At 35.3% G+C, this 72,089-nt stretch overlaps 2 protein-coding genes across 2 annotated transcripts; one reads left to right on the top strand and one right to left on the bottom strand.

Annotated features, from left to right (window-relative positions):
* The first annotated feature begins 19,266 nt into the window (after positions 1–19,266).
* Slc6a14 (solute carrier family 6 member 14) lies at positions 19,267–43,020 on the top strand. The gene is made up of 14 exons (XM_048336284.1): positions 19,267–19,314; positions 20,318–20,483; positions 24,248–24,379; positions 25,973–26,134; positions 26,555–26,690; positions 29,416–29,548; positions 30,997–31,137; positions 33,145–33,373; positions 35,347–35,472; positions 37,366–37,484; positions 37,950–38,049; positions 38,323–38,432; positions 41,215–41,382; positions 42,874–43,020. The coding sequence occupies exons 1-14, from the start codon at positions 19,267–19,269 to the stop codon at positions 43,018–43,020; spliced, it is 1,917 nt and encodes a 638-aa protein (XP_048192241.1).
* A 2,808-nt stretch (positions 43,021–45,828) lies between these two features.
* Ct83 (cancer/testis antigen 83) lies at positions 45,829–47,129 on the bottom strand. The gene is made up of 2 exons (XM_048335325.1): positions 47,055–47,129; positions 45,829–46,116 (listed from the first exon to the last, which is right to left on the bottom strand). The coding sequence occupies exons 1-2, from the start codon at positions 47,127–47,129 to the stop codon at positions 45,829–45,831; spliced, it is 363 nt and encodes a 120-aa protein (XP_048191282.1).
* Between the last annotated feature and the right edge of the window lie 24,960 nt (positions 47,130–72,089).

The raw sequence follows: 72,089 nt of genomic DNA, 5'->3' as shown, positions 1-72,089 counted from the left end.
GATTTGATGGAAACCTTGAGTAAACAGTAGAGCACTGCATTAAACTTGGAACTTGGACAGATTTGAATCAGACTGGCATGACAAGCAAATGACAAAGAAATTATCTCAGGTTCTCCTTAGCGGCTCTGTTTTATGAATTGGCAGAAGTTTCTGAATTCCAGTATAGGTTTCTTCTTCTCCTCCAGTAAAACATATATTTTTCTTGAAGCATTAAAGTACTTGGCTGAGTAAATACTAATAAACAGCTGGTAACTTACAGAAGTTGATCCACAAACAGAATGCCCTCACATCTTAAAGTCTTCAAGGGATTAATGAAAGGCTGAATAATATAGGAGATTTTTTTTTATAACAAAACTTTTGACTTCCAAATTTCTATGGGCATTGAAACTCATTTTCTTAGTTTCCAATTAAATTTATAACTGCCCAGTTTGTATTTGGATCTTAGCTACTAAATTTGTGATTGTAAGAGTGCTACATGAGCTTCCACTTTGATATTTGCATTCAATTGGAATTTTCTCAGTGATCTTGAAAAGGTCAACATTTTGGCTTCATAATTGTATGTTTTGTTACAAGCCAATTCAAGCACATATGTACCAAACAGGTCTAACGTGATTTTACTGGCAAAAGGCCAGCCAGCCACTGTGTCTTACCTCAGAAACATTCAACAACCCTTGTAGTTCCAGAGTAGCTGGGGATCTCCAGCTCTGGGTGCATCTGAAGTACAGGTTCTTTGTGCAGCTGTGGTGAGTTCTACCATTGTACTAGCCTAACTGATAACCATGCATACATTAAAATTTGAAGAAATCATTTCCCTGTTAGAAATAAAGTCATAAAATTCAATGCATATCTGACAAAAATTTAAAACTGGAGGGGAGGGGTAGGATTGGGAGGAATTGGGGACAATAATGAAAGGGACAATAATGAAACATTGATTAAGATTCATTGTATTCATACACTATTTTGTTGAATGGCCACTCCGAAATATAAAAGTAACATTAAAAAAAGAAATGCTTAAGTTAAATTTTACTTAGAAAACTTACTAGAAAGACTATTCAGGGTAGGTTACTATTTCTGTGGTTTAGTTATAAAGATAGATTTATTGCCACTTTTTGTGTTACTAAAACACCAAAATGTAAACAACAACAAAAAACCTAGGCAAACAGCTCTCCAAGGATTTTTCTTGGTTAATTACATGATGAGGAGTAGATTGTGGGTGCTTTGCTTTCAGTCCTGAAGAGTATTTTATTGACATTCTTGTATTGTCTTTCTCATTAAAAAAAACACTAATGAAAAAAGTACTACATTATATTCACATTTTAAAGATGCATGAATGGAGAATCAGACTGTTAAATTAATTTGTTCAAAGTTACTCAGAAGTAGTCGAGCTGGGTCTCACATGAAGGGCTATTCAGAGGCTACCTCTGAACTACTCCAATATCTTTCAGATTTATGCATTATCCAACAGTATAAGTATACTTTTCTTGATTTTTAAAATCAACTTTTTGGGAGAATAGTTTTATATCCATTTAAAGCAGAGGGAATTGAAGATTAAAATGACGTGTTTATTTGCCTTGTTTTATACTGAGAATGACTGGTAAAAGACATGGTAAATAACGTGTTTCATAATATCGTGCAAGGAATGGTCTTGCAAGCTGATCAGTCATATGAGTGAGTTAAGTATTTCTTTCCACAGTTTTAAGAAATAATCCTTCTATACCCTGCACTCTGTACATCTCTTTTGCTCAATTCCTAGATTTTCTTCTCTGCAGCCATTTTCCTCTTCTTTAACTCAACTGTAAGCTTCAATGGAAAACAAAAGTGGCACATCATCATCATCATAAAAAAACAAACAAACCTGGAGAGCTCTGTAAAAATAGTTCATGAGTTTTCAATCAGATATTTTGCCCACTATTCCTTACCTCCAGGAATGTCTGCAAATGTCTGGAGACCCTTTATGGTGGTGTCACATCTTGATGGTGTTTGGCTGCTCCTGGTATCTATCTAACACAAACCAGAAATGCTGCTGAGTTATACTTAATTTTTAAAAGAATATTTTAAAAGAATATAGCCCCGAGTGCCAATTATGTCAAGGTTGAGAAACCGACTTGACATCACGAATTTGTAAGTTTTGTTTCATGAGCTTATCTAGGACAAAACTAGTTCTGTAACTAGGTGACTTGCTATCTTTAATGTATCCCATATGGCTTGGTGAACAAAAAGGATTGTTTCAAAGATTGTTTAAAGTTTATAGGCTCTCATGTAATTTAGTCAGAGAAAGAAAAAACTAAAAAGCAAACCACTCCTTGTAAGGGAAGAAGAGAAGATACTCTGAAACAAGGTGATTTATACATTTGGCCTGTCTATTTAGTATTTTGCGGCCTGATACAGATGGTCAAATTCTTTTCTAAAATACCTGTGTGAAACTCTTAGGTATCAGTGAGTTACAACAAAGATTCCTGAGGACAAACATTCCCAATGTTGTAAAATAATCAAGGTCATTTCTAATAGACTAATATAAAACATTAAAATTGGGTGTGAGGGGCTGGGGATATAGCCTAGCGGCAAGAGCGCTTGCCTCGTATACATGAAGCCCTGGGTTCGATTCCCCAGCACCACATATACAGAAAATGGCCAGAAGTGGCGCTGTGACTCAAGTGGCAGAGTGCTAGCCTTGAGCAAAAAGAAGCCAGGGACAGTGCTGAGGCCCTGAGTCCAAGGCCCAGGACTGGCAAAAAAAAAATTAAGACCTAAAATTGCGTGTGAGTCATCCTACCTTTTAATAGCCACTTTAATATAATGTCTATAGGTGAATGTACTTAGATTTCTAATGTGCTTGTCAATCACTTATTGCATTGTCTTTAGGATGTTCTTGGGGTACTAATAGTTCATAGAAGAAGACTTTTGGCTTGATATAGAATCAAAAATAATATGAGATATTAAGGAACAAATATGCACTATTGATCATGGGTAATTTTACCTTTGTTTTACCCTAACCTTTCAGAATCTTACATAGTGAAATGGAAAGAATTCCAGGTATACCTGGACCTCACTAATGGCTCTGCACTTTCTAGCCATTGGGTCTGGCTCACTTAACTCCTATGATTTTTTTCCAAGTCTTTCCATTTCCTTATGAATGGGTCGATGTCATTCTTTCTGATGAAAGCATAAAATTCCATTGTGTATATATACCACATTTTCTTGATCCATTCATCAACTGAGGCACATCTGAGTTGGTCCCATATTTTAGCTATGCTAAATAATGCTGCAATGAACATGGTTGTTCTGGAAGCTTTAGTATGGCCTTGTTTGTGATTTTTTTTTGGGTAGATGCCCAGAAGTGGGGTTGCTGGGTCATAGGGGAGCTCTATGTTTAGTCTTTTGAGGAACCTCCGTACTGGTAAGCACAATTTTAAGAACATATCCTGAGGAAAATACATTTATAGGAGAAATACATTTATAGTTCATGTAAATCAGTTGTAGATTCACATTCTTCTAATCCAAGCTACTTGGGAGGCAGAATTACAAGTTTGAGGTCAGTCCAGGCAAAAGTAGCAGTAAGACCTTGTCTCAAAAACAAGTTATGTTTTTAGCAAAAGGGGGCTAGAGCCTTGCTCAAGGATTGTAGTTATTGTATAACATGACAAGGCTCTACATTTTCAGTATAGGGCACAACAAAAAGAAATATTTAGATGTTCATCTAAATGTAATTGATAACAATGAAATCTTGAAAGAATTGTATATCACCAAGAGTAGATATATGAAGTTGCACAAGCAATAAAATATTATAAAGCCATTGTAAAAGACTTGACATAAGAAATTGAGCAAAATAAAATACTTTCACAAAAGTACCATCTAAAACTTTTATAACATAAACTTAATTTTTGTTTGTTTACATAAACCTATAACAGTGTTTACCCCAAATACCAGTGGTTGTATCTAGGTAGAAGTTTATGGAGGTTTGTTGTTTTTCCGTTAAATTTTTATTTCATGACAATTTTAAATCAAAACACTGCTTTATTATTAGGCCATATAATTACTAGGTATAATATAGTTTTGGAATATTTAGAGAAGGTGAAGTTTTACCTTAGCCTTGAGGAATAGGCCTGCTGGAAGGAGGATGGCCAATATGTGAGCTGTCTACCCTTGGAGAAAAATTTAGAGATAACAGCTTCATTAAGGGTTTAATTAATAAGTAAGGTGTTTCTAGCTAATTTAAATAATAGGCATCTATGCCTGCAACTTCCCTCATCTGCATGAAGTTAGTACCATGAATTGCCACACTTCATAATAGTTTCATGCTCTAACTGGCTGGCAGAGCATGTGCAGCCAATCGAGATAGGAAAAAGGCAGCAGCAAATGGGGAAAAGCAATGGGCAATAGGGAAGAGTGCAGGAAAGAACTGTCCTCCTCTAGGCTATCCAGCCATTACCTTGGATGATGTTAATCGTAATTCAGCCAGCAAAAAACCTGCTTGCTTCAGAAACTATTTCCTAGTACAATTATCAAGAACTAGGGAGAAAATAAAGAAATATTCAAAGTTTTTAAATAGTACTTCTTCACTGTTTTAAAATTTGAAACAACTTTAAGGACAAGAAATTAAAGAATGCCCTAGAATTGTAGGTGATTCCCATGCTTAGAGCTGCCCACATCACTATAATTGCTTCCTAGGACATCAGAAATTGGAGAGTTGTATGATTTGTACTTGTTTTTTACATCTGTCTTTTATTTTTCTTTCTTTCTTTAATTTTTTTTGGCCAGTCCTGGGGCTTGAACTCAGGGCCTGGCCACTGTCTCTGAGCTTCTTTTTCTCAAGGCTAGCACTCTACCACTTGAGCCACAGCACCACTTCTGCCTTCTTTTTGTTTATGTGGTACTAAGGAATTGAACCCAAGACCTCATGCATGCTAGGCAAGCAGTCTACCATTAAGCCACATTACCAGCCCTGCCTTTTGTTTTCTTTCAGTATTTGCATGGAAAGCTTTGTTGGGGGTGGTCAATAACATTCAAAGTAAGGAAAGAGTTATTTAATGTACTAATTGAGAAATGGGTATAAGATATTGTGACATAGTTTGTACTCCTCTACTGCACTCACTGACTTCATTTTCACTTTTACTTCTCTGTCCATTTTAATTTTTGCCTTGCCATAAGAGATGAGAAGGTAAGATCAAATACAGGTTCAAATGAGCTTATGAAATATTGTTTTTTTCTCTGATTTAAACAATACTATATGTGTTAATCATTTCATAACCTGCAGAAAGTGTCCTTTCTACTATTTTGGCATGATACAATCTAGACCTTTTTCAATATATTTCTGTGTAAGTTTACATTTTTCCATGTCACTAACTATTCTATACCAGACATTTTCTTGGTTTGAATGATATAAAGTTTAGTTAAACATTCACAAAATGTTCAGACATTCATTTAATATATAACATCTTACTTTCCTTTGGTTGGAGTTCTAGAATTAAAAACATTTTGAATGAATCAGAGACACCTGGACAGCTTTTTAAAAAATTTTATTTGCCAGTCTTGAGTACTGTCCCTGAGCTTCTTTTGCTCAAGGCTACCACTCTACTACTTGATCCACAAAACCACTTCTGGCTTTTTCTGTATATGTGGTGCTGAGGAATTGATCCAGGGTTTCATGTATTCTAGGCAAGCACTCTAACACTAGGCCGCATTCCCAGCCCCTCATTAAGATTTTTTTTTTAAAGCAATGGGAGAATTTAATAACCTTTTCATTTTACTACCTTTGCAATAAATAATATAATTTCATTTCATTCTCCATGAAAAGAGTGCTACACAAATGATAAGTAATTATAATTACAATAATAATAGATATACTTTGTATAGAATGTAATGTGATTTTTGATGGAGGATCATTGAAAACGTTCATACATTTTGACAAATTACCTTCCAGAAATTTAAAGCAACTTACAGTCTTAGCAACTATGCAAACTGTATGTATATTTGGATTTTCAAACTAAAAGAAATAAAGATATTATGATACAATTTGATTTTGATGGCAGCTAATGAAACAAATAAGTCAATTTTTGTCATTTTTTAAAAACTTCATTTCAAGTGCTTCAACTATAATTTGCTCTTACCTGTACTTTGAGATAACCCCATATAAGAATATATAATAAGGACTGGAAACAAAATAAAATTTGAAATACTATTAAAGGTAGTGTTATGGTGTGACTGCCCCTTCCAAAATTCATGATGAAATTTCTTGTCATGGTATTGGGAAGAGCCATCTGTCATAGGAGTTCAGTCCTCATGAATAAGATTGATGTCATTCTCACTGTCAGTGAATTGTCTGTATAGAAAGATTGGTTCTGCCAGATTTCTTCTCTTATCTTTTGCCTGCTCACTTAGCCTTCTGCTATGCAGAACAAAAGCCCTCATCACATGCCATTGCCACTACTTCTCTAGCCTCCTGATCCAAGAGCTAAATAAACTTGCATGATTTGTAGTTTATACAGTCTGTACTACTGTTTTGTCAGCACAAAACAAAGACAAGAACCTTAGAAAACTCTCAAGTGATTCTTTTCTTGATAGTAACTGTAGACTTTCTCCTAGCTACAGGGTGAAATTCAGATTCAAGTGTCTCTATTCTTAAGCTTCTCATGCAACACATATTTCTTGAGCCTGCCATGTGCTGGGCCTCCATCAAGGAGACATGGTAGAGTGGTGAATAAGACAAGGCTCCTCCTTGAACCTTGTAACTGGATACTCCCATTGCTATGAATCAACTATTTATTCCAATTCTATCAGCAATTCTATCAGAAAAACTTTGCCTTAATATGATTGGCATTATACTATTTTATCTAATTCTTTCCTGGTTATTGTTATCTGGTCTGATAAGCTCTTATCTTTTTAATTACCATTTATTCTAAGTCTTCTATAAATCTCTCTAGCTACTTTGTTTATCTAAACATTTAAATCTTTATTATTGATAACTCTTTGTCTTGTTAATACTTGAGTACTCTCTTGAATGACTGCAATCTCCTAATGGCTACAACACCTAGTATGATAGTTCAGAGTGTGTGAGTACACACACTATATATACACACATAAAACAAAATTACATATCTATATAAACAAAGTTTATATATAAAAAATTAGTATATATAGTGTGTATATATACGCAGTATATATAGTATAATATATATGTGTATACATATATATTGTTTTTATTTATTAGAACCTTCCTGTAATACAATAGGATGAATACTGTATAAGGCTGGTCTGTCTTGAATAAGCCTGCTCAAATAGATTTATTCTTATTTATTTGGGGAGGCCCTGAAAGTCTCCTTGCTACCGTAGATACAATTATAAAACAGAACCCCTGAAGACAAAGAGCCTGGGCTCAGAATCCACAAACTAATTCATTCCTGTCTCTGCCACATAGGAGAATTTGGAAAGCGTATCCTCTTATCTGCCCCTTATAACTGAGCAACAGGAGAAAATATCAGAAGTGAGATGGAAGTAGTAAAGACAAGACATGCCAGTGAAGCAGCCTGAACTTCTAATTGGCATAGAAAATTGATATGTGTTTTCCATTGGTCAAGTAGATATTACCAAAGGTACCTAGGCATGAGTATTCTTGCCAGAGTACTACCTAAGTGGGCTGCCAATTAATAAGGATGTTCCTACAAGCCATAGGAGTATACATAGCAGAAGGCTAAGTGAGCAGGCAAAAGATAAGAGAAGAAATCTGGCAGAACCAATCTTTCTATACAGATAATTCACTCACAGTGAGAATGACATCAATCTTACTCATGAGGACTGAACTCCTATGACAGATGGCTCTTCCCAATACCATGATATAGCTATGAGGAGTACTACCAGAGAAGAAAGCTGAAGGAAGCTTGCAAGAAGTTACATGATGTGAGAAAAAAATGAAGGGCAAGCCACCTGTTTATACAGCTTCTGAATACTTCCTATGCACCAAATGATTTGGATATCTGTCATGAGAGTATTGATGACTGGCCATTCATATAGAGTGAATCCACTTCCAGCTGGATATAAATTGTTCCAATAACTATTCTCAAATTTAACCTTGAAAAGGAGATAGGGCTTCAAAAAAGAAGCAAGAAATGAAAGAACAAGATCTTTGAATGAAATATGGAAATTTCTAGAGGGTGGAATTGTAATGCATTGCAGTTTTTAAATGCATCAGATAAGATTGAACATTGCTTTCAAAATTACTTTTTAATTGACATAATATTTTCACCCATTGATAGGGTACAGTATTTATACAATATGTAATGTTTAAATAAAGGTATTAAACACTTCTATCTCCTCCAGCATTAATCAGCTCCATGTGTTGGGAAATTTTATACTCTTCTAGGTAGTTATTAACATATACCCAGTAAGTTTGTTGTACTGGGGGGATTCATTGTGATACTTCCATACATGCATACAGTGTGCTCCAGTCAAGCTCATTCCCTCCATCCTCCTTTACTTCCATTGACCTCTTAAAATAATTTCAACAAGTATTACTCTTCTGTTTTCATTCATACATATTATATCCTTTAGCCATATTCACCCTCATTCACCTTCTCCAATCATCCTCTCCTTTCCCATTAATATCCCTATCAGAGCCCATTTCATTTTCTGTCATTCATTCATTTGTAGTATATATTAATTTTGCAAAGGAGTCTCACAATGGTATTTCACATGTGTTTTATTTTATTCTGCTTAACCGTTTCTTTTACTCTCTTTCTCCATGCACATGTATTTCCATTGTTTAACAGATTTCATTGTTTCTTTATGCTGTCTTCATATACAGCCGGTGTATTATATGCATTATTCATCCTCCTTCATTCTCTTTCCCTTTCCCTCTCCATCCCCAAGTAGTCCCATAGTGATAATCATGTTCTATATACATATTTATGTATATATCAATGCATATATATGTATTTATATATCTTCTATTTCTAGATTCTACCGGTGTGTGAAAACATGTGATATTTGACTTTTTGAGACTGGTTTATTTTGTTCTACTTGATTATTTCCAGTTCTATCCATTTTTCTGCAAATGACACAATTTTACTTTTTTTTTGTAGCTAAGTATATGTTTTGATTATTCATTCATCAGATGATGGGTACCTCAGTTGATTCTATTGTTTGGCTATTGTGAACACAGCTACAATAAAAATGACAATAGAGCCAAAAATACAAAAAATTACAGAAAAGAGAGCTTCTTTGACAATAATAAAACTGAAATTAAACTCTATAAAAATCAACCCCAAATGGATCAAAGATCTTACTATAAGATCTGAAAGTTTGAAATTACTAGATCAAAACATAGGGAAACTCCTGGAAGATATAGGCATAGGGAATTGTTTTCTGAATAGAACCTTAGTTGCTCAAAAACAGCAAGAATTGACAAATAAGACTGCATCAAATTAAACATTTTACACACAATATAAGAAAACTACTAGAAATGAGACATCCCATAGAATGGGAGAAGATCTTCAACTATTCAATAGATAAAGGAATAATATCCAGAGTATACAGAGATCTCAAAGAATTAAATCATAAAGAACAAATAGCCCAATTAATAAGTGGGAAAGAAAATTGAGCAGATAGTTGTCTGAAGAAATACAAATATCTGATAGACATGTGAGAAAAAGTTCAATATCCTTAGCCAAATCAAAATCAAAACATTAAGATTTACCCCACTCAGAATGGCAGTTTTCCAGAAAGCAGACAACAAATGCTGGCTAGGATGTGGAGCAGGACAAGAAAAGAACTCCTTTGTGGCAACATAACCTTGTATAACCAATGTGGAAACTAGCATGGAATTTCCTGAAAAAAAAACTAACTAAAAATAGCTCTGCCTTCTCTTAACCTGCCATGCTGCTACTGGCATATACCCAAATGATAATAAATTAATATGCAAGAAAGATACCCACATACCTATGTTTATTGTAGCACTGTTCACAATAGCCAAACTGTACAATCATCCAAGATAGCAAAGTAGGAAAGCAAATTAATATGCCATAGATACCTGCATACTAATGATTATCATAGACTTGTAGACAGAAGTTACTTTAGTGTGCTATAGAGAATTAGATCCATTCTCATAGGAATGAGTGGGATAGTGGTTACTGGAGACTGGGGAAAAGGAGGGAAAGCTGACAGAAAGAAAGGTTAATTTGGCTAGTTTAATATGCAAATGTGATGAGAAAGTATTTTTAGATTTTAGGAAATGGGGATGGAACATAACATGGATAAGGTAGTAAACAGAGGAGAAACCTATGTTTGTACCTACCACTGGTCAATGAACTGGATATCAGTATATGTTTCTGTATATATATCAGGTATATTTGTATTTTCTAAAGGGTATGCTATTTAGAATAGGTAATAAAATTTGGTACTTATGCCAGACAACTGCTATTTTTACAGGTCCATGGTTTTCTTTTCATCAAGAAGTTACATAATAGCAATATGCTTGTTTTTTTAAAAAAATTATTTAGAGAAATGAACAGATAAATACTGAACATATTTCACTCAGTGTACTTGACTGGGTTGAGCAACTGATGCTGGTAAAATATGTATAAGAAAAAATATCATGCAAGAAGCCATATTTTAATGTTTCTGCATTGTAAAGTTATATTTTTCAGTAAGTCTTAATCACATAGCTTCCTTCATTTCCAGACACAAAATATCTAAACAAATGAGTCAGGCTGTAACCCACACTGAAGCATCAGCTGGTATTGTGTAATTACAGGAAAGGTATAGCAGCACTTGTTAGCTTGAAAACAACACTAGACCATTGACACAGGGTTGGGGGCAGCCTGACCATCTGTTAGTGATTGCTGTACCTTACCTATGTTAATAAGTACAAGAATACTGATTATAGAGCTGGACTCTACTTTATTTGTAAGTTCTCATGAGCACTGGTAGAAGTCTCAGTGCTGGTTTCACAAACTAATCTCTGACTGTAGGTAGCAAAAACATAGGAAACTGAGCCAAATGGCAGAAACATTGAATCACCCTTTTGTACTTCAGGAGGATCCCCAGATTGCTGCAGGGAGATATCTGACCAGTCTAGTGATGAATACTAATTACCCTTTGAATTTAAAGGGGAGGCTGAGAGGGGAAGGGAAGAAGGAGAAAGTCTATCAAGAAAGGGAAAATAATTTGGAAGGACTAGGTGAGGTAAGACACTGGGTAAAGGAAGGAGAAATAGAAGTAAACAACAAAGGAGTTAGAGGAATGCCCAGAGGAGGCAAAGAAGTATTAGAATAATCTTGAAAGGCTGAGGTAGGTAGGAGATATTCCATGGTAAGATTATTCTGGAAAGCTCAAGCTTATTGATAGATTTGGGCTTTGGTAACAACCATTAAATTTTCCAGTCTTATGACTTGGGAAAAGTGATTTTTACCTCCCTCGGCCTATTTGTTAAGCCATGTTCTGAAACTATCAGTTATTAATGACATATATAAAGGATAAAGGTCATGGCACATGGTAGGTACTCAAAAACGGTAGTTGTTATTTTGGCATTATTACTGTTATAATTGTTATAGACAGTTGCACACCCTTGTTAGGGATAATATCATGTGACAATACTAAAGCATAAACAAATCAGTTGTTGTGACACTCAGCATTAAAAATAAGGCATCAATGCAGGTTTGTTAGCTTGCCAGATGGGCAGTTTAGCCAAAGAAGTTTGAACTTCCCTGCACATGGCAATGATAAAGTGAATCATATTATTTACATATTAGATATTTGGGGCGCATATCATTATCTCATTAAAGGATTTCAACTATGTAAGAGAAAAATAAAGGTATACCTTGCATGCATGCTTAGTTTTCTTTGTAGCCCTTCCTTTTCTTTGGAGTAATACAATTTAACCCTGAGAAAAAGAGTGATGAAAATGCCTGTACATGTACACAGAATGAACATAACTATTCCTTATTTTATCTTCTTGTAGGATTCTACTAGATGGATTGCAAATATATCCCATAATAATGTTTTTATGCTTTATGGGGACAATTATTCGGTGGCTGTTAATAAGTTCCTTAGGCGAGAAAGCAAAAACATAGACATAGCTCTCTAAAGGGCCTGATACATAAAAGCTATAGTACATGGTTTATTATTGTATATACAAACCAGCAATGAGCATACCTTAAAGAAGTGCACTTAGTAGGTAAAATACCAGTGACTCAAAGGTGAAAACTGAGACTTCCCTACTTGAATGCATCATTACAATAGGGTCAGGTAACTAGGTCAGGTAATATGTTTATTCATTGTTGCTAGCAACTTAAAGACTCTAGCAGCTATATATTCAGAGTTTCAGTGCCACAGAAACAGTGACTAATTGCTGTACTGAAGTAGGACCTATATGTCCTGAGAGAGAAAAGTGTTAGATTTATTAAAAAGCCCCAAAGTCACATTAGCTTCATTGCCCAGTTGATTTGGGTTTGCCATATTAAGGATTTGGAGATTTAATAGAAAAAAAGGTTGTTTTACACGTGATGGTTAGTGAAGCATGGAAATGTGCTTTAGGCTTCAAATCCCATGTGTTCATTGTTATACCTTAGAGAAACATAAGTTTCTATTTCCTATTCATGTTTTTGTAAGTGAGCTGTAGGTACTGAAATGTAGCTTTCACCTTAAGCACCCAAGTCTTTTTTTCATTCATTTAAAATTTTTTTTTCCTTTATATCTCAAGGATTTTCTTTCTTCTTCTTTATTTCTTTTTTGGCCACTCCTGGGGCTTGGACTCAGGGCCTGAGCACTGTCCCTGGCTTCTTTTTGCTCAAGCCTAGCACTCCACCACTTGAGCCACAGCGCCACTTCTGGCCTTTTCTATGTATGTGGTGCTGAGGAATGGAATCCAGGGCTTCATGTATACAAGGCAAGCACTCTTGCCACTAGGCCATATTCCCAGCCCCAGCACCCAAGTCTTTATTGTTCTCATGTTGATCAACTGAATCCAAGTCACTCAGGTGGCCTTTGTAAACTGACAAAGTGAAACTCATGAAGGAAGGAAGTACAACTTTTGTAAGCTGTCTCCTTCTTCAAGGACAGAATAGAGAGAAATGTTTCTGTCCTACTGAGGATGAAGCAAAGCAGAACTTCATTGATGTTTGGTATTCTACTGGATTTGCAGGGTCAGATGGTGCCAAATGATTCCATTGTTAATATTAACACTGATGGAGGACCAAGCCCCATGCATCAGGAATGGCACAGATAAAGTGTTTTCAAAGATGTTGTCCTTAGTTTATTATAATCCATGGGTTTGGGAGCATAGGCTTTAGAGTCAGGAAGTCTTAGCTCAAATAACTGATCTAGTTTTCTTTTTTTAATTTTTTACCAGTCTTGGGGCTTGAACTCAGGGCCTGAGCACTGTCCCTGGTTTCTTTTTGCTCAAAGCCAGCACTCTACCTCTTGACCCACAGCACCACTTCTGGCTTATTTTTTTCTGTTTAGGTGGTGCTGAGGAATTGAATCCAGGGCTTCGTGTATGCGAGGCAAGCACTCTACCACTAGGCCACATTCCCAGCTCAAATAACTGATACAGTTTTTGACACCACTTTGGATAATTTTGAGCACAATATCTAACTTCTCTAGGCCTCTGTTACTTAATTAGTAAAATAAAGACTATAATAGTTTAAGGAGTTCTATAATAAATGTAGACCATATAACATTGTATTTGGTTCAGTAATATGCTTTTTGTCTTTTGCTATCAAGAATCTCTTTCCCTTCAATTTCCTTTCTTTTTATTTCACAAACAATTTAATTCCACAGGGCCTTTAAAGTTTTATGTGGTGGTGATGGTGGAAACATGCATTGGAAAAATGGCAACATCCATTGAACTTGCATTCTGCTTTAGGTCTATACTTAACAGAAATACATAGAGAAGATACGTTAGAAGATATTTATAGTGGAGTTATTAAAATAATAAAATATGGGAACCGTTCAAGTATCCATTAGTAAAATGACTAAGTAAATGTCATATTGATATTTGGTAAGTAGTATACTACTAGAGTCAGGAAGTCTTAGCTCAAATAACTGATCTAGTTTTCTTTTTTTAATTTTTTACCAGTCTTGGGGCTTGAACTCAGGGCCTGAGCACTGTCCCTGGTTTCTTTTTGCTCAAGGCCAGCACTCTACCTCTTGAACCACAGCACCACTTCTGGGCTTATTTTTTTCTGTTTATGTGGTGCTGAGGAATTGAATCCAGGGCTTCATGTATACAAGGCGAGCACTTTACCAAGAGGCCATATTTCCAACCCCCGGCTAACATTTTTTTTTGTATTGTTTTGTTTTGTGCCAGTCCTGGGGCTTGAACTCAGGTCCTGAGCACTGTCCCTGGCTTCTTTTTGCTCAAGGCTAGCACTCTACCACTTGAGCCACAGTGCCATGTCCAGATTTCTCTATATATGTGGTGCTGAGGAATCGAACCCAGGGCTTCATGTATACAAGGCGAGCACTTTACCACTAGGCCATATTTCCAAACCCCGGCTAACAATCTTTTATGTATCTTTTTTTTTTTTTTTTTGCATTTTCTTCCTCACTGTCCTGTCTCTCTGCCTCCCACCTCATTCCTCATGTAAAGGACATGAAGAATGACTTTAGAGTTCCTGGAAAGGTCACCATGCTTTTCTCCCTATCGTACTGAACAGAAGAGTGGCGGGACATTCAAGACAGCAAGGAATACAACTCTAGAGACTAATGCCAGCACATTAGAAACTAAGAACGCCCAAGGCCACTAGCTGTGTGGCCCAGAGTCATGTCTTAGTCTGTGTGTCTAGAAGCTCATGTTCATGGAATTGCCTAGAACCACTCACACACACTAGCTAGGACTGTACTTGCTTCTCAGAGAGCTGCAAAAAGTCCTCCTTTTTGTCTGACAAAATGAATAAGCCTTTATTTCTGGTTCTCCAAAACCCTGATTGTATTATTTGTAAACTGGCCCTGAGCTGTTACTGAATTTCCAGTAACAGCTGGATGTAGGAGGATCAGGTTCCCAGGCTGGCCTCAACAAAAACATTAAACCTTACCTAAAAACTAAATTTCTGATGCGGTGGCTCACGCCTGTAATCCTAGCTACTCAGAAGGCTGAGATCTGAGGACTGCCATTCCAAGCCAGTCAAGGGAGAAAAGTCCTTGAGACTCTTATCTCTAATTAACTAGTGGAAAAAAATTGGAAATGGCTGGGAGCTGGTGGCTTACTCCTGTAATCTTAGCTACTCTGGAGGCTGAGATTTGAGGATAGTAGAGGTTTGAAGCATGGGAAGAAAAGGATTGTCTCCCATAAACGACTCAGAAAACTTCTGAAGTGGAACTGTGGCTCAGGTGGTAGAGAGCTAACCTTGAGCACAAAGAGGCTCAGGGATAGTGCTCAAGCCCTGAATTCAAGCCCCAGTACTAGCATACATACAAACATGTGCATGCATGCATACACACACACACACACACACACATTCAGATAATGTGGTCATCTTATGGTCACATGTAATGAGCCAAGATCAAATCTATCAAAAAAAATATTTTTTGCTTTTGTGGGGCTTGAACTTAGGGCCTGGGCTCTGTCCTTCAGCTTTTTTGCTCAAGACTAATGCTCTAACTTGAGCCACAGCTCCATGTCCAGTCTTCTGGTGATTAACTGGAGTTAAGAGTCTCAGGGACTTTCCTGCCTGAGTTGGCTTCAAACCACAATCCTCAGATCTCAGTCTCCCGAGTAGATAGGATAGCAGGTGTGAGCCACAGGCACCCAGTTTGTTACCCAGTTTATTATTTACTATTTAGAGTCTGTTCCCTTTGGTGGCTACTGCTGAAAGGTTAACACTTTATTTTTTATTACCATCTGTAAGTAGTTGTACAAAGGAGTTGCCATTTAATAAATCAACTAATTTATGAATACAATGTATTTTCATCAATGTCAATGCTCCTTTATATATACACATTATCTGTCATATGAATTTTAATATAGTATTTAATTTTACGTTATAATACTGGGATTTCTTTATTTTTAAACATACATTTGTGTTTAAAAAAGTTTTTCTAGGAGGAGGCTTGTTTGATATTTCACTGACTATCATGAGCATGTTTCAGTACTTTCTCATTTGAACTGATATTTCACATCCAAATAGCTATTAAAAAATTCTTAGTTTTGTCACTAAGAATTAGATTAAAAGACTTCAATGGATTAAAAGACTTCTGTGATTAGCACCATAAAGGTGATATTAGTATGAAAAAGATCAGTTTTTTATTTCCTGACTAAAATCATAGTTATGAGCTGATTACATTTGGTATTGGTGACATATTCCTAACTAAATCTATTAGTGACGTTTGACTTTTTTTAAAAAGCTAATCTGATTCATGGCTGTGGTCTGTGTGTCAAGGAAGACAAGGCCCAGAGTTGAAAGTCCAGCATTGCACAACTCAGTGAATTGGAATCACTAATTTTAATTTTGAAGGTTTGCACAACTACAGCAGAACTTGTCTTATTATTATATGGGAATTTGATTCGGTAGACTTCAGTCCCAAAGCCCTGCAGCCCTGAATGTAGCTAACATAAAGCATATAAAGGCAACAACCACAGGATGGTCTGGGGACCACGCCTAAAAAAAGTGCTATACATAAGCCAAGCAAGCCATTTAGTGGAACAATCAGGGGTGAGCAATGCGAACAATGTAGGGGGAATAATCAGGGGTGAACATTTTCTGGAGCAAAACTTTCCTGGGGCAAAACTGCATAATGCAGCTGCTTATTGGCTGCAGCAGAGATCTCCTGGGGCAAAACAAGTTAATGCATCTGCATTTCAAAGAATGGCCTATTTTACCTTTTAATCTTTTGGGTACTGGGTGAAAAGCACCCCCCTCTACCTGCTCCCCCCCTCCCAAGGCTCCAGGACTTCAGTGAGGACAAGACTGTGATTTAGACCCAGTAGCCTTATTTCAATATATCCTTTCCATGTTAGCCATCATTTTGTTGTTGTTGTTGCCTACAAATCAAAATTTTGTCTTGGACTGTCAGTGAGTGGGCTTCATTTCTTTCTGATTCCTCACCCCTACGCATCTTCAAATAAGTAGGTTAAAAATGCACAAACATGCTCTCTTCATTAGTTAATAAGCTAGATTTCAAAGAAGAGATCTTGGAAATAAATTCTTGGTCAGTCATCATTTCTTCTTCTTTTTTTTGACAGCAAAGTCATTTAATGGTCTGTCCAAATGAAATGTTACAATAAACATTTACTGAATGCTTGCTTTGTATCCGTTTCTGTGCTAGATACTTGGAATAAAAGGAGTAGAAGGATTAAGGCGATTTGTCTGCCTCCAAAAAACTCATAGTCTAGAAGAATAGATGCAAGTAATTTTGTGAAATGTGAAAAGAATGTAGATTACAAAGGAATATAGAAGAAAAGCATCTTAGACTAGTCTGGTATTGCAGGAGGAACTGCTGTGAATGAACTGGAGAAGATGACACCTTTGCAGAAACTTAAAAGATGAGTAGCAGCTAACCAAATAAAGAGGAAGGTGGGAATTTCCAGAGGTAGAACTGTATGTATAGGGCAGGACACAAAAGATTAAGAGTGTCATGCAACTATGGAAAGAAATGGCAATGATGATACACACGGATCTGTAATTCTATTGAAAACCATACAGGGTGCTGAAACAGTTCTAAGCAAATAAAAATGTACATTCCCTAAAATAGTTTGGACCTCAAACTTTATGCCTCAGGTACTGTAATCTCAAATATACTATGTGAGGAAAATATCATTTGCACCTACATTGTGATTTCCATAATCTATCTGTCCTCCAGATTCTTATTCTCTTTGTATTCCTTCAGTTACCAACTATTTGCAGCAGTCCATAGTGGGTCCTTTTCATTTCTATGGGATTCTGATAGTTTGGAAATAGTTATATGTGCTTTTCAGCTTATCCTTTTAAAAAAGGCTTATAAACCCTTCATGCTACACTCTCCTTGGTGACAAAGAATTATTTCATCTTGGCCTTCAGGTTGCAGCAGCTCTCTCTCTCTCTCTCTCTCTCTCTCTCTTATTCTCACACACCCATATGCACACAGCCTATGTCATGTGCAACATCAGGTTACATGATATAATTGGTACTTGCTCCTTACAACTTCCTTACGTTTCTTGTGATTTGCATAGTTCTACCTGCCTGGATTCCTGAGAGCATAATTCGATTACAGATGGAAAATTCTTGTCAGTCAGTAGGGAACAAAGGAACTATACATAGCATGCAGAATTTGGCTTTCTGCTTGGTTCTTCTGGTTTCATGGATTTGTGCTGTGTTGTTGAGCCCTCGCCATCCCTTACTAGATAAATTGAGTGTAATCTTTAAATTCTTGATGAAAGATGTTAAGTAGGTAAACAGCATTATAATGATTATTTCATCCCTGGTCAAGCTGAGATGTGTCCTTCCAGTTTACTTTCTAAGCCTCACCCTTCTTACAGTGTGCAGTCCTTTGTTAGGGTTAGAATTTCCCATAAACCTGCTCAATAATTTGTTTGTGTTTGGCTGCTTTGAAATACTACACAAAGCAATCCTTGTAAAAGGCAAAACTGTTCGGAAGGCTGAGAATGGAGCTTGAGCCACAGACTCAAAGTTGCTCTTTTCAGGTAGAGCCAGCTGGGTAATCTTATCTTAGCTGGCTACTTTTCAAGGTGCACAGAGCAGGGGCTTTCCCTCAGGGAGCAGCATATACCTCAGGGGATGAAGAGCTTTCTAATGAGGGGGCACAACTTTGGGAAACCAAAAGGCCCCATCAGTCTGGTCTATTCAGGGAAGTCTTAGTTAACAGAATGAATCTCACAGACTGTGCCCCTCTCTTCTTTAATACCACAAAAGATCAGCACTTGGCCCCAGGACAGAGAAGCCAGGTTAGGAAGCAAGTGGGAATCCAGGAAAGGAGGCAACATTTGCTAAGACACCTACCTAACAGCTCTGAGTCAAAGGCTGTCAGTCGTCTAGGCTCCGGTAGCTCTGTTCACTTACCCCTAGTCCAGCCCTTCCCTGGGGCTGGGGCAGGGAATTGCTACATGCTGGATTATCTCGGGAAAAACCTGAGGCTCACTTTGGTCCTTTCCGGTAATTGAGTCCCGCCAGGCGCCGGGAGAGTGGGAGGAGGGAGCTTCCCTCCATAAATGGTCCCACCCCTGGGCAAGGTGGCTCAGTCTGGCAGGTAGAAACGGGGGAGTGTGCACCTGCCACCAGTCAAGCTCAGCCAGACTGTGAGAAGAGGCCAGGCGAAGCAAGCCAAGAGAGTGACTGAACCATGGACAAATTGAAGTGCCCCAGCTTCTTCAAGTGCAGGGGGAAGGAGGTAGGGGTCTGGGAGCTGCTGGAGGTGTGGAGGGCTCCGGGATGGGAAAATTTAAGAGGCAGAACAAATTTCAGTGTTTATTTTCTGTAACTGTTCTTTATACTCCACATTTCTGCACAATTATCTTCATGTGTGCCTGTGATCTCCTCATGGAGTTGAGGGGGTAAAAGTCTTTCTAACCCCCCTCCCCCAGGGGAGAGGTAAGTTTCCTATCTAGGAACTATTTCCTCTTTGGGGAACATTTCAGCCTGTATCTTGGTAGTACCCACAGAGTCCTATTCTCTGTGCCTCTGTGCTGGAGGGAAATGCAGAAGTGTAGTGTCCTTATCTGACCCAGGGAGCCTTCCGTACCTCAGAGCAGCTAACAGGTTGGGAGAGAAACCCTCTCCAGGTCTCTCCTCCTACCTTTAATTGGGGAGATTGCTGCTCCACCTGGTGGGACAGGAAAATTTATCCTAGCACATTATTTATATGGCCTTTAGAAAAGCACTGATTCTATGTGAAAAGCCTTGGAGAGAAACTGCACGTGACTTAACCCTCAACATTTGAATCTATCAGCGCCCAAGAAAAGGAGTACGCAAATTCCTTTCTATTTCAGTAGAAGCTACATTTGCTCCTTCTTAAAGATCAACGACTCTAATCTCTAGAATGTTGACTTTTCTTAACTCATCTTTAAGACTTGATTTGTCCACTTTTGTTTGCTCTTCCTGCTGGAGGAGCATTTAACTTTTTCAACAAACCTAGGATGGTCTCAACTGAAGGAATAGTGAAATTTTCTACCTGTACATTTTCTTTTAATTGTCTGAAGAAAATGTTAAGGAAAAGCAGCTATCTGCAGAGGCCTCCCAACTTTGGTAAGAACTCCCTTGGGATAGAGTATTCAGTGGCTGTCTGCTCTTTCTACCCTTCTCTTTCTGGTAAGTATAGCTTGGTGAAATTATGCTTCTCTGGAATTTGTAAGAGTAAAACAAGCTGTTGATACACATTTTCTTTCCTTCCTCAGAAAGTAACAGCATCATCTGAGAATTTCCATGTTGATGAAGGTGATGAGAATCAGGAGCGTGGAAACTGGTCCAAAAAATCAGATTATCTCCTCTCTATGGTTGGATATGCCGTGGGATTGGGAAATGTGTGGCGATTCCCGTATCTCACTTACACAAACGGCGGAGGTATTCTCCCCAATATTTCCTCCCTTTGCTTGTAAATGGGGTGCCGTATAATCTCTGATATTTTTAGAGCTAAAGAAAAAGTACACAATAGTTAGGGTTATTGGGAGGATGAGAAATAAGTGTGCTACCAGTTGAAGTTAGGAATCTAGCTTCCAGAAATGCTCAGGAAAAAACTTGATAAAAGTTTTACATTTTAGCACTTCTGCGATGAGCACTTTATAATTTTTTGTGTGTTCCTCTGATAATCAAGACTCAACTTGTGCTTTGATCTGTAACTAAAACTAAAAAAAGTCAGGGAAATGTAATTCTACTTGTAAGTGCAAATAAATTGTTTGCTTAAGAAGAATAAAGCATTATATTTGGTAATGTAAGTGTGGAAAGAAATGGTTAAAAGGCAATGAAAGATTTAGTACTTTAAGCTGCAATATTCGGTTACATGTATTACAAATGTAGAAGAGCTTTCTAAAATGCAGCAACCTTTAAGGTCAAGACTAGGTGTTTTCATTCTTGCCAAATAATACTGTTTATATCTTGTAGATCGTTAAGGTAGGCTCAGTTAGAACAAGGGGAAAAAATAACTGAGGTGACACACAAAGGGAAAGAAAATGAATTGCACAATTGTCTAGTAATGTGGAAACAACTTTTCACTTACAGCATATTTTATTTACTAGTAATTACAGTTTCTATTAGAATCAGATAGATGACATGCCTTTTCATTTCATAGCTGACTACCAAGGTAACTGTGCCATCGTAATGAGTTTTTCTTAGTACAACAGTATTTTGTGTGGTCATGTTTCAATCTATATATGTCTTGTTATGTCTTGTTAATTAAGTTCATTAAAAACATTCCCATTGACTTTCAGAGATTTAAGAAAGGAGTTCTGTTCATTTAGTACTTGAAGTGTGGGTAGTATAAATTCCACTATCTAGGACTTAGGTCACTCCATAATGGGTTTGATATTTTATTAGGTGGGAAATGAGTCAGGTATTATGATGTTTTTTAGCATCCATAAGTTCATGGTGGTAAAGACAAGTACTCAGGGTCCTTTTGTCCTTGCTATACGCATGTTTAGTATATTTCTTGTGATTTGACATCATAACCCATAACCCAGTATATTCTGTAAATTTCTAGGAACCACTTGAGCCACAGAAGTTATTTATTTATTTATTTATTTATTTATTTATTTATTTATTTATTTATTCATTTATTTTTGCCAGTCCTGAGGACTGGACTCAGGGCCTGAGCACTGTCCCTGGCTTCTTTTTTGCTCAAGGCTAGCACTCTGCCACTTGAGCCACAGCGCCACTTCTGGCCATTTTGTATATATGTGGTGCTGAGGAATCAAATCCAGGGCTTTATTTATAGGAGGCAAGCACTCTTGCCACTAGGCCATATTCCCAGCCCAACTTACACCATACTAGTTTTAACAGAGACTTTTTAGATACAGTCCAAAGAAAATAATATTATTTATCATGTGCCATTGTCTTTTTTTTCTCATTGGGTTCTAACTTGTTTTTGGTGATTGTCTTGGGGCTTGCACTCAGGGCCTGAGCATCATCGTCTCTGAGCTTTTTTTTGCTCAAGGCTAGCCCCCTACCACCTTGAGCCACAGGTCCATTTCTAGTTTCCTGTGGTTAATTGGAGATATGAATCTCATGGACTTTTTCCTGCCCACGTTGCCTTCAAATGGAGATCCTCAGATCTCAGCTTTCTGAGTAGCTAGGAGTACAGATAGTAGCTACCTCCACTCAGCTGTTAGCTCTCAATTTTTTAGAATAATTTTGAATAATCATCTAGGGTCTCTCAACTGTTTCTTCTTTTTAACCAAGGATTCAAGGTGCACATAAAATTCAAATTTGTCAAATATTAATAGTGGTCTATTAAAAATATCGTCTAAAAAGATCTCAACCTAATAGATTAAATTTTGTCAGGATTGAAAAACAAAACTAAACTATTGTTTAAATCTGGAAATTGTTTTATCTTGAGACTCTTAATTTATGAAATAGGAATGTTAGAGTATTATAATCTGTTTTTTAATTTATGAAATCGGAGTGTTATGTTATTATAATTTATCTGTAAGGTCCACTCCAGGAGGGCTCCATGCAGATGCCTGCCCCTCACTTGGTTAAGTTTCCACCCAATTACCTGGGTAACCAGCATACCTTGAGGCAGTTACCTCCCCCTTGCCTGAGGTCACATCCTAATTCACATGGCCACACTCCCCCGTGCCCCTGCCCTAGATAGGCAGGGCAGGGGTCGCTTCTTCTCTTTGGCCATGCATCACCTTGGCCATGGGCCAGCTTTTTGGGAATAAACTTTTCTCTCCTGCCTGAATACCTGAATACCGGTATCTATTAGCAGTATGAACATCTTGTAACTACTATACTAAACAATTGCTCAATTACTCCTATTTCTAGTAATGAAATAATGGATGAAAAGCCATATATAACACTGAAAGAATCTCTTTTTCTTTCCACCAAAATGTCTGTCCACTCTGGACTGACAATGTCTTTGTTAATTGTTGTGGGGAACCTGAGATATTTTGTGTTTGTTTTTCCTTCATATTTATCATTGGTAGGATTTGGATTTCAATTAGTCATAGTAATAATGGTATTCACATTGCAACACCTATGCAAACATATTTTTCCCTAGGGTCTGGTGACTTCCGTGGCTGGTATTAAAGTAAAGCCACTTAAATATAAGTTTGAACAAGTAATTGTCTCCTTTTGAGTAGAATCTATTTTAAGGCTGTAAAACATGTCGTTCTGAGGTATGATCTTATAGGATGAAATACCTGAGTAAATCTGTAGCATGAGTAGATGAAATTTGCACAACACAAATGCCTATTTGGATGCAATTAACCTATATTTTGTTACACTTTACCAATATTTTCAGAATACTTGAATAAGTTTAATATTCCATGTTTGTTTCAAAATTTAGTTTGGCAATGACTTTAATGGGCAATATTATGCCCCCAAAGTAAATAAAACAAAAATAAAATAATAAAAGTTAAAAAAGAAGACTAGGTCTGGATAAGCTAGCACAGGTAAAATAGTTACTGTGATATAAAAAGTTAACTATTAATATATCTTAAAAGTTCAAATTCTTCTATTAAAACCAATAATTTTCCTATTATTAAATGAAGAGTCTTGTGACTATTTAGAGTGTAATAAACTTAAATTTCAGTACTTTTCACTCTGAACTACATTTAACATTTTTTGTGGTCTTATAAATAGGCCAATTTCCTTTAAAGGACAAAAGAGGAGAGGGAAACTATTATTGAACATATGTTACATAGCCTGTCATGTTGCCAACTGTTTTCACATAGGCCTAGTATTTGAACCCTTACTAAAACCTAATGAGTTGGTGTTGTTTTCCTCTTTTATGAGGAACACAAAAGTCTATATTTAAATAAGTTGTCCTAGGTTATATAAGTGGTAAATAATAAAGACAACAATTTAATCCAAGTCCATCTAGCTCTACACTTTGTCATCATTTTACTTATTTGTCTTACTTTTTATAGGCCATCAATTTTAATAATTGCAACAACTTTATTAATAGTAATGTTATAATTTCATAGATGAGAAGCCAAAGCTTTAGTGAATCAATCACTTTTCTCATAGAAAGTAGTGAATTTGAGTTCCAAATATAGGGTATTTATTCCTCTGTATAAGGAGACTTTAAAAATGTTGTGCTGGTTGTGAAAATATCATCAAATTTTTGAAATGTAGTAATGCTTTTGTTCTTTTTTTGTCTTTTCTAGGTGCTTTCTTGATACCTTATACAATTATGCTAGCATTGGCTGGTTTACCTTTGTTCTTCCTAGAGTGTTCACTGGGACAATTTGCTAGCTTAGGCCCTGTTTCAGTTTGGAGGATTCTGCCATTATTCCAAGGTTGGTATTAAAGAGTTTCATCATAATAACTATTGGTCTATTTGTACTTTCTTCACTTTGTGAAAATAATCATGTTTTCTGTGTATTTTACTACAATAAACTTTATAAATTAATTGCTTATTTTTATTCCTGTTTAACCTTGCTGCAGATATGGGAAAGATTAGGAAGGATACTAGAGATGGTTGTGTAATAATGACATTTAACAAAAAAAACTTTCACTATTTGAATTCTTTTGGCATTTAATTTAATTTGTGTATTATCTTCATGACTCTGGCTTCTTTTATACTTCTTATGTGGTCCTTGTCTTCCTGCCTTTGCATGTCTTTTACAAAGCCTCATTCAGAAAAGTTGAAGAGCAGGTCACTATTATTTCTTGGATGCTTCTAATAAAATAGGACACTAATAAAGCTGAAAAATGCTTTGATTGTTATTAAACATCAAACTGACTTTCTCTATGAAGATTAAATATCATTTTGGTATGTACTAGCTGCTGAAACTATTTGTAAAAACATCAATGCAATTTTAAAAATAAATTCTTAGTGAGGTGAATAGAATACTGTACTGGAAGATTGAAGAACTGATTTCAAAACTAGTCTTAAGCATTGGAATTATATCCAGTATGCTAAAATGCATTTCGAAACTCTTGAGGTGAAGAAAAATTTTGAGATTTGAATTTAAATTGTTACTGAATTTCCTTTACATATACTTCTGAGAATTCTATACTAGGTCTATTCAGGACTTTAACTCAGAGGCCTCTATTTTTGGGTGGCAAATGCTGATTTACAGATGAAGTTGTAATTATTGATTAATGAGTCAATAGAGCATGAGTTCTGAAATTTTTTTTAGTGTTTACCCTACCTACGATGAGAAGGGTCTTAAAAATTAATAAGAAAGGGTAGCAGACACTGGCTTTATGTAAATTTGATGGGTTTGTCTTTATACCTTTTCTAAAAAACTGAAAAACGCAGTCATCCAGGTATTGGTAGCTCATTCATGTAATCTTAGCTAATCTGGAGGTGGAGATCTAAGGATCGTGGTTCAAAGCTAGCCTGAGCAGGGAAATCTGAGACTTATATTTCCAATTAAACAACAAAAAGATGGAAGTGAATCTGTGGTTCAAATTGTGGAGTGCTAGCCTTGAACACAAAAGCTCAGGGAAAGTGTCCAGGCTCCGAGTTTAAGCCCCAGGAATGGCACAAAAAGCCAGTCATTGAAATAGTTTTAAATCTTTTAAGAAACTTGGGCTAGGAATATAGCCTAGTGGTAGAGAGTTTGCCTTGCATACATGAAGCCCTGGGTTCGATTACTCAGTACCACACATATAGAAAAAGACACCACTGGCTCTGTGGCTCTAGTGGTAGAGTGCTAGCCTTGGGCAAAAAGAAGCCATGAACAGTGCTCAGGCCCAGAGTTCAAGCCCCAGGACTGGCAAAAAAAGAGAAAGCTGCTCAGAGGGTATCACCTTTCTACCTCTAACCCCTCCCAAAGGATGACAGAGTTATATGAAATAGCCTTTTCTGTAGAAGTTGAAATGAAGCGTTTTTGTTATTTAACAAGACAATTTTCTTGTGACTTTATTGTTCTCTTTTCCAGGTGTGGGAATCACAATGGTCCTGATATCCATCTTTGTGACAATATACTACAATGTCATAATTGCCTATAGTCTTTACTACATGTTTGCTTCTTTCCAAAGTGAACTACCATGGAAATATTGTTCTTCTTGGTCAGACAGTAACTGTAGCAGATCACCTATAGGTAAATTTCATTGATTTAGTTTTTAAAGTATGATAATTCAGTTCTTAAAAAATCTTCTAAATTGGCTTAAAGGATTGAACTGTTTCCCAAGCAATGTAAGTAAAATTTTATGTGCTCCATGGGTCATTGGATAAAACAGAATATATCACAAATCATCTGAAATTTTGATTAATTCAAGGTGTTTCCAGGAAGGTTAAACTATGCCTAGGAGCACTTTGAACTGTAGTTCTCAGATCTCAGCCTTTATAGGCATGAGCCACTCGTGCCTGGCTTTGTAATTTTTTAACTCTACCATCACCATATAATGGTTTCCACAGTAATTTAGGTATTTTACCATTAAAACATTTTCAAAAGGAAAGTACTCTTTTAGGACTAAGTTTATGTCTATGTCTGAACTTATTTTTTTTTTATCCTTTTTAGTATCTCACTGTAACGTGAGTGCTGGAGAAGAGTTCATTCAAATGAATATAACCTGGGTAGATGCCAACAACTTTACTTGCATTAATGGCAGTGAAATCTATCAGCCAGGACAGCTTCCCAGTGAACAGTATTGGGAGTAAGTATACTAGAGGATTTATTACAAAGTTTATGAAAAAGATTTTTGTAAACAACAACAAAATCCTTACCAGTTCCTTTTCTAACAGTCATAAATAGAACAAAAGGAGATAATAGCAGATTAGAATTCATTTGATTCACATATTTACATATCCCACATAAGTAGTTATTTTTTGAAAACTCAGCTTATACTTAGTAATATATCTTTTATCAGTTATTCAGTGTATACAATTTTATAAGTAATGATTTAATCAGTATTTTCTAACTGTAAATTAACATATTGCTTGTTAAAAATGTCCAAATTTTTGGCTATAATAAAGAAATTCGGATGATAAAGAATTGGTGGGTAATGCTGGTGTACACTTTTTTGTTTGTAGTTACTAAGGTTTCAACTCAGACCTCCTGCTTGCTAGGCAAATGCGCTACCTCATGAGCCATGCATTCAGCCTTGATTTTTGCTATTTTCTTTTTTTTTCTTATTTATTGTCAAAGTGATGTACAGAGAGGTTACAGTTTCGTACGTTAGGCCTTGGGTACATTTCTTGTACTGTTTGTTACCTCCTCCCTCATACCCTCCTTCCCCTCCCCTTTTCCCTCTCCCCCCATGAGTTGTTCAGGTGGTTTACACCAAACAGTTTTGTAAGTATTGCTTTTGTAGTCATTTGTCTTATAAACTCTTCTGCCTAAGCTTGTCTCAGATTATGAGCATTCCATTCTCAACCTCTAGAGTAGCTAGGATTACAATGTGAGCCACTGGCAGCGGGCCCAGCTTTCCTTTTAAAGTTGCAGTTTTTCATTATCCATTTTACTTACAATTGCCACTGTAACAATTCATGCTTAGGGTTATGTTTACTTTTATTAATCTTATTTTTGTTTATTAAACCTTTTTTCATTTAAAAATTTTATTTTTAAGTAGTTGCCATTTATCAAAGCAGTTTATGAATACATCTTGATCAATTTATTAGTATATTTGTTTTTTACCAGTCCTGGGACTTGAACTCAGGGCCTGAGCACTGTCCCTGGCTTCTTTTTGCGCAAGGCTAGCACTCTACCAGTTGAGCCACAGTATGAAGGTTTTCTATGTATGTGGTGGTGAAGAATCATGTATGTGAGACAAGCACTCTACCAGTAGGCCATATTCCCAGCCCCAATTTATGAATATATCTTGATCAATGTAACCCCTTTCAGCATTCACTCCCATCCCTCTTCCACCCAGTTTTCCCCCTCACTCTTCTTAATTATGTAAAACATATATTGGATTCTGACTACATTCTCTTCCTTTCTCCTCATTTGTCTACTCCTTCCTCCTTGAATCATCTCTTTTTACTGCTTTTATACCTATCCATTACCCTTAGCTAACATCCATGATTTTATTGTTTAATGAGCTTTTCATCCACATGGTAAGGCCCTAAACATTATGTTCAACTGATGCATTTAAACCTAAACATGTACATATTAATGGTAGACTGTGATGTTTTGATACATATATATGTTATATGCTGTTTAAATAAAGATTAAATAAGATCTCTAACGTTTATCATTTCTTTATGATAAAATCTAAAAATCTCTTTGCCTAGCTTTTTGAATGTGCAGTGCATTGTTATAGTCCCCATGATGTGGCACAGCACACTAGATTGTCTTGTTCCTAATTGTAGCTTAGTAAATATAGTACCTATTGGCCTCTGGTGCCACTTTTCTTTTTTCATCTTCTATGAGATCAATTACATACATTCCACAAATGAGAGAGATCACATGGTACTTGTCTTCTGTGTCTGGCTCACTTCACTTAATGCAGTGACCTCCAGTTTGATGTATGTTGTTACAAATGACAGGATTTCATTATTGAATGTGGCAGAATAGAATTTTATTGTATATATGTACTACCTTTTTTATCCATTCATTCTATGTATACCAAAACTGTTTCCATTTCTTGGCTGTTGTAAATGGTGCTCCCAAGCTTGAGAATGCAGATGTTTCCTCCACATATTGAATTCATTCTCTTTCTGCATATACCCAATAGTGAGATTGCTAATCAGTGGTAGGTCTATTAATAATTTTTTAAGGAACCTTCATACTACCTTCTATAATGTGACTCGTAAAAATGGTAAAGATCATGAATTGAGACTCTAGATCCATGTATATTGTTAGGGAAAAATAAAAAAAACCATTGAAAATGATATGAATTATGGGACAACTTGATTTGGTAATATGTATAAGTATGAAAGAAGGAAATATCTAATACAATTTAACATGTTTTCTTTTTTATTTATATTTATAATACTGAGTCACCTAAAGGCATCAAATATAAGGTTAATTTGTTTACATTTAAAAGCTTTAAATATTAGGGAAAAATCATATATGAAGATGCCAGTAGATTTATTTCATGTTAGGTTTTAGAAATTTAGGTTGGCTGTGATTAGCCTTTACCTGATTTTTACATTTATAAATATATTTATTCTTTACTTTTACATTAGCATGTATTAATATGAGGGGATTTGATTGTGACAGTTCCAGAGATGCATAGAGGTCCCTTCAGAACTTAATTTTTTAAGGAATTCTTTTTTTGCCTTCCTAGAATAGAATCTATCAGTGAAAGAGTCCTTGGACATTGCTATATTAATCAGATACATTACTCATGAAACTTTCACTTAGAAGAAACATACTGCAAATTTCAATAATTTTAAGGGAAATGATGCTGTGTTCATAGAAGGACTTTTGTGTTTCAGTAAAGTGGCACTTCAACGGTCAAGTGGAATGGATGAAACTGGAGTAATTGTGTGGTATCTAGCACTTTGTCTTCTTCTGGCTTGGCTCATAGTTGGAGCAGCACTATTTAAAGGAATTAAGTCTTCTGGCAAGGTAATAAAGAAAATGTTTCAGATAGTGATGTTGTTGGTTTCCATTTTCATTGTAGTTTAACGAGACATTATCATGTGTATTTTTGTTCATAATATGTACATTCAAATATATGAGAACTTCTAAAGTAGACATTCTAGTTAAATAGATAAGGTCACCACTATTGTTAACAAGAAAGCAAAATCTAATGCAAGAGTTGTGTAATTTTTCAAAATTGTAGCTTGAATATATTAAAAACTTGTCTCTATTTGAATCAGCAGCTTGAATGTAATTATATGGTACTTTATAGTGTTTGGTTTGAAACATTAAGTTCCAGTATACATAGGGTAATAATATCAGGACTAATCTTATAAGAGAGAGACAGAAGAGACAGAGAGAGAAGAGAGAGAGAGAAAGAGAGAGAGAGAGAACCTAGTATTCATTTTCCCAAATTAAACATTTACTAACTGACTCAACCTTCTTGCAGAAAAGGGGCTTCTTCTAAAAAAAATTCTGTCATATTTTCCCACTTTATTTGGAAAATAATTATTTTTTAGAATTGAAATAGTGTTGAAAGTGGGTAAACAGAATAACAGGATACTAATCTTTTCATTATTATTATGATATCTAGCATTTTCATGAGAAATGCTTACATTGTAAAAATACCATGAACATCACAAGCCAAGTGGAAACTTTCTACCATGTTCCAATTGAATATTTGTTTTGAAACTCTTGGTTCTTTTTTGGTGTTAACATTGGAAGAGCCCATTAAATACCATTTACCCAGGCGATTAATTTTTATTGGCCTTTGGATGACTTGTTTAAATAATCTCCATGGGCATATTATCAAACACAGGATATCTATGGATCAAAGAAATCACATTAGTGAAAAAAACAGTCTCAAAGGCGTTCTGTTCAGTTGGAAATACATATTGTCTAGGACAGCAGCAGTATGTTTAAATGTGTACTATCAATGCTCTTTATAGTAGCTTCAAGTAACAAGTGTTCACTGTTCACTTTAATAAAGCTTTCATGGGACTTGGACAGGAACTCATACATCTTTTTCTTCTTTGGGAAAAGTGAAAATACTGTTGTAGGATTTTAAATGATTCCTCTTGCCACCTCAATGCAATAATTTAATGAAAGATATTCTGTCTCCTTGGTTTATACAAGGGCATAGTTAAGTATTTCAGCTCAATCTCAAGTTATCATTGATGATGTATTATTGTCTTACAACACAAACCTGATATGGTTTCATACATCAGTGTTTTGCAAATAGATCCTTTGAGAGTGCTGAGAACAGAAATGTGAAATTCTATTGTGATATTGGAACCATCATACTTATTAATAACGTTATGAAATCTCTAGTAGTTTATTTTATTAAATCTCAACTGGCTAATCATTCAACCTGCATATAGCACTGAAACAAAGTTTTAGAATTACCCTAACTTTTGGTTGTTTTTATTTGGTAGGTGGTATATTTTACAGCCCTTTTTCCCTATGTGGTCTTACTTATTCTGTTGATACGAGGTGCAACTCTGGAGGGTGCATCAAAAGGCATTTCATACTATATTGGAGCACAGTCAAATTTCACAAAACTTAGGGAAGCTGAGGTAAGAATTTGGAATTAAAATTAACAGAGGATGTAAACCTTAAAATAAAATATTAGAACCCTTTTATTTCATGTAAATATCATGACACAGTAGCTTGCAAAAGAACATGCAGTTTAATATTTATTAGAGTTCTGACCACCAAGGATGTCTGCTATTGCTTTGAAATATGACAATAGTTCTCCCTTACTCTGAATAAGGTAATTTTTAACAATAGAAAATTTCAAATTTAGTATCTACTAAAAAAGTTGTACAAAGGGATTTTATTGTTATATGCAAATGAACGATCATATTCACTCCATTATTCTTTCTTAACCCATCTCGCCATTTCAAAATACAATCTGGCTGTGCTTTATTATTCTATTTTCATATATATCTATAATATACATCAATCATACCTCCCCATGTCTCCTTTCATCCCCATTGGTTTTCCCTTCACTCTCCACTATTACATTAATGGTCAGTTTTGAGTAATAGATTTTTATGTACTTTTATTCATGTAACTGATTCGCTTTGACTAGTAGGAGTGAAGGGTTATTCATTTTCAAAAGGATACTTCATTCACCAATATCTGAAAATTAATGGTCTATCGTACATTCTATACATAAAAGTTTTACATAAACATGTGCAATGAATATGAGTCAGGTAGCTGTAGTAACTTTGGCATGTCTCTAGATAATGGCTTATGTCAAGGATACATGATGCTTTGACTATTTTTAGCAAAAGAGAACAGTAGTTGTGTACTCTAGATACTAAGCATCTATGGATATAAGCTAAGAATGATTTCACTGTTTTTGTAGGCAACGTTACAGACATGTACATATTATGAGTTCTGATAATTTAGAACCACATAGTCATATTAAAGTCAAGCAACACTTAATGATATCTGACAAACTAGAGCTAGTAGATCTATATAGTCATCTTTAAAGAACTAGTGTTAATTTCCAGCCAGTGATGTTTTCTAAATATTTATAATTGAGTATTTAATTATGTGATGTAGAATTCCTCTGTTGATTTTTGTCAAATTGATGAGCTGTTAGTTGTGGAAAACTGTCATTTGCATTTTGAAGCGTGAAATGTTAATTTCTAGTTCCTTCTATTGTGCTCAATGATTTCCATTCAATGATTAACCGCAATAGGTTTAAATTATTTAAGACATTATTACTTTAGTATTGGAGATTAATTTATATTTATGTGTGCATAGGTAGGTGAGATTTGTATATTTCTTCATTTGCCTTAGTTCTAACCATTTTTAACTTTGTTAAATTTTTCCAATCCAAAGATCGTATCTAGAGACTAATAAGATAGGAATAAAATTGAAGTTTAAATTTATCACCTCCTATCTTTTATGCCATTTAAAAAGATAAAATGAATTAATGCACTTTGGAAATAGTAAATTCATATAAATATGGCCTAATATACAATTGGTATTATTACGTATGATTAGGCTTCCAACATTTGCATATTTTTTTGTTGCATTTCTCCCCTCCCCCCTTTTCTTTTGCCATTTCTGGGGCTTGGACTCAGGGCTTCTTATTGCTCAAAGCTAGCACTCTGCCTTCTGAGCCACAGCGCTACTTGTGGCTTTTTCTATATGTGTGGTGCTGAGGAATTGAACACAGGGCTTCATGCATGCTAGGCAAACACTCTACTGCTAAGCCACATTCCCAGCCCCCATGACATAGCATTTCTTAAGCTGAGGAGTAAACTCTTGGTTGCTCATTTTATTGTTTGATAAGATAGATTCACATGTGTGTTTGAAAAGATTTTATACAAATGCGTTTTTTTTTAAAAAAAATATTGTACAGAGGGGTTAAAGGTACACAACTCAAGCATTGAGTGCATTTATTTTAGAGCAGTGTCACCCCCCTCTCTTATTTTCTCCCAGTTTTTCCCCTCCTATCCCCTCTTTACCTAAGTTGTATAGTTCATTTCCAACATAGTATCTAGTGAAGGGCCAAAGAGTAAACCAATATAAATGTGTTTTTAAATCTCAATTTTCTCTTACAGGTTTGGAAAGATGCTGCAACTCAGATATTTTATTCCCTTTCAGTGGCTTGGGGTGGCTTAGTTGCTCTGTCATCATACAATAAGTTCAATAACAACTGCTACTCTGATGCCATTGTAGTTTGTTTGACAAATTGCCTCACTAGTGTGTTTGCTGGATTTGCTATTTTTTCTATTTTGGGACACATGGCTCATATATCTGGAAAAGAAGTCTCTCAAGTTGTAAAATCAGGTATATTAAGTTATAAATTCTTCAATTCAATGTTGCTAATTTGATGAAATTCTAATACAGCATTTACCAATACTTGTTATGTAGAGCATCCTTCTGATTCCATCTTACATAATTAGCTGTAATAATATAATAATAAGTGATCTTTGTTGACAGTAATTTTCTAGGGAACCACTGTTGAACAAGACACAATGTGCCAGGTGCTGGCAGCTCACACATTTAATCCTCAAGAGGATGAGCTCTGAGGATCACTGTTTGAAGAGAGACTCTTATCTCCAATTAACCACCAAAAAGCCAGAAGTGGAACTGTGGCTCAAGTAGTTACAGCATTAGCTTTGAGCCAAAAAAGCTACCAAACAGTGCCCGGACCCTAAGTTTAAGCCCCAGGACTGGCACATGCATACAAAATTTTTCTTAGAAAATGAACACTAGGATTTTTGTTGGTGGTGGTTGTGGGGCTTGAACTCTTGGCCAGGGTGCATTCCCTGAGCTCTTCATCATAAGGCTGACACTAGGCTTCTTAAATCAGGAATTCTTTATTAAATTTAATTCTGTTTTTATATCATCTGCTAGAATTATTGGTGAGTGGTAACCCAATGTCAGAACTAGAAAGGTGATTATTTATAGTTTTTCATAGTGTACTGATAAACAGAAATGTTACCTATGTCTTATGTAAGGTTGAACATCTAGGAAAGGATAGAGTAGAGCCTAGACTAGAAGTTAATTTTTACAAATTCCAGTTCTGTCCTCTGGGAAGTAAGAGAAAAAAAATAATTAAGGCAAGGTCATATAATTAAACTGGAAGAAAATTTAAAGCATCTGTAAAGGTAATATCAAATAGAAAACAAGATTCAATGTATAGTTTTCTATATATAACTTTGCAGATACCTATAAGCTGATCAAAATTGCATTACTCAGAGATTATGGGTGAGCATTTGGAATAAAGGTTAAAATGTAGTTCCATACTAACATGTATATTTATGGATAATGCTATTCTTCTTGAATTTGTAGACTAAAACAAAGTGAACTGATTTAATTTTTTTTATTTTTTCAAATCATGGGGCTTGGTCAGGCCCTGAGCACTGTCCCTGGCTTATTTTTGCTCAAGACTAGACCTCTTGAGCCACAGTGCCACTTCCAGCTTTTTCTGTTTATGTGGTGCTGAGGAATCTAATCCAAGGCTTCATGCATACTAGGAAAGTACTGTACTGCTAAACCACATTGCCAGCCCACTGATTTAGGTTTTTGACATAAGACAGCTGTTACCAAATCAAAAGTCTGGAAATTCCAGCACTTGGAAATAGAGGAAGGAGGATTTAGGATCAGAGGTCAGTCTGGGCTATACAATGAGACTATCTCTTAAACAAATAATGGATATATATTCTGTGAGAAATATTCCCACTGTAAGATACGAACCAGGTCACAAGGTAATGTATATTAAGAGATGAAATTCATATAGTTGGATGTTCTTTTATCACCTTCCTGTGTTTGTATCTACACTATCTCTGTAATCTTATCTGAGTATATTGGAAACCGTCTATACTGGTATTAGAACTAGGAAATTGAAAGGGAATACCAAAATCGAGAGACACAGGGTAAAAAAAGACAAACAACTACAAAAGCAATACTTGCAAAACTGTTTGGTGTAAGTGAACTGAATACCTCATGAGGGGAAAGGGAAAGGGGGAGGAAGAAGGGGGGAATGAGGGTTGAGGTAACAAACAGTACAAGAAATGTATCCAATGCCTAACGTATGAAACTGTAACCTCTCTGTACATCAGTTTGATAATAAAAATTTGAAAAAATAAAAAAATAAAAAATAAATAAAAAATGAAAAAAAGAAATTCATATAGTTGGTAAACATTGTCATGGATTACATTGCCAATTTAAGAGAAGACTTTTATAAACTATTTGAAAGTGTCCAAATGTGGATTTTCTTGGTGACTAATTTAAAACATCAAACTTTTTCCCCTTAGGCTTTGATTTGGCATTCATTGCCTACCCAGAAGCTCTAGCCCAACTTCCGGGTGGTCCATTTTGGTCCATACTGTTTTTCTTCATGCTTTTAACTCTGGGTCTCGACTCTCAGTTTGCTTCAATTGGTAAGTAATACCTCCAGTGCTAACATAATCCATATTTTAGTCACATTTTCTCTACTAAAACACCTTGTTTTTACTCCTACAACTATCTTCTAGCTGTTATTTTGAGAATAATCTTTCTCAATTTCAAACTAAAATGTAAATTAAAAATAGGAAGTATTTGTGTAGCTGAACATTAATAGTTTAGCATATATGCTTCAGATATTGTTGGTGTTACAAGTGAATTTGAAGTCCTCTATTTTTCTCATACTACACAATTCACTTTTTTTCCCTAGAGAAAAACATCATCTTTGATTGTACCATATTTGTTCCATGTCTGTGCACATTGTATATATCTATCTATAAGTAGCACACATTTTAATACTTCACATAAGTGTGAAGTCTCATAGCTTACATGCTACTTGGATACACTCACACACACACACAATGAGTCCACATTGAAGCATGGACATATAGAACTATTTAATTCACAATCTATTGTGCTATTGAGTGCCATATTTAATTTAAAATTCCCTTTAAGTAGTTTTAGAAAGAGGTTACCATTCAATATATCACTTTATGAGTACAGTGCATCTTGATGAACATCACTCTTTTTGTCATTCTCCCTCATCTCTCCTAACCCCATTATCTCTATTTTTATTTCACATATATTGAATATTATAAATATTATTATGCATTCATGTACTCCTTCGCTCTCCATTATTTTACCATCCTCACCTTGTCCTTCCACCCCCAACAACACACCACAAATTCCAGGTTCTTGTATTCAGTTTGTTCAACTGTAAATTACTTAAAGTAACAATCAGCTGAAATAACTATTCTTAGGCATAGCTCTATGTATACATGGGAATTTCTCTTAAGGTACACAACTAGAAACTATGAAACAATTTTCATCATATTTGGGTACACAAAAGTTTTCTAGTTACTATGTTGGCAAGACCAAGTCTACATTCCTCTGGTTGAGTTTCAAAGCCCTCAAAAATCTCAAACATACTTTCTTTTTTTTCCTTCTTTTTTTATTAATTGATTCTTTTTTTAAAGTTTTTATTATAAAACTGATGTACAGAGAGGTTACAGTTTCATAAGTTAGGCATTGGATACATTTCTTATACTGTTTGTTACCTTGTCCCTCATACCCCCCTCCCCCCTCCCCCTTACCCTTTCCCCCCCTGAGGTGTTTAGTTCACTTACACCAAACAGTTTTGCAAGTATTGCTTTCCACACCTTTGTGCTCTTACCTAGTTCTCTGTTTAATGATCATATTTATTTCTGAAATCTAAAGACTTCTCTGTGTCTATACTTTTAAAATATTACCTAGGTTTAATTCTATTTGGAGTCCCCCCTTTTTTTCTTTAACTATTTTTGAAACTACCTTAGTCTCTGTACTGTATGATTGATATCAATGAATAACCTTGTAAAATAGACCAAATTTAAATACCAAATTAAAATAGACAAAATATCAATAGACAAATTAAAATACCAAGCCCTGGTGGCTCATACCTATGATCCTAGCTATTCAGGAGGATCGCAGTATAGAGCTAACCTGAGAAGGAAAGTCCTAGATACTTATGTCCAAATAATCAACAAAAAGATTGAAGTTGAAGGTGTGACTCAAGTGGTAGAGCACTAGCACTGAGCAAGAGAAAATGACCCAGTAGACACACATACACACACATACACACACACACATGCACACAGAGAAAGAAAGACACACATTCTCTTCTCTTCTCACACATTCTTTAAGTGATGGCTCCTAAAACAAAAGACAATATGGTGTTTTACTTTAAGGTGGGGCTCAGTGTACACTCAACACCTATTTACAAATTTGATTAATGCAACTTGAATTCTTTGATTAGCCTTTTGGGTCCAATTAAACATATTTTTTTTCCTCTGAAGAAACAATTACAACAACAATTCAAGATCTATTTCCCAGTGCAATGAAGAAAATGAGAGTTCCGATAACATTGGGTTGCTGCTTGATTTTGTTTCTCCTGGGTCTCATCTGTGTGACTCAGGTACAGTACAGTTTTTCTCCTTTCATAGACCAAATATTAATTGCAACGTTGGAAGTGAAATAAAACATCTTTTGATGCTTAGTGACAAGTGTGTGAGCATTTCCAGTTTTAGCCCATTTCCCTATATTGTAACTTGACTCGGGAGTATATGTTTGCAGAAGAAGAGGCTAATGATGACAATTTCCCCAATTAAAACAAGACTTTAAGCATATACTGTTCATTTCTGGGTAGCTATCTAGAGCATATAGATACAGAATGGTACTCGATTCCACATATTCATCTTTTCCCAATGAAAAAACAGAAATGTTTTTGAAATAGTTAAATCCACATTTGTGTGAATATGTTTGAAAGGAAGATTTGTTCTCATATACTTAGTATTAAGTACAAATTATAGATTCTATTTGAATATCATCAAGTATAAAAATAATTCAAATATACCTGAAAGTAATTGATATTTTTTTGTAGGCTGGAATTTACTGGGTTAATCTAATTGACCACTTCTGTGCTGGATGGGGCATTTTGATCGCAGCTATACTGGAAATAGTAGGAGTTATCTGGATTTATGGTAAATACTGACTCATATAAAATATAACTTTCATTAAAATAGCTCATTTTTACTCACTTTCATTATGTTTATGTAATTATTAATAATTACACTATTAGAATAATAAAATATGATTTGATCAAAATGTATCACAAAGGTATGTATTATACAGTATAGATTTTCTTGCTATGGTATAGGAAAATTGTAGATACTAGAAAGTTAATTTAGGTAACTGATGATTTGAGGAAGCTATGAATAAGGGCTCAATATACTCTTTCACATTGTTTTCTTCAGGAGGGAACAGATTCATTGAAGATATAGAAATGATGATTGGAGCAAAGAGGTGGATATTCTGGCTGTGGTGGAGAGCTTGCTGGTTTGTTATTACACCCATCTTGTTGATGGTGAGTGCTTATATAGCATGAGGATGATATTTTAAAACTCATACATTTAAGTGATTCTAAGAAACTCAGGGAATAATACACACTAAAGACAATAAAGATACTATTGTAAATGAATGATTTGGGGGTTTTATATTGTTCCTGAGTGGTGTCTCCAAGAGCCTAAATTAAAATGCTATTATAGTTTTTGAGGCCATGGGTTTAAACCTTTACCATTTGATAATAAAGTTTCCTATAGACTTAAAAGGTGTCAATAACTTAAAACAATCAATAGGGAAAACCTATTGTTAGAATGAATGCTTGTAAACCTACCTAGTTAGCAGGCCGAGAGCTGAGGATCATGATTTTAAGCTGGCAGGGCAGGAAAGTCCCTGATGTTCTTATTTTCAATTTAACTACCAAAAAAGGCAGAAATGGATCTGTGGTTCTATTTGATTAACACAAGCATTATAGCCTTGAGCGAAAACAAAAATCTCAGGATGGCACCCAGGCTTTGAGTTCAAGCCACAGGACTGGCATACACACACACACACACACACACACACACACACACACACACACACACACTTACAGATTTTCTCATTCTCTGAAAGATAGTCTTATCTATCAATAATGTTCTTAACCATTTTTCCAGGCACAGAACAAACAACAGTAAAGACTAGGTAAACTTTAATGAAATCAGTATAGCAATACATCTAAGAAACATTTCAGGCAGTGGTTTATGCTAATCAATTCAACAATTGGTACTACTTATGAGCTGAAGGAAAACAAATGATGTCTTCTTGTAGAGATGTGATACATAAGACATTAAAATGTCAAATAAGAGTCCAATAAAGTGATAGTCTGAGTGCTGAAATATCAACTCACACCTGTAATCCTAGCTACTCAGGAGTGGGATCTTAGGATCCTGGTTCAACGCCAGCTTGGGCAGAAAATTTCCCATGAGACTCTTTAGTTCCAGTTAACCACTAAAAAAACAGAAGTGGAGCTGTGGCTAGAAGTGGTAGAGTGCTAGCCTTGAGCAAAAGAGCTCAGGGACAGTGCCCAGATCCTGAGTTCTAGCCCCACAACTGACAAAGTATTTGTATGTTCCATCCAGATACTAATGGCTCACAGTTGTATTCTTAGCTAATCAGGAGAGTGAGATTTGAGGATCACATCTAGAAGTTAGCACAAGCACAAAATTCCATTCTTATCTCCAATTAACCACCAAAAAGCTGAAAGCGGAGTTGTGGCTTAAATGGTAGAACACAAATTATGATAAAAATAGGGGGGCAAGCAAGTTGAGCATCTACTGGAGGCCCTGAGTTTAAGCCTCTGTATTGCCAGAAAAAGAGAAGACTTGAAGTGATTTTATTTTTTAAGATTCAGATTTTTTTTACCTTACTCTCTGAATTTGTGCTGTACTTGTTTTGTTTCAGTAAAAAAATAATCTCAAAGTGTTAGATGCTTTAGCAAAAATGTACCAGTTGAATGTGTTTAGATTCATATGTGTTTTGATAGGGATAGTGGTAGTCCATGTAGTGGAGAATAATAGAAACTATTGCTAAGCAAGGAGAGAAGCATGTCCATTAGAATGTACTTTTACACAGTCATTGAGTTAATATATATGCAGGCCAGCTGATAGGATAAACTCAAACTATGTTACTATAACTTGATTTTCTTTGGGTATATACTTAGCACTGGGATTTCTGAATGATACTGTAGTTCTAATTTTAAGTTTTGAGGAACCTTTACACTGTTTTTCATAATACTTGTACTAATTTACAATTTGACTAACAGTGTGCAAAGATTGCCTTGTCTCTACATCCTCAAAAACAATCTCACTTTTGGGTATACATCCAAAGGAAAGGAAATCAGTATGTTAAAGAAACAGCTACATTGCCATGGTTATCGCAGCAATATTCAGAATAGTTGAGAAATGGAAATGACTTAAATATCTAACAACTTATGAATAGATAAAGAAAATGTGATGCATATAGTAGATATTACTTAGGTATAAAAATAATGAAATCTTGTCATCTTTGACTACATGGAGAGAACTAGAAATCATGTTAAGTGAACTAATTGTAATACAGATATATTAGTACCATATGATTTTACTCAGATGAGCAGTTCAAAGAATTTGCTGTCATAAAAGTTAAGAGTAAAATGGTGGTTATCAAATGCTAGAAGTATGTGTGTATGTGTTGGGGATCAAGAATATATTGATAAATGGATACTTACTTATAGTAAGGTTCAAGTAAGAAGTTTAGTGTGTTAACTGGACAGTAGGGTGACTATAGGTAAAATAATGTTCTGTATATTTTGAAACAAGGTTTTCACCAGAAAATTATTTTGAGGAAATAAATATGTTTAACCTGATTTATATATTATGTTCTCTATATATGTATCAAAACCTAATGTGGTATTATGTTTTTATGTTTTATGTTAGGTTACATGTCATTTCTGCTATATTTCAGTTACAAATACAAATAAATTTAAAATGTAAAAAATCTCAGTAATAAATTTCATACTTAATTTGCTTTGAGTATGTATGATAGATGGTGAAACATTTTATAGAAATATTTGCTGAACAACTATTCATATCATTGATAAATATATGGAAGTATTAATTATGGAAGAATTTTGGTTGGCCTTATATTATATACTGGAGTATGATCTTAGTTCCTTAATTACAGTTTTTTTCATTACTTTTGATAAGTAAGGAATGGAATGAAAACACTAATCATTTGTACCATAAGGTCTAATCTTTAATTTTGTCTTTCCATATTGTACTTTACAGGCAATTTTAATATGGTCACTGGTGAAATTTCATAGACCTGAGTATGCTCAAATTCCATACCCTGACTGGGCAGTTGCTCTAGGCTGGTGTATGATTATTTTCTGCATCATTTGGATTCCAATTATGGCTGTTGTCAAACTAGTTCAGGCCAAAGGAAACATCCTTCAAGTGAGCACATTAAACTTTTATACTTTGCATAAAATATTTATGAGAAAAATAACGAAAAATGTACTTATATGTCAGTAAGATGAGATTTTTATGGGATCAAATGAATCATTTGTTCTACTTCTGTCTCTGAAACAATTGTGTTTCTGCATAGAACTATAGTCTGTGTATATTTGTGTGTCTCTCTGTATAAGAGTAGAACCTCCTGGCAGGAGTCTAACCTTATTTGTTGCTGTATGCTCAGGCCATATTTTAGCACTTTTATGATCTCTATACTTGTCCAGAGTTATACTTGAAGATATTCCATAAAGCATGTGACTTATTGAGCCTTTTCTATATAGTCTCAACTTTTAAAGTTCTATCCAGTTACAATATAAGTATTGTGTATGTTTATACTGTTTAAGCCTGGTAAAACTTCTTCTACCCTTTGTAGAACTTGAAACATTCTTTCATAGAAGTCTAGGGAAATAGAGTTGATTATTACTTTTTTACTAGAACAATGACAAGGTGAGTTCAGGTATCTTAGATTTACACTCCCAAGATCATTCAATAATGTATCTAAATCACTGGTTTGACTTTGGAGCTTTCTTTTCTTTGTTGTTGGAACATTCCAGTACATCGTAGCTTAGATGTTCAGCTCATCCACAATCTTAAGGCCAGGATGGATATGCATGTTACTTTTTTACTAGAACAATGACAAGGTGACTTCAGGTATCTTAGATTTACACTCCCAAGATCATTCAATAATGTATCTAAATCACTGGTTTGACTTTGGAGCTTTCTTTTCTTTGTTGTTGGAACATTCCAGTACATCATAGCTTAGATGTTCAGCTCATCCACAATCTTAAGGCCAGGATGGATATGCATGTTACTTTTTTACTAGAACAATGACAAGGTGAGTTCAGGTATCTTAGATTTACACTCCCAAGATCATTCAATAATGTATCTAAATCACTGGTTTGACTTTGGAGCTTTCTTTTCTTTGTTGTTGGAACATTCCAGTACATTGTAGCTTAGATGTTCAGCTCATCCACAATCTTAAAGCCAGGATGGATATGCATGTTAAATCAGTGAATGTCAGCTGGAGGTATTGTTCAAGAGGGCAAGTGCCTGCCCACTAGGCATAAGACTCTTGTGTTCAAACCCCAGGACCAACAACAACAGAAAAGATACAATCAAAGATTTAAGAAAATGGAAGAACTCAGTGAATATATCTATAATGGCACAGTTATTCTAATGGTTCACATTCTACCTGAAGTAATTTACATACCTTATTGCTTTGGTTAAATCTGTTAACAATAACTTATTTGATTATAATTTCTTAGTAAATTGTGCATTATAATGCTAGAATATCACTCTATACTTTCTATGACTATTTCATTGTTGGTAGCAAAGAATTTATTTAACATATAGTAGTTCACAGTTTAATGTTTGTTTACAGTTTATAACACATTCTAAAACAATTTAATTTTATTTTGTTTTACTGAATTTCAGCGTATTGTCAGCTGCTGCAGACCAGCTTCTAACTGGGGTCCATATCTGGAAAAACATCGTGGAGAGAGATATAAAGACATGGCACAGCCTGAGAAAGAGATTGACCATGAAATACCAACTATTAGTGGCAGTAGGAAACCAGAATGAGATCTTATTTTAAAATATATGATGCATAATGTGATTTTTTTAGAGGATGGAAATTTTTATTTATTTTTATGTTAATTGAGCAGAAAAATGTATGTGCTACATGGAGTGATGAGTATTTTCCTCTTACACAGGAATGCAATATAAAAATGTGAATCTATTAATGCTTAGCAATATGCTTCTATTTGTTTTAAGATTACCTATCTAGCAATATGCTTATATTTGTTTTAAGATTACCTATCTGTGTAATATATACATACAAGACTGTTTTACAATGACATTTTGTAAATATTACCACCATGTTTTTGCAATACAAGCTGTACTTTGTACTGATTTGACAGTTCTATTTTCTGTTATTGTAAATGTAAAGACATAAATTGTTTCTGCTTTCTTAATAAGCAAACTTTCTTTTTCACCAAATGGGGTTGGAAATCAGTCAGTGAAAAAGAAAATGTTTCAAACTAAAGGTCTTACTTGCTTAGAAATATATGTAGAAAATATACTGTATGAGAACTATAGTTTAATGTTTTCATGCAAACATACCTAAAACCTTTGTGAACTTATTAGGACTTATCTCTTTTATGTGAACTTCGTGATCATGTTTTTAATGTACAGAGTGAACTAAGACAGAAAAGTATCTTATGATTAGAAAGGAAAATCTAGAAAATGTACTACTAAAATTTGAATAATTTTTTACATACTACCTTTCATCTTTGGGTTGTATTTAGAAGTAAAGTATCGCTCATATGATTTCTATTGTGTTTCACAAATATGAATAATTCTCAGGAGTATTCTTCAGAGTACAAGATTTAATTGCACATAGGATGTGGATTTAAATGTTAATTATAAAATGACTTTAATCAAATCTAGCATTTTATGATAGTGATATATGCCTAACAGATCAAGGAGAATGATTTTGTCTCATATGAAGGAGTTATTGCATATGAATGAGTGATTTGCATACTAATAGAAAATAAGGTTGTCAAACTTGTCAAGAATGAAGTTTTTATGTCTTATTTTCTTGATTATGTCTCACGGAAAATTGGTTTAAAGAGCACAGATTAGGATAGTAAACATTACCTAAATATATAAGGAACATTTCAGTAACTTTTCAGGATCTTCACTAACGCTTCTGGAATAATTGTATGTAATACTTCCTGTGTACATGTGAATGTCCTATTATTTTTTAGGGAGAGAATCCATTGTTTTATCAGTATCAAAAGCATCTGTGATTCAAAAAAGTGTAAGAATCAATTACATAAACTACCGTTAACTTTTGGTTCTTGACAGTAGAAGTGACAATAATGACAATAGCAAGAATATTTTTTTCTGAAACATTTTCAATTCCATCTCCTCTTATTTCTGAATCAATATTATAACAAAGAACTAAGGTATTTCTTTTTTTTTTCGGGCAGAAGAGAGAACTTTATTTGGCCGAACTGCTGGCCTACTGCTAAATCCAAGGCACCTGCGGCAGGCCAAATTATTTCTTTATACTTTTAATTTATTTAAGGGGGCAAGAAAGCTAGATATTAGGAACCTTTTTTTTTTTAGTGTTTTCAAATGTGGTTAGTATACTTCAGGAGAATATTTCCATAGTTATACTGGATTTTGTAAACTATTGCTTGACCTGTATGACTGAGTAGAGCCTAGAATTTTTTCGTAATTTTTATAGTCTTTTTTTTATTGTCAAAAGTGTTGTACAAAGGGGTTACAGTAACATACATAAGGCAGTGAGTACATTTCTTGTCAAACTTTTTATCCCCTCCTTCGTTTTTTTCCCACCTTCCTTCCTCCCCAGTTCCCTCCTCATCCTCCCCTGGGATATGCAGTTGGTTTAATCCAAGTGGAGATGTGTCTCATGTGGTAGAATGCCAGTCCTGAGCTAAAAAGCCAACTCTCCCTTGAGTTCAAGCTCCAGTTCCAGCACAAAAGTACCTTAATTTTACTTTGTAACACGTTACTCATGCTATTCCTGTATTCTGGTGCTATTTTAAATGTAAGATTTTCTTCAAATTAAAAATAAACATGATTTCCTTATTATGACTCTTACAATTCCAGGAATATTGGGGCAGTTTTTAAATGAAAGAATATCTGATTGGGGCTGGGAATATGGCCTAGTGGCAAGAGTGCTTGACTCATACACATGAAGCCCAGGGTTCGATTCCTCAGCACCACATATATAGAAAATGGCCAATAGTGGTACTGTGGCTCAAGTGCAGAGTGCTAGCCTTGAGCAAAAAGAAGCCAGGGACAGTGCTCAGGCCCTGCGTTCAGGCCCCAGGACTGGCAAAAAAAAGGAAGAAAAAAAAAGATCTGATTGAGTTAAGTGGGATAGAAAGAGGAAATAATCTTATGTCAATGCTGACCACAAAGAACAGTTAAGGATTGTGTCACTATCTTCAAATTGGGAACAGCGAATGTTAATAGTGTGGTATGTTGTGGGGTGTCCAGTAAGCTTAAACCCATTATACAGGTTCAAAAATAGCAAGGAAGCATACTCTGCATGATAGAAAAGGCCTTCAGTTAACTTTTCCTAACCTAATATATTTTCCTAACCTAATATAAACTTGAAAATGACTGGGATTTTATACTGTACACAATTCAAGAAATCTGCTTACCAAATTTGAAAGAAATTATAATTACTATCTTTTACTGCAGCTTGTAAAAAAAGGAAAAAAGCTGACATTTGAACTATATGTAATCACTTCTTTAAAATAAACAAGTCAATATCTAAATTTGTATCTAGCATGACATCCTCTCCATTTTTAAAAATTCACACATAGCCATGTAAATCAAGTCAAAGTGCATTTAATGATCGTTTTTGTTCTCCTTACAGTTGGAAGTTTTTGAAGTTTTACGATTAGTCAGTGTACCATTTGTACCCTTGACACTTAGGAAATGTTCCAATTCATTCAGTTTGTATTCCACCATCCTGAGGTTGGTCAGTATCCGCTTCTGTATAGCTACTGAATGTGGGAAACTCTTGAAGATATCTCGAGAGAGGTTGTTGACTGACAGATTATCAGTACTACTTCCAGGTGATGAAAAAACTGGTTCTGGTAATTCTAAATCAGTTGGTATTTCACCAGTTTTTCTCTATAAAGGAAATTACACAAATATAATCTGAGTTTAAATTTCTAAACAGTACCAAGTAACTTGGTTACCCAAAATGAGCAAATTTCCTTTAAAAGCTAGAGATTAGAAATGTGTGAAATAACATTGATTTGAAAATACATTTTGCCTAGATTAAGAAAAAAAAATGAAACTACCCTAAGCCCCAAATACCATTATTTTGCTTACATTTCTTAGGAAGTCAAGTAGGCAGCACATGGACTCTATTTTGGTCCTTTTTGCAACTTTAAATATTGGGAGACCCACATTTAGCATGAGATGTTTGGGATGTCTAGAAAGTCTCCACAAAGATGGCTAGAAAAGGGTAAAAGCCAACATGAACTTGGAGGATTCAAAGAGAAGAAAGAAAGTAGTTTCTTAACATCGGATGTGGAGAATCATACTTTTCTCTTCAGGTGTGTGAAAAGTTCACTATATCTCTTGATAATTTGAGATTATTTTACAACTAACCACAATTCTCCAATCACTGATCAAAACACAGGGTTTGTGGGAAAGGGGAAAGTATAGATTGGCTCTATTTAGAGTAAGAATGAGGCTATCTCCCTTCCATTCTTGTTTTACCATCTGTTTTTTTTTCCGGCCCCATCTCCGTCCACTTACTCATCTAGCTTTATTTCTTCATCTAATTCCAATAATAGATATATGAATATCTGTGTCTATGTATGCACACAAATAGTACCTATGTACATCCCTGAAAGCAGTTAATTCTTATTTTCCTTTTACGATCTTACTCTCCGATCTACATTCATTTACTTTGTTCTAATTTCAATGACATGCAATCACCTTTACGGGAGACTAGTTCTTATCTTACTGTCTTTCTACCTATTGTCTTACTCCCCAACCCACGTATTTATCTGGCTTCTCATTTCAATCACACACATCCCCCCTCTTATATCCTTTACCTGGAACCACTTTTTCCAGAAGATATACATCAGGGTAAACACAGTGCAGGTCATCAGGAGAAGAATGATGTTCATGTTTCCTGTTAGGCCTCTTCTCTTCTCGAGATAGAGGCACCCGGCTGGTAGTTGGAAATTAGGGGCGATTACTCGCCCTGGCTTGGGGAGCCCAGAGCCAGTGTGCTAGAAGTCTCTCACCACCTAGTATAAATGGGTTATGTGCTGCCGCCGTGGCTTTATATACTGCAGGAGAGGGGTGACACGTCACAATTGGTGACACATTCAGTAATACCACGTCACAATCAGATGACGTAAAGCTTGGCCAGCAAATCCTAGTAACACTTGGAAACCACCAGCTTGGCAATTAGGTCGTTAGGATACTAAGATTTGGGAATTATAAGACGCTAAAATGATAGAAGTACAGACTCCAAATGACTTGATTAAATACATGATTACAAACCTGTTCCTCCCTTTTTCTTTAACGTTGTTTGACACAAACGAGATAGAAATCGAATTCACAACGTAGTCACAACATTTAAATTATTGCCAGAAAAAGTACTTCCTCCACACTCCCACTGCTATTTGAGGACTTACTCCAACCCTAGTCATACTGGACTTATTAATTATGTACATTTGTGGAAATTCACATTTAAAAAAGTAATGTCAGGAACATTCCTCATAGTCCTTAATGCAAATTTGTACGATCGATATTTTTAATAATACTCATATATTTTTTGTGCTGTAGAAACAGATTCAGGTGTTAAACTAGTGTGAAAAGCAGGCGTTAAAAGCATAAAATTTGAGCTCTAAAATAAAACTGTCTCAATCTCTCACCCCCATCTGCTCTCACTGATTTCCATCATCTGACTTGTGAGTGTCCAATGTTTAATATTTTCCAACCAAGGAATTGAAGTGCACTTGAACTAGTATTTAAGCCCGCAAAAAATACAGGAATCATTGCACTGGACAAGTAGGAAATGTTCAAGAAATTCATTTAAAAATTGGAAGATGACACTGAAGGAAAGAGCTATATCTAAAGACCATAACCAGGATAACCTCAAAGCAAATGTCAAACTATAACCACCATCTTTGAGGAACTACTCTCATATTCATACAAATAGGAAGTTATATTTTAATATTTCCTTATCATACTATTGCCTAACAATGAATTCAAAATTTTCTTCAACAACAACAACAACAAAAAACATCACTTACATACTGGGCATTGTACTATATTCTGAGAATATGCTTATGAGAAAAAATAAAGTTCACATGGAATAAGTAGTGTATTCTGAGAGGCAGACATTAATCAAATGCATACAAGAGATGAATGTAAAACTGCAGAGGTAAATGAGCCAATTTACATGGTGGCACAGCTGCATACAATAAGGGATAGGATGCAAAAGAGAGTGGAGCTTCTGGCATTAGAGTTCATTCAATTGGCTAATGACAAATTTGGTCTTGAACGTATTGACTCTCAAACATGAACTCCTTGATCACAGGGAGATAATTGAACCAACAAACTTATTAGTCCTTTGCCTGTGAATGCTACTCCGAACTAAGAAATTTTTTTTTAATATGGTAGCTTTTTTTTTTTAAATGATTTTTAACATTGATAAGCTTTTTCTTTTTCTTTTTTTTTTTTGGCCAGTCCTGGGCCTTGGACTCAGGGCCTGAGCACTGTCCCTGGCTTCCTTTTTGCTCAAGGCTAGCACTCTGCCACTTGAGCCACAGCGCCACTTCTGGCCGTTTTCTGTATATGTGGTGCTGGGGAATCAAACCCAGGGCCTCATGTATAGGAGGCAAGCTCTCTCGCCACTAGGCCTTATCCCCAGCCCGAAATTTTTCACATTACCGTAGGATGTACAAACAGAAGAGAAATTAGAATCTTGACAGATTTCAATGTTTAATACCTAAGGGATGATAATTTTACTGCTATATTAGTGGCAGGCTTGATATCTACATTTTCTTGTTTTAGTCAATAAAATCAAGGAAAGCCCAATAATCTCTGTAATAATAGAATTTAGCTATTGTTTCTTTCTCCCAATTTTTATTCTACTTTATCAGTTTCACTACAATTGGTACCTCATACAAGTGGAATTGTAAAATATACTGTCCTATTCAGAATGGCTTATATATTTAAGTATGATATATTCAAGGTTAATCCATGAATCAATGTTGCAATGTGTGCCAGAATTTCCTTTGTTTTTAAGATTGAATAATGTTTCATTATACCTTCATGTCATATTTTGCTTATCCACTCACTATCTATTGATATTTGAGTTATTTGCATAATTTAGCTATTTTAAGTAGTCAGCTGTGAACATGGAAGTACAAATACTAAAATCATTGGGGACTTTTATTTGCGAGTTGTAATTTGTGCAGATATCAGTCTCAGATACATAATTTGAAGATACCTTTTCCTCCTTATAGGTTGTCTTTTCCCTCTGGATATTGTCATTCAATATACTAAATTTTAAAATATTAACACAGTCTAACTTAGTTTATTTCTTTTAGTGTTATAGCCAAGAAGTCATTGGCAAATTCAAGGTCATAAATATTTTCTTATAGCTTTTCTTCTGTTATACTTTTGCAGTTATGTTAGGTGGAAACATTTTGAGTTCATTTTCATATACAGTGTAAGGTAAGGGTCTAATAGATATCTAATTTTTCCAGCATTATTCTTAAACAGGCTCTCTTATTCATTGGCAAACTTCTTAAGATCCAGTTGAAGCATATATGTAAGGCTGCATTCTGTTCTTTCTTTTTAACCCTACTGGCCTATTGGTCTTCATGTTAGTGTTACATTATTTGATTACCATAGATTTGAAGTAAACTTTGAAGTTTCGAAATGAGGAAATGTAAGTTCTATGACTTTGTTTATGTTATCAAAATAATTTTTGCTATTTAGCCTCTAGACATTATAAAACAATATTAGTAATTAATTGAAAATGGACTTTAATATTTGGATAAGAACTTCTGTGAAACTTTGGTAGGGATCAAATTGATTCTAAAGATCATTTTGGATAGGACTGGAACATTAACATTATTAAATCATCTACCCCAATGCCTTTCCATTGAGTTGTATCATCTTTCATGAGAATTTTGAAGTTTTTAGTGTACAAGTGGTTTATTATTAAATTTCTAAGCATCTTATTATTTTTTAGGCTTATAAACATTTTTTCTCTCTGTTTTCTTTCCTTCCTTCCTTCTCTCTTTCTCTCTCTCTTTCTTTTTTCTTCTTGTTCTCTTTCTCTTTCCTTCCTTCCTTTCGTTTATCCTTGCTTTCTGGCTTTTTCATCTTTTTCTTTAATCCCTCCCTGTCTTCCTCCCTTTTTTCTATCCTTTTCTCATTTTTCTCTTCATTCATCTGACCTTTGCTTTTTTCTTCTTTCCTATCTTTTCATTTTTCACTGTCCTTTTCTCCTTTCTTTCCATAGTTCCTCTTTTTTCTTTATTTATTCATATTTTCTTTCCCTTTTTTCATTCCTTCCTTTCTCTCCTTCCTTCCTTTCTTTTATATTCTCTCCCTTCTTTTATTTCTGCCTTTTTCCATTTTTCTTTCTTTCTATTTACTCCCTCTCTTTTGTTTTTCTTCATTAAAAAAATTACTCTCCTTTTCTTTCTTCCATTTCTTGATTTCTTTATTTTTCTTTTTATTTTCTCTATTTTTCCTCCCTTTCTTTTTCCCACCTTCCTTTCTATTTCCTTCTTATTCCTTCCCCACCCTTCTTTCTTTTCTTTTATTTTCTCTGTTCCTTATTTTTCCCACATACCTTCAGTTCTTTCTTCCTTCTTTCTCTTTGCTTATTCCCTTCTTTTTTCTTTCCCTCCCTTTCTTTCTTCTGTCTTCTTCCCTTTTTCTCCAGTCTCTGCCATACTTTTTTTCTTTATTGTCAAAGTGAAGTACAGAGGGGTTACAGTTTCATATGTGAGGCAGTAAGTATATTTCTTATCCAACTTGTTACCTTCTCCCTCATTTTCCCCCGCCTCCCCCCTACTTTTTTCCTTTCTTTTTTATTTCTTGTTCCTTCTCTCTGTTCTTCTTTCCCTTCTTTTCTTTTTCTCTCTTTCTCTTTCTTTTATTCTCCTTTTATATCTCTGGTTCCCTTCCTCTGCTTCATTTCTTATTATTTCCATTCCTTCTATTTCTTTCCTTCCTTTCTTATCTTACCTTTCTTCCTTTATTCTGTTCATTCTTTTTTCCTATTCTCTTTTTGCCATCCTCCCTTACCTGTTTTGTTCCTTTCTTACCTTCCTTCATCTTTATTTTCTATCTTTATTCTCCTCCTCCCCTGTCTTTTTCTCCATCCTTTTCTTTTATTGCTTTTTCTTTTCCTTCTTTATTTCCTTTTATTTCTTTTGCTTCATCTTTCTCCTTCCTTTCCCTTCTTTTGTCTCCCTCCCTTTCCTCCTTTCATTTCTTCCTTTCTTTCCCCTTTGTTCTTCTACCTTTTCGTTGTTTTCCTTTTAGCTCTCCTCTTTCTTCTCTATGCATCATTCCTCCTTCCTGTCTTTTATCTTCTCCCTTTCTTTTTCTGTAATTCCATCCCTCCCTCCCTCCCTCCCTCCCTCCCTCCTTCCCTCCCTCCCTCCCTCCCTCCCTTCCTTCCTTCCTTCCTTCCTTCCTTCCTTCCTTCCTTCCTTCCTTCCTTCCTTCCTTCCTTCCTTCCTTCGGTTTCTTTCCTTACCTTCTTTCACCTTTCTTTTGGACTCTGTCTCTTTCATTTAATTAGTTTCTTTTATCTTTTTCTTTTTCATTCTAACCTATTTTTTTCTTTTCTCTCTAGGTGTTTGTTCCTCTTCTTTGTTTCCTTCCTTTTTTTCTTCCTTTCTTTTTTATTACAATAACATTTTTTTCTGATTCTTTTTTTTGGCAGTCCTGGGGCTTGAACTCAAGGCCTGAGCACTGTCCAAAACTTTTTGCTCAAGGGTAGCTCTCTTGAACCACAGCACCACTACTGGCGTTTTCTGTTTATGTGGTGCTGCGGAATCAAACCCAGGGCTTCATGAATGCTAGGCAAGCACGCTACCACTAAGCCACATTCCTATTCTAACACTTTTAAAAATTTCTATCTTTTCCAAGTCCTTCCATTTCCTTATGAATGGGGCAATATCATTATTTCTGATAGAGGCATAAAATTCCATTATGTATATGTACCACATTTTCCTGATCCATTCGTCTACTGAGGGGCATCTGGGTTGGTTCCAGATTCTAGCTATGACAAATTGTGCTGTGATGAACATTGTTGTGCTGGTGGCTTTAGTGTGTTCTTGTTTGTGGTCTTTTGGGTAGATGCCCAAACTAAGTGAAGTGAGCCAGACCCAAAGAAACATGGACTCTATGGTCTCCCACATAGGGAATAATTAGCACAGGTTTAGGCTAGTCACAGCAGAGGCTCACAAGAGCCCAATAGCTATACCCTTATGATCCCATAAGATGATGCTAAGTGAAACGACTGTTATATCACTGTTGTAATTACTTTCAACATGTGATGTGAAACCATAGCTTCTATTATTGATGATCCTCTTGTATCCCCTTTCTGTGGTTGTGCCTGCACTATCTCTGTATCTTATCTGAGTATATTGGAAACCATGTATACTGGTATTAGAACTAGGAAACTGAAAGGGAATATCACAATCGAAAAACACAGGGTAAAAAGACAAACGACTACAAAAGCAATACTTGCAAAACTGTTTGGTGTAAATCAACTGAACAACTCATGGGGGGAAAGGGAAAGGGGGAGGGGGAGAGGGGAATGAGGGAGGAGGTAACAAACAGTACAAGAAATGTATCCAATGCCTAATGTATGAAACTGTAACCTCTCTGTATATCAGTTTCACAATAAAAATTAAAAAAATTCTATCTTTTTCTTCCTCTTGCCCTGTTCCTTCATTCTTTCCTCTGTTTTTTCCTTCTCTTTGTCTCCCTTTTTTTTCTTCTTTCTTTTCTGCTATTTTATTTCTTTTTGTTCAATTGAATTCTCCAGTATGTTTTCAGTTTCTTAAACATGTTTAATCCCAGACAACTGAGTATCCTAAAACTGAATATGCCTTATGTGAAAATGTCCTTGCTTACTTCTTTTCTTCTTTCTTTCCTTCCTTTTCTTTCTCTCTCTCTGTCTTTCTTTCTTTCTTTCTTTCTTTCTTTCTTTCTTTCTTTCTTTCTTTCTTTCTTTCTTTCTTTCCTTCACTTTCTTTTTGTGCAGACTTCAGGGCTTGAACTCAGGACATAGATGATGTCCCTGAGCTTCTTTGCTCAAGGTTAGTGCTCTACTACTTGAGCCACATCTCCACTTATGTCTTTTTCTGTGATTATTTGAAGATGGGTCCCATTGACTTTTCAGTCCAAGCTGGCTTTGAAACATGATCCTTACATCTCAGCCTCCTGAGTACCTAGGATTACAGGAGTGAACCATAGGCACCTATTTAAAAGAAAAAACAATAGCCATGTTCTTGTTTTTGTATTTTATTTGTTAAAAGAAGTCAATGGACTAAGAGTATCTCATCCTACCAGGGAAACATTGAAAGATGGAGAAAAATATAGTAAGTCAGGAGTTACAGTCATGCTGAAAATTTAACAAAATTTCTATAGTGTAGAATACATAAACTTCTATAGAGTAAAATATATAATTTGTGATGGAAGAACTTCAGATGAGATGAGTGACCAGCTGTTCATAAAAAGATGAAAAAGAAGAAGGAAGGAAGGAAGGGATGAGAAGAAGAAGAAGAAGAAGAAGAAGAAGAAGAAGAAGAAGAAGAAGAAGAAGAAGAAGAAGAAGAAAAAGAAGAAGAAGAAGAGGAGGAGGAGGAATAAATAGGCTTCATATAGATAGGGTATTTTCTAGCTATTGGGACTACCTGCCAACTGAAGTAAGTGAAGTACTCAGAAGCCTTTCTGTATGATTTTCAGTCAATATTTCCAGTGTATTTCCTTCCTCTTCATGGACACAAAAAGACCCTAAGAGAGTTTTAAATTCTGATCATTTGGAGACTTTGTTTATTGTTAACTTTAAGGGCTTAATTAATTACCTTCCTGTAGTCTTAATTGTGTAGAATCCAGGTGTTTTTTTTTTTTTTTTTTTTTTTTTTGGCCAGTCCTGGGCCTTGGACTCAGGGCCTGAGCACTGTCCCTGGCTTCTTCCCGCTCAAGGCTAGCACTCTGCCACTTGAGCCACAGCGCCACTTCTGGCTGTTTTTTTTCTGTATATGTGGTGCTGGGGAATCGAACCTAGGGCCTAGTGTATCCGAGGCAGGCACTCTTGCCACTAGGCTATATCCCCAGCCCCCCAGGTGGTTTTTTACTTTCTTTTTTTTTTATTTTTGGAGGGGCAGGTGCCAGTCTTGACACTTGAATTCAGGGCCTGGGCACTGTCCCTGAGCTTTAGGTATCAAGGCTTGTGATCTATCACTTGAGTTACACCTCCACTTCTGGCTTAGTGCTTAATTGGTGGTGAGTCTCAAGGACTTTCCTGCCCAGGCTGCCTTTGAACTGCAATTCACAGTTCTTAATCTCCTGAGTAACTAGGATTACAGGCAGGAGACACTGACGCCCACCTCATCATTTAGTTTCCTATATAGTAGTTAGTCAATTAATGAATAATATTTTGAAATACATTTTTTTTTGTTTTGAGGGGAGACAGTACTGGAATTTTGAAATAAGTTTTGACTCAGACCCAAATTCTCCTGCTTCTATGTCTTCTGCATATCAGAGATTACTTATGCATTCTTAGTTTGCTTATGAGCTAGAATCTCACAAGCTTTAAAAAAAATTTATTGTAATGGTGATGCACAGTGGATTACAGCTATGTAAGTCAGGTAATGAGGACATTTCTTTTTGAGCAGTGCCACCCTCTTCCTCATTTTCTCCCATTCCCCTTGAGTTCCCCCATCCCCACCAAGTTGTATAACTTTTACTGGAGCATAATGTCTGGCTTGCTTATGAAAGAGGGTCTCACTTATTTTGTCTACACTGGCCTCAACCACAATTATCTTATCTCTGCCTTCCAAGTAATTGTCATTTGTATTCTGCACCCATCATACCACCTTGAGAATATAATGTCAATAATTTAATCTAATGTCAATTGGTCCTAGGAATCCCCTCATTTTATTATTTCTTTTTATTTTGTTTTAGAGGAAGGGGCAATTCTAATAGCAGAAGTTCAGCCAGGATTTGTAAGCAATCCTAAAGGAGTAATTATATGACCTAAGCATTTAACTTCCTAACAACAAAATTACATTTTATCTTCAGGTACTTTATGGCTCCTCTTGGCTAGTTTCTATAACAATAAAATTATATTAGGGAGCACACAAGAGTAGGTTATCCACATATTGCAGTAGACTCATGGAAAAGCTATAAATCTTGTAAGTTATTCTTAGAAATTTTTGAAAAATATATGTGAAATTTTCAGTGTATATTTGTGGAACTGCAGTCCAAGTATATTGTCATTTGTCCCAAGTAAATGCAACTAAATATTACCAAAAAGCGATTACTAAGATCTATTAATGAAAAACTGGATGAATTTAGGGGGAATAGAATGTAACAATAACTAGGGGTTAAACATCACTGTATGGTGAGAAATAACTGACCTATTTATGACTCACAGTTCTTGGACAAATCATAATTTTTCATTTAACTTCTTTTTTTTTCTTGCCAGTCCTGGTGCTTGAACTCAGGGCCTGAGCACTTTTCCCTGGCTTTTTTTGCTCAAGGCTGGGACTCTACTTCCTGAGCCACAGCGCCACTCCCGACTTTTTCTGGATACATGGTGCTGAGGAATCAAACCCAGGGCTTCATGCATACTAGGGGAGCACTTTACTGCTAAGCCACATTCCTAGCACCTCATTTAATTATTTAAGGGTAATATTATAGAGTTGCAAAGGCTAGTGCAAGGGATATAAGACCTTTTGCAAGTATTCTTGCAGGATGAACTTGATTTCCAATGAAACATTTAATCTCAAATGGTTGTTTTCTATTTGGCAATTCATCTGGGTGGCTGATTTTATCTGCACTATCTGTTGAAAGTTTTCCCACACTTTATGTGGTACTTGTGAAAGAAGTTTCTCAATTTCTTCCTGTGAGGGTTTTTTCTGCCTCACTTGTAAGAATCAGAGAAGATAGGTATTTCCAGGTTTTCAAATTCTCCTATATTCAAGATCATATTTTCCTTTTGAGAAAAGGAGACCAGAGAATTCCCTGCTTCCCAAAAATTACTTCCTAATAAATGTATAGGGGCAAGTTTCCCACTTGAAAGTTTTTCTTTTTCTTTTTTTTTTTTTGGCCAGTCCTGGAGCTTGGACTCAGGGCCTGAGCACTGTCCCTGGCTTCTTCTTGCTCAAGGCTAGCACTCTGCCACTTGAGCCACAGCGCCCCTTCCGGCCATTTTCTGTATATGTGGTGCTGGGGAATCGAACCCAGGGCCTCATGTATACGAGGCAAGCACTCTTGCCACTAGGCCATATCCCCAGCCACTTGAAAGTTTTTCCTAACTGAAATTTTATGAAGATTTTCTTAAAGACAGGTTTGATTTTTTACTTGAATTTTTGGAGGAATGGAATTTATAAACCTATTGTGGGGTTTAAATTAGAAAATGTAGCACTTTTATCTATTAGGACCTTTGTTTCGTCTTTCTTAATAATTGTCTGTATTTCTCTTAAGGTATTTGTAAAAGAAAACAAACTCCCTCAATTATCCCAGAGAAGTCCTAGCTTGTCCTTATTATTATTATTTTTTTACTAATAATTTATTTCTGAGGCCATGTTGTCCTCTTTGGGACAATATCCGTTTGAATTTTTGTACTCTCTTGAAATGGATAAACTTGATAATACTTATCAATAACTTGGTCTTCTTGAGGCTGGAAAAAGCAGTCCCTTTGTCTGAGACACTAGCTGTTATAAATGCACAGTGATAGTAGAAATAGCTTTTGATTTTTGATAGTTCCTTTTTGATAGTTGATAGGAATTCTAAGGTAACAAGTGCATCTGTGGAAATTGAGGCTTATATTGTGTTATTTCCTTTGACCACAGTGGTTAATTCCACTTCTACTCTTCCATAGATGCAAAGATCTTGTGGAATACATGAGTGAGTATTGTTTAAATATTACATTGTTTAAACATTCTCAATATTGTTCAAACCTTAAAAAATGTGATACAGAAACCAGGTACAGTTTCTCTTGCTTTTATTTCCATTGTATTTTGGTCCAATCAATATTATGGGAATGCTTTTGGTATCATGCTGAGGCAGTCTTTTAGGTATGTTTAGTATTCCTGTTTAGTTTTTATTAAAATTCTCAAAAAATTCTTAGGCTCTTAAAGGGGCGCTCTCTAGTCTGCCAACATTCATTTGCCTTACATTCTGAAACAATTGCGTTAACAGACATAAGTAAAAAACAACCAACTTGTAATTCATAGTTCAAGAAGGCAATCAGATATTTTTGTAATACCCTAGAGAGTTCTGGTACAGACCAAGAAATTCTATAATCAAAGTTTAAGTTTAGTATTTTTTTATCCAGGGTGTATGGAGTATCATGATCTCCTCTCCCTTGATGCTTTATCTTAAAATGAGTCATAATATTTTTCTATGATATAGAAAATGTGTTCCCCTTGAGGAACACACATTTTGTGTGTCACACCTGGGGCTTGAACTCAAGGCCTGTATATTTTTCTTGAGCATCAAAACTGTGGTTGGAAACGCAGCTCTTGTTCCACAGAGAATAAGAGATAGTTTATTGTGAGGCAAATATGAGTGACCATGGTCTGGAAATCTTGAATATTGTCCACAGCAAAGGAACTTATGTAAACTTTCTTAGTACAGAACAAAAGAAAGTCATAAATAATCATTTACCAAACACATTGATGAGGACTTCAGCTTTGTGGGTTAGAGTAGAGAACAATAGGTTCTTAGGTTCTAAGGATGTATTATTATAACATCCTTACCTTTGGGATTAGTGGAAGTTAGTGGTCTGCTGAGTTTAGCAATGCATTCCCAAAGTGTTACAGCCTAGTCTCAAAGATGTTAGGTCAAATAATGTGTAGCAAATGGCCTCAAATACTGGCTCTCATTCTGCAATATTCCATCTTACTAGATCCACAAAATTTTAGTTGGTATGCAATACGATTTGGTTAACAGTTCTTCTCGATGACCAATCATACATTTTTTTTTTTTTGGCCAGTCCTGGGCCTTGATCTCAGGGCCTGAGCATTGTCCCTGGCGTCTTTTTGCTCAAGGCTAGCACTCTACCACTTGAGCCACACCACCACTTCTGGCCGTTTTCTGTATATGTGGTGCTGGGGAATCGAACCCAGGGCCTCATGTATACAAGGCAAGCACTCTTACCACTAGGCCATATCCCCAGCCCAATCATACATTTTTTGTGTGTGACTGCGAAGTATGTTGAGAAGAAGGCTCATTCTTAGGATCTGATAATGATGAGACCATCTAGGTAAGGAAATCTGTAAGAGAAAAAAATTTGTTGAGACTAGTAAGGAAGGATTCTGGGTAATCTAATGCTATAAATTATACTTCAGATCCTAGTTTCTTACATAATATTTACATGTGACATTTAATAGGAGCATTTACCTAAAGTTAAAATAACCAAGAATACAGTATAGACTGAAGAATGTACTGAAAGAAAGCCTTGGACAGTATGTTCCATTGTGGACGAGATCACACAAACTATTATAGAAAGTTAGAAATTAGTGCATTTACTAAATCCATTGCTGTGGACATCAGGGAAGCAGGTTGTAGCAGAACAGGGAGAATTCTTCTATCAATTTCAGATACTTTCTTATAACATTCTTAGATTGAGGGTTAATGGAAGCTGGTAGCCTTTCAGTCATAAGGGCACAATTAGCAGAAACTCAAAACAACACTAATTCAAATAACCAAAAATATTGGATTAGAAGAAGGTGTTCCAGCATGAAGATGGAAAAGTGACAAGGTCATCAGTGACCTACACTTGTTAGCATTCTCAACATTTCACCTCATGTTCCAAGATGATTGCTGAACTGCTCTCAATTACCAAGCTAGTAAAAGTTGAAGAAAAATAAGTCTCGACTATCTTAATGCTACTTCTCACAAGTTGTGAATGATGCCATTTTTTATTTTACTGACCAGAAAGTAGTTCTATGTCCAAAGCTTGGTGCAAATGACTTTAAGAAATATTTTATTTATTCTTATTGACCAATGTATTTGGAAAAAATTGTGGTTATGCTACAAAGGAGAGAACAAAGAAGTTTCATGGGGTTATCTATGAAACTCTGTAACACATTCTGCAGGGATTCAAGTTTTATCACAGGATAAGAAAAACTAATCTTGTTCCTATAAGCTCGAAATGAACTTACTCATTTGTGAAGATTTCTGTTGATATTTGAAGATTAGAGAACTAGAGAAGGACAATCTGCTTTTCCCCTCACAATATTACCCATTTATCTCTTCAACCCTGATTTAATTAAAATTTTCTGAAAATAGGTCTTCCTTCACTATTGTTCATCCTGAATAAGAGCAGACTAGATTCTGAGTACTCAAGAGCAAGCAATAATATGTACTCCAATTAACAATCTTTATTTTTAACATTTTCCTATTAACTAAATTTTAGCTTTATGCTGACTGGTAGAAAAACAAACGAAATAAGTTCATTCTTTACAACTATATTAGGACATATATTAAAAACAGATGTGAACTAAAATAAAATAACCTATTAAATTTATATATTTAATATTTTCTGATCACATATTTTCTAGTCATACATTTCATCAACAGAGGGCATTGTAGGTTTATTTTATTTTTTGGCTGCTCTATACTTTTCAAAAACAGCTGCTTTACATTTAGAATTTTACCCTATTACTCAGTGTCAAATCAATAAGTGGTATGCAGTGTTTGTGAAATATTCTATACATTATGAATTTATGACCCCATAATATTTAAGTCACTATATATTAATTTTCATAGTAGTTTTCTGAGGATATGTTATTTAAAATTAGTTATATGTGAGTTAAAATAATTAGACAATATTTCTTTTCTTTGTTTTAAAAGAAAATATATTTTTAAAAACGTAAGCATATTATGATCAAATTTTACCTAGGATGTTTTGGCTTTTCTATCCCCACTTGCTCCTGGGATAATAACTTGATTAACATATAGTCAAAATAAAAAGATCATAAGTTGAGTGATCCTGCATATTCAAACTGATGTATTATTTTATCATATTTTTTTAGTTTGAGTGACATCTATAGCTTATTTTATGTGACCTTTTGATGTGAAATATGCTCTGGAACACATTGAGGGGTTTGGAGGAGAAAATACTCTCGGTACCTTTAATAAGAGAATGAACTACATGCCCAATTCAAATGGACACTTTAGCAATCCATCATATCTATTGTTGAAACTTGGAAATATTAATATTAACCTTTTCTGAAAATATCATGTGATTATTGGCAATAACAGAAAATATCACCAAATTTTGAAATTTTTTCTGACTGGAAAGGAAAACTTATGTAGAATGTATGTTTTCTTTTGCTAATGAGTTTTCAAAAAGAATAGATTTTCTGTTCTTTTTTTTCCAGGTAGTTATGTAGGTGTAGGTGTGTGTGTGTGTGTGTGTGTGTGTGTGTGTGTGTGTGAGTGTGTGTGTGTTGTTCTAAAATATGTTTATGAACTGTGAGATAAATTGGCAAGAAAGAAAATTTCACAAAAATTCCATAAAATGTCTAAGGAAAATCTTCATTATATCCATTGACTTTTTAAAAAAAATCTACTCTGTGCAGGTGCTATGCTATATTGTAGAGATATAATGGAGAACAAAATATACAAATTCTCCTTATAGTCAAATTTTAAAGGAAAATACCTACAAGTTCTAGGACTGCTATAATTTTTGCTGTTTTGATACTTCACCTAATGTGTAATTAACCAGCAATCTAAAGAAAATCAAATCATGTTAAAGATGAAAGGCTTTGTGACACTAAAAATTTTTCCAGATTTTTATAACTTAATTTTATTTTGTCCTATGCATGTTATGTTAAGAGACAGTAACATATTCCTGGCATAAATAATGATTAAAATATCTTTATGTTTATTTAGAAACCTATAACATCTTGCCAAATACAGGGAATTTTAAAATGTTATATTTAAAATGAAAAACATTCCAGAATAAATAACAAGATGTATAAAATATGGAAAATGTTGAAATAAAGATATAACCAATCACAGTTTATTCTAGGAATATGCTAAACTCCCTTAGTAGAACTTACTCATAAGTCAGAATAGAACTAAATTATAAGAAAATATCAATATTCAACCATAAAAAACATTTGCCAAATTTTAACTCCCATTTCTGATGACAAATAAAGCATATATTTTATAAATTCTTAGGAATTAAAGAATAGATCCTTCATAGTATGATAGTCAGACAAAATAGTAACCAACATCATCTTTAGCAATGATAATATTAATGAAAAGACAAGCATCTTTCAACAGTAGAATCATTTAGTACCAGTACATACATTTCAGTGACTGTAAAAGAAGTAGTTACACAGGAAACTTAGTAAAAGAGTTAACATTAAACATTTTACAATAAAGCACCAAGATATAAACTACTGGACAGAATGAAGAGCATATTTATTTATTTATTTATTTTGCCAGTCCTGGGGCTTGAACTCAGGGCCTGAGCACTGTCCCTGGCTTCTTTTTTTTTTCTCAAGGCTACCAGCACTCTACCACTTGAGCCACAGTACCAAGGAGCGTTTTTATACAGTGTTAATAAGTAGTTTGAAAATAAATTAGTCAGAATAAGGCTTACATTCAACAGTAACATTATACACAATACTCAGAAACAAACTACAAAAATCTGGCTGAACAAACTTACAAAACGTTACTGGAAGAGATACAAGATTTACGTAAATTTATGTAGGAGAATAGCATGTTCCTGGATAGGAAGACTAAACACAATAAACATGCCAAATTTTCCAAAACTCAGATGTAAGTTTATTGTAATTCAAATTGAAATCCCAACGGGATTCTTGAAACTTGAGAAAATAATTTTAACATTCATCTGGAAGTTTTTAAAAGTAAGACAGCCAAGAAGTTTCTGAACTAGAAAAATAAATAGAGAACACTTTTTCACAGAAAAAAAGTGTCAAAGAAATATTTAATAAAACAGAATATGTAAGAAGAATCTAGAAATTTCAGAATAAAGATGAATATCTTAATAGGAAAGAGATAAAGATAATAAATATGCAGAAACAGTTGCCAAAAATTATAGGTGATAAAAATGAAAAAGTTTAAAAATATATTTTATTAGTATGTTTACAAGAATAGCCCTCTCTGATGGCCTGGATACTAGCAGACATGCAGTTGGAAAAGTGTTTCTTAGTGCTTGTGGATTTTATTTTATTTACTAATTACCTTGTTAACATCTATTTTCTATTGACTTGTATTAATTTTATATATTAAGAGCATTCACTCTGCAGTTTCCACAAAGACATGCAGTGTGTACTGATTGAATGCATCTAGCCTTCCTCTACTTTCTCCCACTTTTCACCAGCTCCCTACATCATCTCAGTTCTAATAGTCACTATTCTATTTTTGAGTCAATTTTTAATTTAACAATCTACATGTAAGACTAAATACATGGTAAATACATGATACTTGTTTTTCCGACTCTTACTTACCTTGTTTAATCTGGTGTCCTACTGCTCTATCAATTTTGCTGTAGATTACAGGATTTCATTAATACTGTATTGTCTACATATATAACACTTTTTCTGTATATCTGTTAAAGGGGACCTATTAGTTATTATGAATAGTGCCATGATAAACATGGATATTTATGTATCTCTCTATAATGTTTGTTTTATTTCTTTGGGATATATACACAACAATGGGATAGGTGAATTATATTTGTATTTTTAAGTTTCTGAAGAAATTCCATATTGCTCTCCATAATTACATACCTAGCAATAGTGCACAAGTTTTCTCTTTTGTCCACATCCTCACCAATATTTAGTAATTTTATAATAACCTTTGTAATTGAAGCAAGAAAGTATATCAATGTAGTTTTAATTTGCATCTCCCCAATAGCTAATGATATTGAGAGTTTTTCATATATTAATTTGCCATTTTATTTCTTCTTTCAAGAAGTGTTTGTTCAGATTATTTCCCCATTTTAAATTAGATTATACTTTTTTAAAAAGTTACTTAAAATGCTAGATATTAGTATTCTTTCAGATGAATAGGTGGCAAATATTTTTTTCTATGGATTGTTTATTTTCTTTTTAGTTTCCTGCTTGGTGCAACATTTTTGTTTAATGTACTCTTGTTTGCCACATTTTCTTTTGTTCCCTTGATTTTAGAGTGTCATTAAGAAAACCATTGCTTGAATACAAAAACTCATATGGAATAATAGAAGACCCAAAATAGCAGAAACAATCCTTAGTAGGAAAACAGTGTTATAGGAATATTAATATCAAACTCAATTACAAAGCTGTAGTAACAAAAACAGCTTGGTACTGGCATAAGAATAGGCCAGAGGACCAATGGAATAGAATAGAAGACCCAAAGATGAACCCACAGACCTATAGTCGCCTAATATTTGATAAAGGAGCCAAAAACACAGGACGGAAGAGCCATAGCCTCTTTAACAATTGGTGTTTGTAGAATTGGGCTACAGACATGGAGAAAACTTAACCCTGCATGAGAACCAATTTCAATTGGATCAAAGACCTTAATATAAGGCCAGGCACCCTAATAATATTACAGCAAGGGATGGGGCTCCTAGGCACGGGTCAAAACTTCCTAAATAAAGATCCAGAATCACAATAAACCAAAGAAAGACTGAATAGATGGGATTGCATGAAACTGAAGAGTTTCTGCATGGCAAAAGACACAGATAGCAAGATAAATAAATAGAAAGTCCACAGAATGGGAGAAGATTTTTACCAGCTATGCATTAGACAAGGGCCTTATATGTAAAATGTACTTAGAGTTGTAAAAACCAAATCCCCCCAAAACAAACCCTCAAAGAAACAACAATCCAATTAACAAATGGACTAAAGGCTTAGAGATTTCTCAGTAGAAGCAAAAATGGCCAATAGATTTCTCTGGTCATAAAAGAAATGCAAGTTGAAACATCATTGAGATTCTACCCCACCCCAGTTAGAATGGCTAATATCAACAAGACTAACAATAACAGATGCTGGTGGAGATGTGGCTAAAAGGGAACCAACCCTACTACACTGTTGGTGGGAGTGTAAACTTGTTCAATCACTCTGGAAAGAAGTATGGAGGTTCCTCAAAAGACTAAATATAGAGCTGCCCTGTGACTGGGCAATTCCATTCCTGTGCATCTATCCCACATACCACAAACATTAAAGCTCCCAGCAAAACCATATTCATTGCAGTGTTGTTTTCCCTTAGACATGGAATTAACCCAGATGCCCCTCAGTGGACAAATGCAACAAGGAAATGTGGGATACATATACGAAGTGGAATTCTATGCTTCATTTGTAAGGAAATGGAAAGACTTGGAAAAAATTATATTAAGCAAAATAAGCCAGACCCAAAGAAATACAGGTTGGGTGGTTTCCCTCATTGGTTATAAGTGGAATGTGCCTATAAATCTACAATAAACACACTGGTTGGTAAAAGAGTAACTACACTTGGACATGATAAATTATATAGGACTCTAGACATTCACACAATGAGACCAAAGGGGGATATTCTTAGGAGAGGATCACAAGGGCTCAATAGTTATGTGCCTATGACCCTGTAAAATGATGCTTTTCAAAATGAACTCCAAGAAATGAAAACAGGAGGTTGTTTTGTTATTTTGCTTTTATTTTTCCCTCTTGGTCATTATTTCTGTATCTTTTGTAATGTATATAAGTTTATCTGTTTGGGGGAGGATGAGGAGCACAGAAATGTTTGGACAAAGCGTGAACAAACTGGGAGAAAACAAGGGAAGAGGTGACATTGTTCAAAAAGAAATGTATTCATTACCTGACTTATGTAACTGCAACTCCACTGTACAACACCTTCACAATAACAGTAAAAAAGTTAAAAAGTCATTGCCTACACCTTATCTTGAAATGCTTTTTCCCTATACACCCTCACCCCTTGTTTCAGAGTTACAAGTCTCAAGGTCATTTATCTATTCCAACTGATTTTTCGTACAGATTTAGATGGGGTCAATTTTCAATATTCTCCATGTGAATGTCTAGTTTTCCTCCATCATTTGTCAAAGAGGTTGTTTTTTTTGCAGTGTATATTTTGTTGGGATTATTTCAGGGTTCTTTATTCTGTTGCTTTTATCTATATGTATGCTTTTATATTACTTAATTGTTTTGTCTGTTGTGGGGCTTGAACTCGGCCTGGGCAATGTCCATGAGCTCTTTAGCTCAAGGCTACTGCTCTACCACTTGAGACACAGAACCACTTCTAGTTTATTGGTGATTAATTGGAGATAAAAGTCTCAGGGACTTTCTGTGTTCAGACTGGCTTTGAATTGCGATCCTCTGATCTCAGTAGCTAGGATTACAGGCATGAGCCACCAGTGTCTTTTATATTGAAAATGCTTATTTTGTTATTAATTGTTCAAAAGTCATTGAATTCAGAGTGCATGAAGCCTATATATTTGCATTTTTTGCTAAAAATTGCTTTGGCTCGCTCCTTGGGATCTCTAGTAAATATGAGTTTGATAAGTGTTTTCAAATTCTGTAAAGAATGTGATTGGTATTTGGATGGAGATTGCATTTATCTGTAGATCAATGGGTAGTATGAAAATGTTAACAGTTTAACCATCCCCAATTGGTGAGCATGAGGGACTATTTTGCCTTTCAGTATTTTCTTCAATTTCTTTATTCAGTTTTTCGTATTTCCCATTATAGAAGTCTTTCAGTTCTTTAGATTTGTATTTTTTTTTTTTTTGGCCAGTCCTGGGCCTTGGACTCAGGGCCTGAGCACTGTCCCTGGCTTCTTCCCGCTCAAGGCTAGCACTCTGCCACTTGAGCCACAGCGCCGCTTCTGGCCGTTTTTTCTGTATATGTGGTGCTGGGGAATCGAACCTAGGGCCTTGTGTATCCGAGGCAGGTCACTCTTGCCACTAGGCTATATCTCCAGCCCTGTATTTTGGTTTTTGAGGTATAGTTTTACTATGTAGCCCAGATTGGTCTTGAGTTTACAATCCACCCAACTTGCCTCCTTACTGCTGAGATTATAAGCATGTACCAGTGTTGGGGTCAGCTGCACCTTTAAGGGGCCACAGCTGACCTCAGCCTGTCCCTCCCCTTCCTGTCTTTAACCGGAAGAGAAGGAAGTCTGACATCACTTGAGGGACAGCTCCTTGGGACCAATCAGGGGCCCCTCTCTTGTGACCGCCTTTGGAGTATATCTGGGAGGTTCCTCATTTGAATAAACAGAAGCCCTAGAGGTTTTCTCCAGGGACCCACACGCCCCTGTCGTTCTTGGTGGCTTTGGGGTACCCTGCGACCACACGCCACTGAGGCTACCCCTGTGAGCGGTAATGGACCACCCAGGAAGGGGCGGACAAGCCCCTTCCCCCCAAGCGAGGGGAATTCGAGAGAGACGAGGCTACCTGTGGCCATCGCTCCCACGTGAGAGCGATAAAGGGCCACCCAGGAAGGGGCGGACAAGTCCCTTCCCCCCCAAGCGAGGGGAAGTTGAGAGAGAGAGCCCACATACCAGTATGCCTGGCTTACATTGCTTTTTAAAGATTTTCATTTATTTATGTTTTGAACTGTATTATTTTTCCTTCAATTAATTTGGATTTAAACTGTTTTTGCATTTCTAAGTGATTGAGGTGCACTATTAAGATGTTCATTTAAACATATGATTTTCATGTTAGCAGTTATTGTTATAAACTTCACACTACTGCTATTGCTGTATCATGGAGGTTGTGCTACTTTGCTTTGCCATTTTCATCTGTTTCAAGAAATTTTCAAAAATATTCCCTTATGATTTCTTCAATTATTCACTGATTTTTCTAAAGTGTTTCAGTCAGTCTCCATCTATACATTTGCACAATTGGTAAGTTTTCTCTTATTGATTTTTAGTTTCATTCTATTGTGATCAGAAAATATACAGGATATAATTTCAATTTTTGTATGCCTGTTAAGGCCTGATTTTGCTTCTTATGTGGTCTATTATAGAGAAAGTTCTATAAGCTGATGAAACAGTAGCAATCTTTACCGTCCAGTGAAATGTTTTGTAAAATCAGTTAAGCTAATTTGATCAATCATATAGTTTAACTGTACTGGTTGATACTGCAAAACAATAAATAAAAGAACATATTTATGCCTGTTATTTCCTCAATTTTGGTTTGGCTTTTTCAATATTCTCTATTTTTTCCTTCTTTGTTTAGGTGGTTTGATGGTTTGCTGTATTGATGGCATTTGATTCTTTCCTATTTCTATTTTGTGTAACTACTCCTCAAGTGGGATTTGTATTTTCAGACTCTATAATGATAGTAAGTAAATTTCTTTCACTTCTGGTTATTAGTTACTCTTCAACAATTTTATAAGTGTGATCTGGTCCCACAAAAATTTAGTTTCCCTTAGTTTTTGCTTATCTTAGAAGGTTTTTTTTTCTTCCTAATTTCTAGATGATAGCCTTAGCTGTCATGATGATCTTGGATGATAGTTATTTTATTTCTGGATAAGGAATATGTCATTCTAAGCTCTTCTTTCCTGTAGGGTTTCTGCTGAGAAATATGTTGTTAGTAAAATGGAGTTGCCCTTATATGTACCTTGACATTTTTTTCTCTTGCATGTTTTAAAATTCATTGTCCTGTGGTCTTGAGAGTAAGTACAATGTGTCATGATGAAGCTCTATCTTGTTCATTTCTATTAAGGGCTTTATAAATCTCTTATCCATGGATGTTTAAGTCTTTACCAATGTCAAGAATTTTTCCTGCTATTATTTCATTGAATAGGTTTTCTCATCCTTAATATTTATTTCCTCTCCTTCCAATAGGCCTTATGATGCAGATGCTCAATCATTTAATAGTATTCCAAAGATATTGAACAGTATCTTTACTTATTTTTTCTATCTCAATGTGATATTTAAACCAACTTGTCTTCAAGCTCTAATATTCTTTTTCTTCACTTGATCTAGTGTGTTGTTGATGCTTTTGGAAGAATTTTCTATTTAACTTAGTGGATTCTTAATTTCCATGATTTCTTGTTCAATTCTTTTTCAGAATATCCTTCTCCATGCTATTTTTGCACTAATATCCTGCATTACTTTTTAAAATTTCAGTTAACTGCATGTTGTATTCCTTTCCATCTCATTGAGGTTTGTGAAACTGATTTTCTGAATTCTTTGTTTAATATTTCATCTATTTTGGTATGTTTGGAAATATGCTTCTAGAGATTTGTTCTTTATGAATAATCATGTCACCTTGTTTTCATATGTTTTGTGTGCCAGTGTTGAAATTTCAGCCTTCTTAGTGAGTGTTTTTTCCCTAAAAATATGTCTCATGGTATTCACTTATGAATACTATGCAATATTGAATTTATTTCCATATGGGTTTAATACAGTATAGTATAGTATAATATAATCTTGTATTTGAGTCATAAACGACCACTGTCTCTGCCGGTAACTAAATAGTGGGGAACACAGTAGCAATGCAGGTAGGCATGCTGTAGACGGAGTTTAAGGGATATGCCTTCTGTGACTACTGTTACAATGGGTAGTGCCCCCTATAAGATGACAGAAGTCTCTTTTGACACTGTTGGTAATGTCTGTTACTTGAATAGGTCCCTGATGATAAGTAGCAGCTATCCATGATTGAAAGGGAAAGTGAAAAGAAAATGTAAATAGAAGATAAATTCACCAGGTTTCAGAGAAAAACAAAAACATTGTGACTAAGCTTCCTGATTCGCATGTAACCTTAGTCCTATGGATTGGACCTAGGGTTAGGAATTTCTCACAATATCAATATTGACTCAAATCCCAAGGGCTAATGCTATTGTTCTCACCCTAGGCGCAACTCACTTTCAGTCTATTCAAAGTGCATTTGTAATAGATACTTAAACTACTTTGGGTGGTACTAATTAGCAACAGGAAAGCATCTCTGCCTGCATTTTGTCTCTGCAGAGTCACTGTGCAATCACCTTAGGTTCCAAATAAAAGACAAGTCTGATTGATAAAATTCTTATGACAAGTGATTAAAAGTATACATGAGGATCAACAGAGCCTTGCAGGATAGATCACCTGTAAATGAGGGTAATTACCTATAATGATCAGGCTGTACCCTAGAGCCAGAGAAATAATTTTATGTGATCCAGATTGCAACTCTCAAGTTATGACAGTAACGGCAACTTCTCCAGAGCCTGGAACACCACAACTGAGATAATGGCCAGCCATGTAACTTGTAACTAGCAATCTTAAATTATGCACATCTTTATTCTTTATCCCTGATTCTTGCTCTATTTAAATCCAAGGCTTCATGCATTCTTAAGATGGCTATAAATGAACTAAAGTGACATTTTCTTGTGGCATAAGGCCTTACAACAGTCTCCTGCCTCTTTCATGTTTCTTACCTAAGAAACTCTTTTTTTTTTTTTTTTACCACTTCCACTATGTTTTGTGTCTTGCTTGAATTATCCTCTCATTACACACAAGGACTGAAGTTGATAGTTGCACTAACTTTCTCTTGGTACTGGTTGTTCCAGTATTGATGTGGGTCCTGAAGTACTTGTCCTTTGCCTAGACAATAGTGTGGGTCCAAGTGGTTTGTTGGGAGAAGAGGTAACAGGAATCCCAGCACCATCTCTATGGTGCTCAAGCCCAGACTTGTCATCCAGTGTATGACCAAATAGGGCATGTAGAAAACCAATGGTGGGATGGAGAATGTACGGTAAAAGCTGTGGATTGGTTCCTCTCTATTGCTACATAATACTGAAACCTTATTTCCATGCTATAGACATCTGGTAGCAGGACAACTGCCTTGGCCTTCTCTTCTTTTGATTTCACTAGGGATGAATAAGAAGTGGGTCATGTTTGAGTTGAAAAAAATCTTCTCTGCTGAAGTGCTTGAGAGAGGAAGGGAAAGTAGGCTAAAGCTAGTGCTAGGAAAAAAATGGCTTTAGTGTGGTCTTGCTTGTAATCTTTTGGGTAGATGCCCCAAAGTGGGGCTGCTGGGTCACAGGGGAGCTCTATGTTTAGCCTTTCGAGGAACCTCCATACTGCTTTCCAGAGTGGTTGAACAAGTTGACACTCCCATTAACAGTGTAGTAGGATTCCCTTTTGGCCACATCTCCTCCAGGATATGTTATTATTAGTTTTCTTGATAATGGACATTCTTATTGGGATGAAATGGAATCTCAGTGTTGTTTTGATTTGCATTGTGGTACATATACACAATGTAATTCTATGACTCTATCAGAAAGAATGACATTGCCCCATTCATAAGGAAATGGAAGGACTTGGAAAAAAATCATGCTAAGTAAAGTGAGCCAGACCCAAAGAAACATAGACTCTATGGCTTCCCTCATTGGGAATAATTAGTACATGTTTAGGATTATTTTAGCAGAAGAGCACAATAGCTCAATAGTTATGTATATATGAACACATAAGATTATGCTAAGTGAGATGAACTCCAAGTTATAGAAACAAGTGGTTTAACACTGTTGTTGTTATTTTTAACATACCATGTGAAATTATGCCTTTTCTTTTATCTTTCTTTTCTGTGGTTTAACTTCTGATGTCACTGTAACTGATTACCGTACCCTGGATATTGTAAATACATGTATTGGAACCAGGGAAGGGAAAGGGAATACCAAAATTAAGAGACAATGGATAAAAAGACAAACCAATGCAACAGCAAGACTTACAAAACTATATGGTGTAATCCAACTGCACAACTCAAGGGGGGAGGGAAACAGAAAGGGGGAAGGTGGGGGACAATGAGGGAGGAGGTAATAAGTTGGATACGAAATGTATGCACTGCCTTATGTATGAAACTGTAACTCCTCTGTACATCACTCTGACAATAAAGTAATGAGAAAAAAAAGCAGTTACTCATTGAGCCCTAATAGTGAATTGACTGAGATTTTCAAGTTTCTGACCCCTACAGCTCAAATTTAAACAATCAAGATGAATCTGGGCTGCACTACCCAGAGGGTTTGTTGTGTGATGTGAATTCCTACTCCCAAAACAGCTAGGTGTACAGATCTCAGATTACAGGCTACAAGCCTGTATGGGTTGAACAACTTTCAAACTGCTATTATTTCCTATCCACACTGACACTTTACTGGAACTCTCACTTTTACCACTGCAGATCTCCCCCATTTCCTTGTTATGCACTTTGGTGGCAGGGGCCTATATGTTTTATTTCTGTTGTAATGCTGTCTTGAGTCTCTTAAGCCTATGAGCTTTTCATATTTCTCCTGTTTATTTCCCATGTTCTCCCACAATCACTGCAGCTCAGTATAGTTTCACCCCCTATTTCTCTGGTTCCTCTTTGTAGAATAACAGTTGATTAATAGCTGATTCTACTCAGCAACTTTTGATCTCACAAAATGGCCTTAAAGTGATTTAGTAAAATATATGTCCAAAGTTTTGAAATATACATATTGTTGACATAGCAGGAATATCTTAGGAAAATATTGAGGGGTGAAGGTAAATATGCATATCAGAGACAACAATTTCTTAAATAGTTAAGCAGTGAAAAATTAGCAGGGGTAGAAATGGTCATGCACCAATGACGGGAAGTATCTTACTACCACATGACATATTTTAAAAATAATTTAACATTATGGCAAAATTCTTGCTAAATATCATATGGCCAAATCAATATCTAAACTGTATGGTTTGAGTTTACTAAACAGAGTAAGAGCACAACAGATTTGTGTGGAAAAACTGGAAAAGTGCTTTACAAAATTGATAATGATATACTCTCGACAGTGAGGATTTTATTTTACAAATAACAATCTGAGCCTTAGAATCTACTATACACTTTAAAGATGCTGAAGTTTTGCAATATTTACTTGAGATTTTGTTTTGCTTTGTTTTGTTTTGTTGCC

The sequence above is a fragment of the Perognathus longimembris genome, chromosome 28, assembly GCF_023159225.1.
Source record: "Perognathus longimembris pacificus isolate PPM17 chromosome 28, ASM2315922v1, whole genome shotgun sequence".
In the NCBI taxonomy this organism is placed as follows: Eukaryota; Metazoa; Chordata; class Mammalia; order Rodentia; family Heteromyidae; genus Perognathus; species Perognathus longimembris.
Note: the sequence above shows the minus strand (reverse complement) of the source record. Positions and strands in the feature narration are given on the sequence as shown.

Coding starts and splice junctions, on each gene's coding strand:
- Slc6a14 (XM_048336284.1), top strand. CDS start 19,267: ATGGACAAATTGAAGTGCCCCAGCTTCTTCAAGTGCAGGGGGAAGGAG. Junction 35,473..37,365: donor CTCTCAGTTTGCTTCAATTG/GTAAGTAATACC, acceptor TTTCCTCTGAAG/AAACAATTACAACAACAATT. Junction 41,383..42,873: donor CCAAAGGAAACATCCTTCAA/GTGAGCACATTA, acceptor ACTGAATTTCAG/CGTATTGTCAGCTGCTGCAG.
- Ct83 (XM_048335325.1), bottom strand. CDS start 47,129: ATGAACATCATTCTTCTCCTGATGACCTGCACTGTGTTTACCCTGATG. Junction 46,117..47,054: donor TCTGGAAAAAGTGGTTCCAG/GTAAAGGATATA, acceptor TTTCCTTTATAG/AGAAAAACTGGTGAAATACC.